The sequence below is a fragment of the Macrosteles quadrilineatus genome, unplaced genomic scaffold, assembly GCF_028750875.1.
Source record: "Macrosteles quadrilineatus isolate MER2022 unplaced genomic scaffold, UCM_ALF_1.0 Scaffold_32__1_contigs__length_1466915, whole genome shotgun sequence".
NCBI classification, from domain to species: Eukaryota; Metazoa; Arthropoda; class Insecta; order Hemiptera; family Cicadellidae; genus Macrosteles; species Macrosteles quadrilineatus.
Window position 1 is genome coordinate 4541 of NW_026542625.1, and position 72089 is coordinate 76629.

A 72089-nucleotide genomic window follows, 5' to 3' on the forward strand; every position below is an offset into this window, starting at 1 on the left:
ATAAATAAACAAATGTAGTTTGCTGTTTTATAGATATATTTTGATAAAATTTAGCATATAAATTTACTTTTCCCTATAGGCCCTACTATAAACATTTAGTAAAATTACCTCTTTCCTTCTCTGTAGCAGCAAACCTAAGAACTCGTTAAACTATGTTATTTAGATATTGAAAATTAATAATGTCTTTTTAATGAGATATCAACCAGGCAAATGCAAATTTGCTTAATCTGCAAATTTGCTGCAGTGGGGGTATTTATATTACGTTTACGTTCAACAAAATAAAAAATTAAATGCTTTACAGATTCCTTGAAGACATGGATAAGATCCGTTTCATCATCATCGATGAGTATTCGATGATAGGACTTTCACTTTTTGGGATGATAGAGCAAAGATGTGCAGAATCCAAGCCTCAGTGTAACTCTCAGGTAGTAATTTATATAAAAGTTTTATAATGAATTTTGTTTTTGGCATTTACTAATAACATATCACATTGAAAAATTATTATTCAGTTTGAACTATTGTTATTACTCTCCTCAGCCCTATATTGAGTTATACACAGGTTTGGAACTATTGTGATTAAACATTTTTTTCCACCTTATAACACACATTTTTTTTTAAGTTCAAAATCTTGTTTTTTAATTAAATAAAGAAAATATCAGAAAATATAAGAAAATATATTTTGTGTACCAGAGGTAGAAATGATTAACATTTTAGTATTAGGATTGCATTCTCTTTCTCAATTCTGAAAAAATAATATTATTTGAGAATTTTTTGGGTTTAAGTGAAATTTAAAGCTCTAATTGTAGTACAATATTAATTACCTATATAGATTGCTTATGGATATAAAATAAATCTAACCAAACTAGCTGTCCTTGCTTATAATTATTTATTAATTTTTAGATTTTTGGAGGGATTCGTATCTACCTCATAGGAGACATCAGACAGCTACCCCCAGTTGCAAGCAAACCACTCTATTCCCCATCAGCGAAGAGTGAACTTGAAATAAAAGGAGCATTTGCTGTGTCTCAGTTCCAACATGCTGTTGTCTTGACTCAATCAATGAGACAGACTGATAACACCTTTAGGTAAGCCCATGATTTCGATAAAATAAACTTTGACAATTATTATTATGGCATTTCATAGTGTAAATATTGAATTATGGCTAAATTGAATAATATTAAGTATTTCATACTAGCGGCTGACCCCATGCCTTGCAACGGGATATAAAGCCCTACTTTATGGACAATACTTGAAACATTTTAGTTAAACTGAAACAGCTACTTACATATTAGTAAACAGATTTCTGTGAAGCATTCTGTGGAAACAGTGTGGCACTATTTCAAATTATGACTAATGCAGAATTTTGTGATTATTCAAACCTACAAAACAGTTGGTGAATGTAATCATATGCTTAAATTATATTTACTTGTAAACATTGTCATTCCAAAAGTCTGACACTGGACCTCTTAAAAATCTCTGGGTTTCGGAGTCCATATGTCATATACATACAAACGCACTTCGTCTTTTGTAGATGCAGATTTCGGCACCAGCATGGCAACCTATAAGGCCCATGTCATTTATTTTAAATTAATTTTATGTGCTTATTTTTGCCTTTATCATTAAAGAGATTCTGCACATCTACAGTAAAATATCTTTCTAACAATATGCGTAGATGTTCCCTGCGATGCAAACGAGCTGAGAAAAAAATATAAAGAGATTTTCTTGCCTATTAATATATAGATGATATGTATTAATAGTATATAATTTCATGTATACTATGGAAATTCTAAATTTTTTAATGTGTATGTCATATAAGCATTTCATATATAAATATACTGTGACTCTTTACTAAAAAAATAACATAGTTTTGAGAACAACAATAAACCATTACATAATTTATAATTATTTTTATAGGCAAGCCCTTGACGAGGTTGCCAGGGGTTGTTGCACGGTCGCAACATATGCAGTTTTCAGTAACCGCTTTTATATCAACTTGACGGAAGAAGAACGACGAAACTTCAACGATGCCATTCACATCTTTTCCCTGAGAATGACGGCTAAAGCTTTCAACCTAAACCGACTACTAGGCCTGCATTCCCCAGTAGCTCGCATCCCTGCTAAACACAACAACTTGGTGGCAAGTCAGGGAACTAGCGATGACGCTGGAGGTCTCCAGAAGGTGATCTACCTCGCGGAAGGAGCTTTAGTTGTGCTCAAGGCCAACTTGTGGGTGGCTTCTGGGCTTGTCAACGGTGCCATCGGCGAAGTCGTGGCAATTGTATACGAGTCTGGAAAATCCACCCCAAATGATCTACCAATAGCTGTCATGGTGAATTTCGCCAAATATTCTGGACCGAGGATGCAGCGAGATACATTTCCGATCTCTCCGATAATAAGATCATGGAAGAAAGGAAATGCAACTTGCACAAGAGAGCAGATTCCTTTGGATCTGGCTTGGGCAAGCACAGTCCACCAATCTCAAGGCCAAACATACGACCGGGTAAGTTGTCATTTGATTTTAGGCAAAATATAAATTATTATTCTAAAAATAAATAGCTATAATGTATTTTTACTATATACATGACGTTAATACTATGGCAATTCTTCAATGGGTTTATATTTAAAGGCAATAGTATTTATCAATCTACAGTTACGTTTGCATTTAATTTGCTAGGTTCGTATACCTAGACAATTCCATATACTATAATTACTATAATATTACTCTGAACTATAATTTATGGTGCACGTCCAAATAATTTCAAACATTTACAGTTTGATTTGCTATTCATAATTCCTGTACCTGCTTTATAAATCCGTTAAAATATACCAACATATATTAAGTTTCCATTTCAATATATAAATAAATTACTTTTATTATTTTTCAATCATCTAAATTTCAAACATTAGGGCCTGGATAAGGTTTGCCAGAGTGTATTTCAATAGCAAAAATAGGTCTATGTGTTGTTTACGAGTAATAACAATCTACATATATAAAATCATGTAAAGTTTATCAAAGAATCTGTTTAATTTCCAAACAAGAAACTAATAACTTTTAGACTTATATAATATAAATGAAATATGTAAAATTTATCGTAAAATATTTAAAATCATACATCCTCAACTGAGCTAAATCAAAATATAATCGACAAGTCTATAAAACCCCCATTTTATTGAATTTCCCTTATGGACAAGAATCTATTACCATAGGTTGTGTGGTAAGCCTTTAAGATTGAAACCGTTATACATATTCGTTTTGAAGCCCCTATATGCCAAAAAACACTATTAGTTCATTTTAATATGTATATGACTGTATATATATTGTCAGTCAGCACAATAGTAATAAAGAAAATAGTTCGTTAAAATTTTAAACGTCTAAAATAACAGATGCTTAGAGATTCAACTTTCTAACAGAAAAGTTAAAATGAATTATTTGGTTTTTATGTAATACTTTTAAATTATTATTAGGTTGTCGTGGACTTGGGGCGTACAGAGTTCACGATCGGTCTCTCCTACGTTGCTCTCTCTCGCTGCAAGACGTTGGATGGATTGGCAATCAATCCACCATTTATCAGAAAGCGACTGGATGATTTGCATCATAAGAATTCTTTGAAGGTTAGCACTTTTGTGATGAAATAAGTATACATAATATACAATATACATTAATTAATGTATTTCCAATTAATAAAATAGAATGATACTGTAATCTTTTTTATACTGTACTTATTTCCCCTCATATATAGATTACAAGTTTAATCCGTATTTGGTTAATTAATTGAATAAAATATTCTCCCTAACTGGGTTATGTTCCTTTTTGTGTTTTTTAATGCCAGGGCAGTTGTGATGAAAATATTTAATTCATTAAATAGTAATGGATGAATTTGATTAATTAAAATTATAGGCTTATATATCTGTTGATTCATATATTCTTGATTTTTTATCTTATAAAAAGCTAGCAGCAACCAAATTTTTGAACAGGACAGTTGACCTTAATTATGGGAAAATTGAATTTACATTCAAATCAATATTATTTTTATTCTCTTCGAAATGTCAAATTGTAGTTTCTACATATAGATATTTGAATGTTTATATTCCCCTAAAACTTAGATATTGCAAGTACGTTCATGTAGCATCTGAAAAGATTTCATGGAAGTGAATACCTATTTGTCTACAAACAAATTCCAAATCTACCTTTGTGTAAAATTTCAGCCTAAGTTAAATTGTATGTATGTTTTAAACATGTATAAAACTTAGCATACATCCGATTTAAACAAAAATACAGAAATCAAATCGTGGTCATAATATTATAGATATAAATAAACTATTTTCGAATTTTATAAACTTAATAAAGAGTAACATTTTTAATTAAAATAATCATTAAAACAAGTAGGTACCTATTTAAAATAAATATAAATATAGCAAGTTTATTATACTTTCATTACCTATCAAAATGCATTTTTTGTGGAATGACAATCTCAAACCCCCAAGATCACGAAATATTTTAAAAAATAATAAGAATGTAATAAAGTTTTATTATATTGCAATATTTTACCATCAGGACAAACTGCAAGCAGAGGGTAACATCATGAAGATGGCTCAGGGTTTGCCCTTTCGGTTGTCATCATTTATACCTGTGAGGTGTCCACAACCACCTGCACCTGCTCCATCCCCACCACCTGTACCTGCTCCACAACCACTACCTGCACCTGCTCTACCATCACCACCTGTACCTGCTCCACCACCACCACCTGTACCTGCTCCACCACCACCACCTGTACCTGCTCCATCCCCACTTTACCGACCCAAGACTCCTGCTCCACCACAACCTTCTGCACTGCGGGAAGAGACAGTCAGAGTACACGAGGGAATTGTGACCGTTGTCGTGATGCCCGGCGACGGTCATTGCCTCTTCTCAGCTGTCCTTCACCAGCTTGGACTCTCTTCCCCCATTAACCCCAATCATATGGAATTTGTCAAAAATTTACGAAAAAGGGTTGTGGAGTATATTCGTCAGCAGGACTTGCATTCCGGTACATAAATATAACAATCAAACTAAATATACTATAATATGTATTTAAATTAGGTAAAAAAAATAATTAGTTGAATTCCTAGCCACAATTCAAATTCAAATGCGACCACTAATACAAATGCAAAATATTATATAAATACATCCCTTGCAGCAAACCTGTATAGTCAGCGAACTTTAATTGATTGAATTGATAATTTAAATAAATATTCAAATCAAGTTTTGTCATTGTATGTTCATGAAAAAACGTACAGAAAAATTCCCTAAAATAATAACAAGCTGCTAACAAAATTCAAAACACCCCTGTTTTAGCAAACCTGCAGTATACATGAATTTCTATTTGCCTGTTTTAATTTTCAATTCAATCTATTTAAAACACATTAGGTTTAACAATTACCTAGGTTTACTGCTACAAGCAGGGTAAAAAGGTGTATTGTTAGTAAAATATTAATAGCTTAAATTAAATAGTATAATTATATTATTATTAATAGTATAAATTAAACAAATATACCAAGTTTGATCAAAAATTTTCTATAAACAAGCAAACCATAACAGTGTTACTTATTCTTAGCAGAATAACCTTTAGAGTTTTAAAGAATTTTTTTTTAAATTTTATCCATAAACAACAGTCATAAATAAAACTTCAATATAGCACATTAAATTAGTTTATTACTAATTATTTACTTAAATAACTAATTAATTATTAATTAATTTATTTATTTAGTCTATTCAGAATAGTTTGTAAAGAAATCGGATTTTTTTTAATTTGAAGGTCAAAAATTAGAACCCCCACTTTTACCTTATTCAACCCCTTTAAAACCCCATTACCATGGTCCGATCATGCTGGTTCAAGAACCTGTACAAAATTTTATCAAAATCATATTAATTTTCCTCGAGATATTGTGCCAACGGGCACACATACTTAAAGAAATTCGCTAAAAGGGAATTTCATGGTATAATTCAACTCAACTATATGAAACATCATACCAAGTTTTAAAAAATAAGGAAGATCCTAGAACTTTTCTTTATTTTCTATTAGGTCATTGAGACAGTTTACTGTGTTTACCTTTATCAATATCCTGTTGCCACTCGACAATAAACTTGAGTTTTTCTATAATTTATTCAATTATAGGGCACACACAGATATTACAAACAATAAATAGATTATGACATACACAGCTTGATTTTAGCAAATTTCCCTATAGGAAAGCCAGAAGTAGCTAATACCGTAAGTGGGATGATAAGACCTGGGTCCGGGACCGATTTACTCTTTTATTTTAATGTCCCCAAAGGCCAAAAACACCATTCGTTTGAATTATATATAAATTTATATATGTATATACATATAGATTTAAATATATATATGCGTACGTGAACACGATAACTATTTTTTCAGATCTTGATGAAATTTGGTTTTAAGTGTAAGGTGGGATAAACTTGAATAGGTTTGCCGATCTGCATCATCGGACCATGGGAACGGGAGTTTATGGAGTAAAAATTGAGTTTTGCCAATTTTACAATATACCTTGTTATATAAAAAAATCAACAAACTTCGAAAAAACGAAATGCAATTATATAGAAATTTTATTTGATAAAATTAAATTTTATATAGGGCTAATCAACATTAAACCTTATGTATAACATTATTGTATCGATATTAAATAAAATTACTTAAAATTATTAGGATTAATAAAAGTTTAATGTTACAGGCCTTTGGCGCGCACAGCTGGAGGACTCTATAAGTGCCAACTTGACGAAATATCCAGCAGTGCGAAATGGAGTTATTGTTCCTTGGGAGGAAAGGTTGAATTGCTTCCTGGAAAATCTTTCTGTGGACGAGTGGGGTGGCACCGAAACCATTGTGACCATCGCTCAATTGCACAATATAACACTTACAACATATTTCGAAGACGGTGGTGATGGTTTTCGGTGTCAAAGGATCATCTCAGGGGGGGAGAGTGATAGGGAAATTGCTATAGTGTACCGGCTCGCAGCTGTTAGGGGATGTGCTGGCCCTGTGAGTCGAGTGCACTATGACAGTTTAATTTGTTTTAATTAAGTGAGTTTGTATATACGTATATTTTAAACTATTTATATATATATTTTTTATTTTTATTATTTATTGCTGTATTATTATTTTTGTAATTTGGTTAAATAACCAATATTAAACATTAATTGCATAATTTCACTACAATCATTTTATTTCAGTTTAAAAGTTTCAAATTCATTGGCAATTTCAAATTACTTGTAGCTTTCAAAAGTATGGAAAATGGTATTTCCAATTTGAAGTACTGTAATGTGTTACAAAATCAAAAGGTTATAGCTAAAATTTTATGAAATTTCTGAACACATTGCCACTTTCAAAGTAAAGAACAATTCCCATAATTTTCAAGCAATATCGCTACAATGTAAAGTAATTAAAACAAATGACTCCAGATTTGAAAATAATGACTTAAGTTTTATTTGAAATAAGAGGAATAATATTACACACACTTGAAATCTTAGTAGGCCTATTTATGCTCTTACTGTACATAAGGGTAAAATTGTAAGAGTAAAATTGTGTTAATAAAATAGTTTGTAACATAATCATTTTACGAAATCCTGAATTTTTGTGAAAAATTATTATTCCAAGTTCTTTATTCTTTGACAAATTGATATAACCATTGACAACAATTAATAAACGGTTACGATATTATATTATTCTTTGTTTCAAAATAATTATCTATGTGTGTGTATATTATGAAAGAAACATATACAAAAATATAAAAATTGTTGTACTAATGCACATTAAAATAACTATTCTGAGTTCACTCATCCCGTTACGCGCAGAATAAGCGTACTCCTAGTAAATTAACAGGCAGATGCCCACAAACGGAATCGGTTTAACAGTTTATACAAAAAATTCGGAAACCAGCAGTAGCTTTTGACCTGTATACATTAGATATTCGTGAACATCATCGTGTAGGCTTTCATTCGTGGACATGTTAAAAAAAACTACCACCAATACAGTTTGTAGGTATGATACAATTATTTTACTGACGAATTTCCCACTAAAGGTCGATTCAATTTTCTCCCGAAAGGAAATTGAGGTATATTTTTTAATTTGTATATTAGTTTAGAATTATCATACTGACCCGAGCTATGTGCATACTTGCACTAATTTCATAATACAGAGGATTATTACTATGTAGGAAGTTTAAGTATTTTTATTTAAAAACAAAACTGATACACTTTATATATATATTTCTACCAAGGCCAATGATTTTTTTAATAACAAAAATATAAAATAAAAAATTTTCTCGTTGAGGTTTAGTCCATCATTACGTTACTGTGTTTTATTATTATTTCAGAATTACTTTAATCCATCGCAAGCAACGATTAAATAGCAAGAAATCGTAAAATAAAAACAACGAACAATCGTAAAATGGAATTAAGTTTATCTCGGCTGCTGCGGGACCCCTGGAACGTACCGTAACCGGAAACTAAAGATAACAGATTTTATTTTTAAGTATTGTTAGCAACCAGGGTTGCTAATAGTTGAATATAATGTTATTATGTATCTTGAGTAAATTAAATTACAGATCATATGCTATACATTATACTGTATGTTCAAATTAAGTTCTGAATGTTAATCACTAAAGTAGGATTTCTATGGGTTAAAATAAATTTTTAAAAGACAAAAATAAAAGAGACAATCAAGAATCAGACCTTAGACTACTCCTCAATGTTTATGTTATGAGTGTAGAAAGAATTCAAGTAGGCCTAATGATTGTTCCAAAACTAATATCGTTAAGTCTTCCTAATCAATAGAAACTCAAGGATTGTTATTTAGGCATCAAATAATAAACATGTAAACAAATTGAAATAATTTAATGAATAAATACTGTAGACTAAAACAAATTGAACAACGCCAATTTTCGTTTATTACATTCTTATTTATGCTATTAACGCCATGCACGCTAAGAAGGTATATAATTTAGGTAAATATTGTACTTTAAGGGATTATTAATCTCTGAAGATACGTTCAATATTATACGTTTGTTATGTTTATTAGCTAATGTAGTCAAACGGTCCACTCTAATGGTTGCAGGAATATTCCATTCTCACATCAGGACGGAGCATCGTTTTAAGGGGTGCTGCCATTAAACGTGATGGTTGGTACCTAGTACCACGCTATGAATATTATAATGTCCCTTGACATATAAAACTGTTATTTTAGATATTATTAATAATAATAGGAGTTGATATTTTTTTGTTAGAAATTGTCTACCAAATATGCGTTAAAACGTAGTTTTAGTACTAATTAATGTCTTAAGCGAACATGCTACTCATTACTCAACTTTATCAGCTGTTTTCAATAATTTAAAATTAAATATTTGTTTAAATAGTTAGCATATCTATTATCTAAATATATAAAAGGCAAAGCCCTCTTTGACTCACGCACGCACTCACTCACTCACTCATCACTAATTCTCCCACTTCCAATTTACGTAGGAGGCTGAAATTCGGTCCGATTCTTTGGGTATTAAATAGGAAAACTAAGTAGTTTTTATTCTGATCGGGCTTTCGGGCTCCGCCCCAGTGTCTCTGGAGTTTCCCATGTTAACCTTATGATTTTTCATATTTAAAAGAAATTAATGAATCTTAACAGGTGTTTCAATTAAACAAGTTGGTTCTGTTCTATGATGTTCAATAGCATTAAAGTTACAACGATTACCAACAGGGTGCAGCACTATTATTTTTTAGCGAATTTCCCATATAGGGAATAAGCTATTACCGTAGTACTCATGGTAAGACCTGGACGCGGGACCGATTTTTTTTCGTTTCGAGGTCCCTAGAGACCAAAAACACCATCCGTTCAAATTCATATATATATATATATATATATATATATATATATATATATGTGTGTGTTTGTGTGTGTGTGTGTGTGTGTGTGTCCGTTAGCACGATAACTCGAGCAAAAATGATCCGATTTTGATGAAATTCGGTACAAACGTGTAAACCTACGTTTATTCGAACGAGTTCGCGATCCAGCATGATCGGACCATGGGAACGGGGGTTTACGGGGGGTTTTATGGGGTAAAAATAGGTTTTTCGCATTTTTGACCCAAAAAACATAAAATTTAGCAATTTCTTTCCAAACCATTTTGTAGAGCTTAAAAAAACAAATAATTTAGTATATTGAAGCGTTATTATGCGCCTAATGGTTACGGAGAAAATTCCAAAAAATTGTAAATTTAAAATTCCCATGTTATTCTTATGGAGAATAAGTAAACTGTTGTAGTTTGCTTGTTTATGAACATATTTTGATCAAATTTGAAAAATGTTTTTATTTCTTACTAACTATTAACAAAAAAAAACAGTTTTACCTCCCTGATGCAGCAAACCTAGGTACTTGTTAAACTAATTCTATTTAAATCGGGAATAAATGTTATATTTTTAAGTAGACATTTCAGTGTAAATCAAATGGAAATTCGCTTAGCCTGCAGGTTTGCTGCGGCGGGGGTATTTTTAATTTATGACAACAGCTAATCTGTAACCTGGAGGCGAGTTAGCGTAGCGAACGAGCTAACCTGAAGGCAAGTGAGCGCAGCGAACGAGCTCCAACCTAAAGGTGAGTGAGCGTAGCGAACGAACTTCAACCTGGACGTGATTGAGCCATGCGAATACTAATGAAGTTAAACGGGGTAAAGCCCGCGGGTACAGCTAGTCTATTATATTATTAAAGTGATACAATGAAATTTGTTGTAAACGGTTAAGGTCATTTACCAAATAATAATATAGGCATACGGCATATCAAAATTAAGTCTAGAGTGTGTAGATTTGCCGGAAAGTATTTATAAGGTCTCTGCCCCACAGGATGATTTCCAAAGGGCTACGCCTGGCATGTTATGGAAGTTAACGTTATTAGATTAATTTAATGAACAATAGCTGGCCAATGCAATTGACAATATAGTTTGTTTGTTTACATTTTTGTTTACTTATTTTAATATTTACTTTTATGTTCTTAAAAAAGGTCAAGGCCACACTAAAAAAACAAAGGTGCGGTGAATGGACAGTAAAGCTATTTCCAGCTGTTTGATACAAGTGAGTGATTAAAGGTATTCGAAACACGATGAATATGAGATTAACAAACCATGTATGTTGTTTGTTCCAAGAGGTTGTCACCGATCTTTAACAGGTCAACATTTCATTGAAACGTATTTAAAAAATTTGAAAAGTATTAAAGTATACGTCGTGAAAGATAGCGGCGAGTTCAGGTACAACCTTTTGTACTCACCTTGGCCACCTTAAGACGTAAGGTGTGAAGGTTCCACTGCTTTTAATATCCTTTCAAATGACAATTTCTTGAACTTGGGCCCTTTAAATGAAATATAAAGTCTAAGTTGATTAAATTAATTTAATGGTGGCTTCCCTACACCCGTGAATTCGCGGGCAGAACCTCTTGTATCCATAAAAAAAATATTTTACATATTATAGATTTATTTAATTAAAAACTGATTTACACTTATATTGAAAACATTCCAAAACATCAATGTAATAAAACCCACGGGATGTAAAGATAGCTTTTAACTACAGTCCTCCTTAAGTACTTGTTAGCTCTTTACTGCAATCTATTGTATTTCTAATTTATTAATACTTCACATGTATCATTCGTTTATTTCCTAAAAGACGTACATCGTTATGTATTCATTTGATGTATTTTTTTTACATATAGGCTTTTAAAGTTCATCTTTATATTAGTAGGCAGGATGAAAATGTACGAATATGTACTAAAGTTGCTTTTGCTAGAAAACTAAAAGTATTTTTAAAATCTGTTTTCTGATTCACACATTTAAACAATTTGCCGATAAATTTTTCATGAATGAATGAATAAATAAATGATTGATTGTATTATATATTTTATACAGACACTTTAAATAATCTGGTTTTGGTAAAAAAGGAATTTGGGGATTCAGGCAACTTTAGGTTTACATGGTAAAAAGTCCAAACTATTTGTCAACTGTTTTATGTAAAGGTAAACAACAAACAATGTTGTACAATATGTCAATACAATGTTGAATGTTGTTACAATGTTGTATTTAAGGTAAGTAAACAAAGATATTAAGAAATATTGTTTACTTTAGCCCAGTCAATGAATGCAATAAAACAGCCTTTTTCGCAACTAAATGGTGGAAAGCTGGATATTTTATATGTGATAGAACCACATGAGAGGTGTATTTTCCCAAAAGTCCCCACTTCTACCCCTTGAGCTTTCCCCCCACCCCCCTCCAAACATAGAAATTGCAGTTATTTACTTAATTGATCATAATTCGAATGTTATGTAAGCTATCGAGCTGCAATTTGTTTCGTTTTATTTCTGATTAGTTTTCCTACAACTTTTGTATTTATAACATTTTTCTAAAACCAATACTTAGGGAGATATAAAATTTAAACTCCGTTAAAAGCTTTGTTTCAGAGTGCAAAATCTTGTTTTTCTCTATGTATACTTTTAAATATAAATAATACGCAAATATGGTTCAAACAAAAGTTTTAGTACGTTTTTCAAGGTTTACAAATATATTATTGGTTAGTCATCTAGGTGACCGGGTGAAGAGCTGGGCGTCGGCAAAGTGAGCGCGTGCGCGCTAGTTGAACACCTCTGCGCTGCGTCATTGCATCTAGCCCAGCCAATAAACGCACCAACTGCCTTTTTTCGTCGCTAAATAGTGGAAAGCTGAGTTTGTTATATGTGATAGAACCACTTAAGACGTGTATTTTGCAAAAAGTTCCTGAATCTCCCCCCCCACCCCCTCCAACCCCCTCCAAACCTGGAAATATCAGTTGTTAACTTTACTGGATATAATTCAAATTCTACGCATGCCATGTAGTGAAATTTGGTTTAGTATTATTTATAATTAGTTTATCTACAACTGTTGTACTAAAGATTTTCATATAAAAGTAAATCCAAAGAGATATAACGTTTAAAATTTTTTTTATATAATGTTTATGTTTATTAGTTCACAATTTTGTTTTACCCTCTATATATTTTTTCCAAATAAAATACGCAAAATGTTACAAACAAAAATTTTAGTATGTTTCTTAAGGTTTATAAATATATATTAGATTAGTCATCAGCATCCGCGCAGCCCCGTCCGTCGATACATAGCCTAATAAGGACCGGCACCACTAAGTTCTCAACTGTTTTATATAAATCCTAAGACTTCCTAATTCGTAGCCTACATTACTACCAAAACAATCTGTTTCCAAGCTAAACCGTGAATAAATGAATCACCTCACGGTCAGTAAAAATTGTTCGTCGACTTACTAATCCTTGATACAAACTGCGTCCTATCGTTAAAATGTCCCTTTCTTCACGCTTCCCGCTAGCAAATAAAATATGGCTGCTCGCTCATTAAATTATCTCCCCCCCCCACCCCTCCAACGCCCTCCAAACCTGGAAATATCAGTTGTTAACTTTACTGGATATAATTCAAATTCTACGCATGCCATCGTAGTGAAATTTGGTTTGTATTTTTTATAATTAGTTTATCTACAACTGTTGTACTAAAGATTTTCTTATAAAACTATATCCACAGAGATACAACATTTAAACTTTTTTTACAATGTTTATGTTTAAGAGTACACAATTTCGTTTTACCCTCTATATATTTTTTCCCAAATAAAATACGCAAAATGTTTCAAACAAAAGCTTTAGTATGTTTCCTAAGGTTTATAAATATATATTTGATTAGTCATCTGAAAAAACTGATGTAGTGTGGGGCGTCGGCATTGTCGGCAAAGACACCGGGTGCAGGCTTCCGCGCAGCGCAGCACCGCCCGTCGATGCGTCGCGTATAGGCACCGACATCGCTAAGTTCTCAAAGGTTTTATACAAATGCTATGGCCTTGTACTTTTTAGTTTACTACCAAAACAATCTGTATCCAAGCTTAACCGTTAACAGTAAAAACAATTATTATTTAGATAGAACCCAATAATTTTTTAATAACCAGTTTTGGTTCAGGTAAATTAATCTCTACCTACTTACTTGTTATACTTGCAATACTTTTAATACTTGATTTCTTCATCTTTTACCAACGAAAGTTTAATAGATTGAGGTATAGAACACTAGGCCTAGTAAACACTTTAAAAAGCAATATAAAGCACGTGCACCATACTCTTTGCTCTTCCTTACGTTACAATGTGCTTTCCATTATCTACCACCAATGGGACTCGATTTGTTCCCCGCAAGATTTATACTAACTGCGCCTCGCGGTCAGTAAAGATCTAAATAGTAAACTGAAAAAAATACTAATTAGATGAAACCTAATCATTTGTACATTTCTTAAATTTATTGTTGGTTTTAACTAGTTTATCATTTAAAATAATAATTTATTTAATTATTTCTGTCAATGGCTACACCTATTGACAATTATAAACATGGATACATATATTACATTACATAAAGCTGGGTAAGAAACATACTGAACCCAATGATGAGATGATCCAATTCGCCTATGGGTCTGAGGATGATTGGAGTGTCGAATCGATATCGACGACCACTTACCATCTTTTATGTATATTTACAGTATTGACAGTAACATGTAAATTTATGTTTTAAATGTTATACTATTAGACGTATTTTCTTTTATTTACTTTCCAATTAATTAATGTAATAAGGCATATATCCAAAATTTATAAATAAGTAAGTTAAAAGCTATTTGTGTCCCCAGGCAAGACTATTTACGGGATACATATAGGCAGATTATTCTAATTTCTTAACATATTGTGTAGATGTGTCAATCGATTTGAGGTTTTTTTCGTAAAAATTGGCAGCAATGTGTTACGAATCTGCTTTACGGCACTAATACGTGGTCCAGATCAATCATTTTTAGAGACTCTATACTGTGAATCTTGGAGAGGTTCTGTTCTCTAATATTTTATTGTTTTCATGTTATCTAAAAAATTAGTCAGTATAATAGTTCTTTATTGGTTTTTGGTAGACATTATGCAAACGTTTAACATCGCTAATAAAGAAGAAGGCGCTTATTAAGTGTTTTAAAATCTCCTCTATATAGACTTAATACAAAAGTTAGTTTTAACATTGACTGGTTTTAATTTGTGTTCCTTACCATGATTAAAAATGGCTTATAAATACTACCGACAGTTTTCTACGTTGTTCGTGATATTATTTTAACACAGGCTTACAACTCATGGCAGAGCGAGCAGCCATATTTTATTTGCTAGCGGGAAGCGTGAAGAGAGGGACATTTTAACGATAGGACGCAGTTTGTATCAAGGATTAGTAAGTCGACGAACAATTTTTACTGACCGTGAGGTGATTCATTTATTCACGGTTTAGCTTGGAAACAGATTGTTTTGGTAGTAATGTAGGCTACGAATTAGGAAGTCTTAGGATTTATATAAAACAGTTGAGAACTTAGTGGTGTCGGTCCTTATTAGGCTATGTATCGACGGACGGGGCTGCGCGGATGCTGATGACTAATCAAATATATATTTATAAACCTTAAGAAACATACTAAAATTTTTGTTTGTAACATTTTGCGTATTTTATTTGGAAAAAATATATAGAGGGTAAAACAAAATTGTGAACTAATAAACATAAACATTATATAAAAAAATTTTTTAACGTTATATCTCTTTGGATTTACTTTTATATGAAAATCTTTAGTACAACAGTTGTAGATAAACTAATTATAAATAATACTAAACCAAATTTCACTACATGGCATGCGTAGAATTTGAATTATATCCAGTAAAGTTAACAACTGATATTTCCAGGTTTGGAGGGGGTTGGAGGGGGTGGGGGGGGGGGGAGATTCAGGAACTTTTTGCAAAATACACGTCTTAAGTGGTTCTATCACATATAACAAACTCAGCTTTCCACTATTTAGCGACGAAAAAAGGCAGTTGGTGCGTTTATTGGCTGGGCTAGATGCAATGACGCAGCGCAGAGGTGTTCAACTAGCGCGCACGCGCTCACTTTGCCGACGCTCAGCTCTTCACCCGGTCACCTAGATGACTAACCAATAATATATTTGTAAACCTTGAAAAACGTACTAAAACTTTTGTTTGGACCATATTTGCGTATTATTTATATTTAAAAGTATACATAGAGAAAAACAAGACTTTGCACTCTGAAACAAAGCTTTTAATGAAGTTTAAATTTTATATCTCCCTAAGTATTGGTTTTAGAAAAATGTTGTAAATACAAAGGTTGTAGTAAAACTAATCAGAAATAAAACAAAACAAATTGCAGATCGATAGCTTACATAACATTCGAATTACGATCAATTAAGTAAATCACTGCAATTTCTATGTTTGGAGGGGGGTGGGGGGGAAAGCTCAAGGAGTATAAGTGGGGACTTCTGGGAAAATACACCTCTCATGTGGTTCTATCACATATAAAAAATCCAGCTTTCCACCATTTAGTTGCGATAAAAAACATTTATTGACTGGGCTACTTGGAAAGACCATTATTTAAAACTGTATTTCATGAAGATGAAAATCGTCATTCGAAATGTTAAAACGAAACGAGTAAGAGAACTGTCAATCCATCAATGTTGAAATTAAACATAAAATTGATCTGTGTGAGTCAGCAAGAGTAATTGCTGCCAAATGTAACGGTACTGAAACGTTGCGTTTGGCCTTACAGTATTGCGAACTCACCATGAAAGTTATAGTCGCGGTTTTACTAATTGTAAGTACTAAACGATTAATTGTACTCTATATTCCAATGATTTCGATTAATTGTACTCTATATTCTGGTGATTTAGATTAATTATACTATATACTGTGACGATTTCGATTAATTGCACTTTATATTTCGATAGTTTCAGTTAATTGTACTCTATATTGCGATGATTTTGTATCCACACTAAGCACTAATCTCTTATATGCGTTTTCTGAATAATTGTTTATTAGTTTTTGAATCAGAGGTATCAGATAAAGAAATGTGCTTAGTGTCCACGTAAGCACATGGACGAACTTAAGTTATTTGATTAAGTATTTTTTTTACTTAAATTACCCGGGTCTTAGTAGGGAACATAAAAAAGTGCAATGATTTATCGAATCCTAGAGCTAACAAGTTATTACAGTAGGTGGCATAGGAAGACTTAGTTGCTAGACCACTTAATGTTTGTCATTTAAAAAGATTCTGGACGTCCCCAGAGTCCAGAAACGTTATCCGTTAAAATGTATATACAGGGTGTCCCACGAAGAGGTTTAAACGTTTGATTTTTGAATACTTGTAATTTATGAACCGAACATTTTAAAACTTAACACAACTTAAATTATGTTTGACAAATATTCTGGGAACATTTCAACTCCTTTTTAGGAACAGAATTGTAGTATATTAAAAAATTATAATTTAAAAACATTAAATGTGTTTAGGCAAAGAAATGGGCAAGAAATATAAAATCAAACGTTTAATCCTCTTCGTGGGACCCTGTAGGGTGAGTTTCAATTGTCCCTATCCAGCTTTTTTCTACAGTTTTTCAAATATCAATCCCAGACCACTTTCAAACATTGTTGGTCGGTAAGTACTTAATTTGACAAGGTGGTAATTTCTAGCCAGCTGCCATCTTGGATTTGCCATATTGGATACAAAATATTTATTTCAAATGTAAAGGTGGGGTTGTCACCCTTTATATTCTATTATATTCAACAGATTTATATATTCCTCAAGCCAGGCTAACAAAATTTATCAAAAGTTATAAATATTTGCAATTAAAACTATTTAATAAACTTCCAATATATTTTAGAAATCAGGAAAGCATTCATTTGTATAGGTCAAAATTATCAAGTCGTGCTTTTAGCGAATTTCCCATGTAGGGAATAAGCTATTACCTTAGTACTCATGGTAAGACCTGGACCCGGGACCGATTTACTTTTTCGTTTTGAGGTCCCTAGAGGCCAAAAACACCATCCGTTCAAATTCATATATATATAATATATTTTTATATATATTTATATATTGTATTTGATATTGTTCACGTTTAGGGCTACTGTAATTAATATTAATAAATAATACACCATAGTACCCTTTTTTAAATTATTTTTAATGATTGATGCATTTCGACACTAAGGTCATGGTCACAGTCTTTCACAATGTTATTAAATCTAATATATATATATATTTATATACATATATATATGTGCCCGTTAGCACGACAACTCGAGCAAAAATGATCCTATTTTGATGAAATTTGGTACAAACGTGTAAACCTACATTTATTCGAACGAGTTCGCGAACCAGCATGATCGGACTATGGGAACGGGGTTTTATGGGGAAAAATAGGTTTTTCCCATTTTTGACCCTAAAAACACAAAATTTCGCAATTTCTTTCCTAACCATTTTGTAGAGCATAAAAAACATATAATTTCGTATATTGAAGCGTTATTGTGCGCCTAATGGTTACGGAGAAAATCCCAAAAAATTGTAAATTTTAAATTCCTATGTTATTCTTAAGGAGAATATGTGGCTGTTGTAGTTTGCTTGTTTATGAACATATTTTGATCGAATTTGGAAAAAAACATTCATTTCTTACTAAACTATTAACATTTTACAAAAAAACACTTTTTTAACCTCACTGTTGCCGCAAACCTAAGTACTCGTTAAACTAATTCTATTTAAATAGGAAATAAATGTGATATTTTTATGGAGGCATTTTAGTGTAAATCCAATCAGGTTAATGGAAATTCGCTTAGTCTGCAGGTTTGCTGCGGCGGGGGTATTTATTCATTCGAGGAGTTTTTGCAGAACGTAGATTTTTCAACTCTTAAATGTGATTCCAAGCAGTCTTGATGATTCTTTGTTCTTGTTATGGTTTTCCTCCTGTTAATTTAAAAGTTTTGTATTATTACTGATGATTTATCCTTTTAAGATTCATTTAACTTTATTTTAACATTTTCTGTTGTAGCCCATTTAATATTTTATTTAACATATGTAACGAAACATGTAACAAATGTGACCTTGTCTATTGTAATTTTATATTACCAAATCACAATAAAGATTTATTATTATTATTATTTCAAGCTAGTTACCCTGGCCCAAATACTTGTACCCTGATTACAATGCTACAATCCATTTTTAAAATATTGATCCATTCCAAAGTTATCTTTTATCGGTCGACAATGACTAGTTGGGTATACTTATATTTATGTACTACTATTTTGAGATTATTGTCTCAGTTTGTAAATGCACAATGTCAAAATGGGCAAAAAAGTTATAAAAAGTCCTCGTAACTTTGGAATGGATCAATATTTTGAAATCGGATTGTAGCATTGTAATCAGGGTAAAAATATATTTTGAAATAATGGGTCACAACCCCACCTTTACATTTAAAATAACTATTTTGCAGCCAATGTGGCAAATCCAAGGTTTGAAAAACTGTAGACAAAATTTAGAGGGGGCAATTAAAACTCACACTGTATATATAAAGGATGATTTTCAGCCTGTCTGTCTCTATGTGATTTTACAAATGAATCCATAGATATTGAACCCTTTAAGCTATTAACTTCCTAATTCAAAAGAAGCGGTGACTGGTATGACACAAGTTTACACAAAAGAATGATTTTGAATGTGGATTTTGAATAAGCTCATTTAATTTGTATATCTTCAAAATATAAGAAACGAGTAATTCCGCTAAGTTACTATCAGTTTTTTTTTCGTCGAGTCTATTTTATTTTCACTGTAAGAACAAAAATTATTTTCTCTTAGTGAGTCAACTTATTGCTATATATTTTGAACTAATATTTTAATTTCAGTTAAAGTAAGTAAAGTAAAGTAAAATAAAATATTAAAAGAATGGTAAACTGTGGCTTCAAAACCCTTTGCCCGAGGTTATTTTAATGTTTTCTTAGTAATAAAAAAATACAATTTTTATGTTTTACTTGTTATGTGTGTTAAAACAGAAAAAAACCCTATGTGTTTTCGTTTGGTCTATAATATAAGTACTTTTAATCTATCTTATGGGATTTTAGGTTATACTGGACTTGAAAACGATTGATGCAGACCTGGAGGATGTTAAGGTATAAAAATCCTAAGCAAAAAATATATTAAATAATTACATATAATAAGTTTTTTTTACAAACCTGTAAACCATCACATTCATGCACTCACATTATTTACATAAGATAAAGAAAAAGTAATTGACTTCCCAACCACGAGAGCTTTTAATCTGTCGTATGATTTGTCCTCATGATAATTTTAGCTATTGTTTGTTTGGGATATTGATAGCTTGGTTTAAACACACTGGTAGATTTGGATCGGCTGAAGCCAATTTTAATGTTAGTTCCGTGCAATGTCTGTAGGGTCGTGTTTTTTATTACATTTTTTTCTTGGTAATTTAGTTACTTCAAAAGTATTTTAGTAAGAAAAATATGTAATTAATAAAATAGCCCCTCCTTTAATTTTTATAACCAAACAGTAAATCACAAATCTTAAACTTAACCCCAAGATAATAGATTTATAAGAAAATAGGTTTACCATATTTATAAGTTACTGTATTTTAATAAATTAGGATTTTCAGATCACATTTTTGAGCTGAGACGGCCTGACGTGTTTGGTTAACTTAAAATTTAGATTCAAAATAAATAATTTGAATGTAACTTGTAATTTGAATGTACAAATGCAAAAATTACTCAAACTAAAATGGTAAGTCCAGAACAATAAGTCAAACGATTAAAACCATCCAGTTCTCCAAGGAAAGTGGTAAGATATCACTCATTGACTATTTGTTCCATAAATTGAGACTGGTAAGCAACCAAAATTCAGATCATCTGCCTGCTTCCATCTATCCCCAATATTTATAAGTACCTACCAGAACGTAAAAGTATGAAGCCTAAGTTTTGTTCAACGTTTCACAGTATCGTCAACAGTTATCATTAAATTGACCCGGATATATAAGTATGCTATTTTTACCTCAGAAGATCTTATGAAATATAACAATCCATAGCAGATTTCCTCTTATCAAGCTAAACCTATCAAATCGGATAGTCGTGGTTAGAAGGTAAGGTAGACAATTATGTAAGTTAGCCTCCAAAAGTAACACTCTAAAATAGTTCTAAATAGAAAAATAAAATTGAAATAATTAATAAGATTTTACAAAGTATCCGCCAATGTAAAAATATTTCTTTTAGCCCCATGAAGTGAGTAAAGAGGAAGAAGAAAAAGCATTGGAGGCAATGGCAATTGTAGACAAGGATGGTGATGGGAAAATCTCAGTCGCTGAGCTACAATTGTTAATGAAAAAAATAGGAAAAGATGTCAGCCACGATAAAGCTGCAGAAATGCTTAAGAAGGCTGATATTGACGGTAAGATCACAGTGATTGTGGGAAGGAATGCGGCAACGTTATTTTTACACACATAATGTTTTTAACTTGCATCTTTATTTATGTAAAAACCACAATAGATAGAAATATGCAGTTTGCGGGAATCATCTATTGACGTAGGGGGCCCAATTGTTTTGAATTCAACGTTACATTCACATTCCCCCCTTCCCCCCCTGCCCACAACTTTTTTTTTTAATAGCAAGGTAGCCCTTGTGACATATCAAATGAAAGAGCATGAAAAAATAAAATGTTTGGTGAAAAAATTGAAAAAATCGACTCATAAATTTGTGAGATATTTCACCCCCTTTCTCACCCTACCCTTAACTTAAAATTTTGAAATTGCGAGATATCCCTTGTGACATATCAAATAAAAGAGCACGAAAAAAGAAAATGTTTAGTGAAAAACATTTTAAAATTGGCTCATAAATTTGTGAGATATCCCCCCCCCTCCCCGGAACTTATTTTTTTTTATAGCAAGGTACCCCTTGTGACATATCAAATAAAAGAGCATGAAAAAAGAAAATGTTTGGTGAAAGATGTTTGTATTTAGCTTATAAATTTGTGAGATATTTCACCCCCTTTCTCTCCCTTCCCTTAACTTAAAATTTTGGAATTGCGAGATATCCCTTGTGACATATCAATTGAAAGGGCATGTAAAAAGAAAATGTTTGGTGAAAAAATCTTTGTAATCGGCTTATAAATTTTTTTATATTTCAAAAAAATGTCAATCCCTCGTGATATTTCAAATGAAAGGGTATGAAAAAAATCATTTCTGGTGAAATTATTTTTGAAATTAGATGATATATTTGGGAAATATTGCAATCCCTATCTCCCCCACCTTATTATTTTAAAATTTATCATAATTTTCATACCTCATTACGTGTTAAAGGAAGTTTTCAAAATGTCCACCATTTTTCGCCATACAATGGTAAAGCCCGTTTTCAAACTCAGCTCTCACTTTTTGGAATGTGTCTCTTCTTAGAGCCCTTCATTCAATTTCTATTCGATTTCTGAGATCCACTAAATCAACGGGTGGGTTTTTGTAGACTACAATTTTTAAATGCCCCCACAAAAAAAAAAAAACTCAATGGCGTAAGATCTGGCGATCTTGCGGTGCGTCCAATCCATCGGCCAGCAAAATGTAGATTTAACTAGTCCCTTACGTTCTTTCGATAGTGGCTCCATCTTGTTGAAAGACGAAATTCTCATCATGGTGTTTTCAATTATGTCCGTGATGAGAGGCTCGTTAGACTCTTGCAGCAAGTTTAGATGTTTGTCTCCATTCAAATTACCTTCAAAGAACAATGGACCGACAATAGTGTCTCCAAAAATCCCTGCCCAAACATTTAACTGTAGTGTATGGGAATTTCCTTCAGTAAATGCATGAGGATTAGTGTCACTCCAGTAGCGACAACTATGTTTGTTAACAAAACCGTTAAGGAAAAAAGTGCACTCACCTGAAAAGCAGATGTTCTTCACTGATATTTCGTTATTTGTTATCATTTGACTCATTTGTTCGAAAAATTGCAGCCTCCTATCCGAATCGTCTTCGTACAACTCCTGTAAAATCTGAACTTTTTTTGTAGGGATGATTTTTTTGCATTTTGGTTACTTTACGTACAGAGCTAATTGATAAACCAGTTTCGGCAGCAACTTTACGAAGAGAGCTTGACGGATCTGCTGTAAAGTGAAGCAAAACCTCAATTTCAGATACACCATCAAGAACTCGTACTCCACTCCTCTTAATGTTACCTACTGATCCAGTTTCACGAAATTTACAAACTAATTGTTGTACATATTGATGGGAAAAATTTCAATTTGGATACCACTCATTAAACACTCTTGCTGTAGATATTGCACTCTGGTTCTGAGAACCGAAAATAAAAATTATTTCCTGCAACGTTTACACTATTCTGCAACTAGACAACTTCACAACCAATAAATAAAATATTAATTACATTCAGTTTAATTAAAAATCGTACAACAATAAGTGAACAGTTACTTAAAGAACACAAGAATGCTAACTAATCCCACTCGTATTGGCTTTTAAAAGAGCAAGTAAACTAAGGTTGCTTGGAAATTCCAAAAATCCTCAACCAGTGAAAGTGTTGATCCTTACCACACATTGTCATAGTTATTTTTATCTGTTTTTTCACTTTCAAAATTAACAATTACATTGTTATTAATGCTACATTTTTCTTCAACAGTTTTTAATGTTTTAACTTAAAAGTAAATTACAGTATCATTAATAATGGCAATTACGTAATATCTAACAACACAATATGGCTTAAGCTGTAAGTATTAATAACACATCCTGAAATATCTTACAAATTTAGAAACCGATTTCAAAAATTGTTTAGTAAAAAATGTTCTATTTTCGTGATCTTTCATTTGATATGTCACAAGGGATATCTCGCAATTCCAAAATTTTAAGTTAAGGGAAAGGAGAGAAAGGGGGTGAAATATCTCACAAATTTATAAGCTGAATAAAAATATTATTTCACCAAACATTTTCTTTTTTGGTGCTCTTTTATTTGATATGTCACAAGGGGTACCTTGATAAAAAAAAATTTAGTTCCGGGGAGGGGAGGATATCTTACAAATTTATGGGCCAATTTTAAAAATTATCTTTTTTCGTGCTCATTCATTTGATATGTTACAAGGGATATCTCGCAATTTCAAAATTTAAGTTAAGGGTAGGGAGAGAAATCTGGTGAAATATCTCACAAATTTATGAGCCGATTTTCAATTTTTTTCACCAAAAATTTTATTTTTTCATGCTCTTTAATTTGATACGTCACCTTGCTATCAATTAAGTTGTGGGCAGGGGGAAAGGGGGTTATTGTGAATGTAACGTTGAATTCAAAACAATTGTGCCCCCTACGTCAATAGATGATTCCCACAAACTGCATACTGTATTTCTATCTATTGCGGTAATAAAGATGCAAGTTAAAAAAAAAAAACACTCTGTATATATATATATATATATATATATATATATATATAGGGTGTTTCAGAATTCGTGTCGGATATTATAGGATACCATTCCTGGGTAAGAAACATATCCAAATATCATATTTAAATTTTACAGAGTCCTTAGTTACTCACACGTTTTTCATTTAATTAGTTACTCACTCGTTTTTCATTTATTAATTGCTTTCTAAAAAATGGTAAAATATATGAAATTGAAACTTTGCACAGACATTTATGACAACTAGACAAAGCCACAAAAAGATTACGACAATTTTAAAATTCATAAAACAAAATGGCGGCCATTTAAAGTTTTGTTTCTTAAATAACTCAAAAATCGTTGATTTTACAAAGCTTTTACACGGATAACTTTTTTAAGGCAATTCAATTACAAATCGATTGACGCCAATTTTTTTTAGATTAGACGAATATTACTGGGATATTGCAGCTTTAGTGATACGTGACCGCCGGAGGTTAGTTGTAGTGCATGCCGAGGCATGCGGCTAAAGTCTGCCACAACAATGCCCATAAGACATCCTAATGATGGATAATTGATAAAAAATACACTTTTGGGGTTGTGTAATATTTTATTATTGTTTAAAATAATCTAAAATCACTTAAAAATAACCTGCAAAGCGGACGGAGACTGTTGCATTGTTGTGGCAGACTTTAGCCATTGTTATGTGCAAAAACAGACGACGCTTCCAAGGAGAAACAAGAAAACGAAATCAACCTGCTATAAATGTGATTGGACAATATACAAAAGAAAATTGATTGCAAAGGACATCATAACGACCCTTCGATAATTGCATCGAATAGTTCGAATTGTAATGACATTGACAATTACCAACAAGAACTGCGGGATATACGTTCCTCACAAAATGGCGGATAGCGTTTTGGAACTTCAGAGACTGACGAAGTTCCTAGAGTAAAGCGTGGTGAACATTAATTAAATAAATAAAGATCCTAACGAAGGCCTTGCAGGTCTGGAGCCATCTGACAATTGTTGAAAGGAAGTGAAGCGCAATATACGTGGACGAGGCGCCAGAAGCGGCGTTGGAAGAAGACAGGACTTGCCAAAAAACTGATACTGACTGGGCCTAATGCAGCTCAAAATTTCCAAAGTGAAGTTAAGGTAGATAAAATATCGTATAAATTGGCTTTAGAGGAGGGAAGACAAGCTACCAAAAACGTTGCCGGGCATACACCAAGCCTATAGTTGGAACAAGTGAAACCAAGAACGTACAGTATGCCTCTCCAGTGGTGAAAGGAGAGCATGGCTACATCTAGGTAGGCACGCCAAAAAAGGAGGAACATCGGAGATAGAAATAAGTTAATTCATTAATAGATCTTTCCTCGAAATAGACTGTGTCGTAGAAAAAATTGAAAGTAAGGGTTTAAATTGTAGTTTTAAAACTAGGACTACTCTTTGAACAGTTTTTTATCTCATCCTTATCTACTCCTCAACCATCTTGGCCTAGGCCTAACCTCAATCTAGCTTTTGTCAATGTCCAGTGCTTGCGTAATACAGTCAGACTTATATATTCGTTGAGGATAAATCACTTGATGTACTAGAAAAAGCTAACACTGGCTGGAATCAAATAAAGTATAATTTTACTGGGGAAATCAGAAGATGAATTATGCCACCGGTTATTGTAGAAAGAACCATATCCATGGTGGTGTGATGCTGTATATTAAAATGTATATTAAACCACTTTACCTTCCTCAATTTTGTTTTAAGATGCATATAGAAGTATGTGGTGTGGAATTGCTGGATCAGAATTAGGTTATTGAATCCTCCTATAGGCCACCGAGTGGGGTCATAGATATTTTTCTTGACAGCCTAGATTTTTTCTCAGCTCCATAAATAGACAAAATGGACATTGTGCTGGGTGGAGATTTTAATATTGCCTTCAACATGCCCTCAGCACTACCCGAGAACCTGGAAACCGCACTATGTGGACATGGTTTGTTCATCACAAATCGTGCGCCCACGACGTGGGATAGATGTATAGACCCGATTGCCTCAAACTTGATACATGGGACTACAGTGCGGGGGTACCTTGATGGTCAATTACCGACCATCTGCCAGTGCTGATTAGTGTAAAGAAAACAACATAGGTGATTAAATCATCCTCTATTCCATGGCATGACAACTATGTATTTCATAAGAGAATTGTGAGTGACCAACTGCTACCTCAGTTTAAGGAAGCCTTGGGTAAAATAGACTTGGCCCTGGTCCTAGATAACCCAGACCCAGCATCCTCCTTTTAAGCTTTCCACGGTAAACTACTGGAAAAGTTTTAAGTTTCCATTTTCCGCTCTTAAATAAATCCAAGTCTGTCATGGCCAAAGCATCGAAGTAACGCATGCATTGCCAAGGACTAGTATACACCCGAGTTGGGCAGGGACAGAGCTTACATACAACTGATATTTGATAGATATAAGGCTGAGCAATATCCTGATGCAAAGGACAACGTTTACTCTTTGTATCTGAAAACGAAGCGTGATTAAAAATACCGGGTAAATAAGGAAAAAAGGGCAACTGTAGTACCAGTACGCATTCAGAGATTTTTGAAACAATGTAAGGCAGCATGGTCAGTAATAAATGACTCGAGTAAGAAAATAAAGTAGTCAACACACTTTCTAGTTCAGATGACTATAACCAGTTTTTTGCCGACTCAGTAAAAGACATAACTGAAAAACTGAGCAGACAAGCCGTTGGAAACTGGAGTGGAGAAATCGGAGTCCAGGTGCAGCCACTGACCTCCTTAGAGGAATGGAATCTTACTACCAAGGAGGGAAGGAGTATGTAATTAAAATAGTTAAATCTTTCTCCGTATCAAGAAGTCCATGTATCTACGGAATTTCACCTTGGATCCTCTCCTCAAGTCTGTAATTAATGGATTATCTCTGCCTCTGTCTGAGGTGATAAAAAGGTGTCTAAGGGTGGGACTTTTCCCAGACTGAGTTAAAATCTCAAAGACTATACCTATTTTTAAAAATCTTACCTCAAGTTATAAAGCAATTTCAATAATCCCGACTGTGGGGAAGATAATAGAGAACATAGTACAAAGAGAGATAGTCGACCATTTTGAAGTAAATCAAAATTTACAGCCTATTTTACAGCCTCCCAAAACGGGTTTCGGAAGTCAAGATCAACAACAACAGCCCTAGTCTCCTTGATCAGTGAGGTACTGGACTCCTTTGAAAATAAAGTCAATGGCTCTGGTCCTCTGCAACTTGTCGAAAGCCTTCGACATTGTCTCCCATGACATACTGCTGGAGAAGCTGGGCTTGGAGTTGGCAGAGTGGCCCTTCAGACCTTCAAATCCTTACTAGAGGGTAGAAGTCAGATTGTTGCTGTGTAGGGCGCACTGTCCTCCCCAGTAGAAGAGTTTCGTAGGGCTTAGTAGTTGGCCCAACTCTCTTCCTGGTACTTATGAACGACATAGGCTGGGAGAGAGATGCACTACTATTTGCGGATGGTACAACCCTATTGGGCAGGGGGCAAGATCCTACTACGACGGTCGCCTGTTCAGAACATCGTTTCCAAGAGCCTGATGACTTCGGCTGAGGCTTCGTCATGGACCCCAAAGTTCAGTAGGGCCTTCATAGTAATTCTGTCTGTGTGAGATTAAGCAGAGCAATCTTCCTCTTGAAAAAGCTGAAACGTCAGGTAACTACACAGTACCTGCTGACAGTCTTTTTCGTTTTTTCACAGTCGTTTGGCCAACGGCATTCAACTGTGGGGACATGCCGCTGACAGCAGTCGTGTGCTTCGCTTGCAAAAACAGGCACTACGAGTAGTTACAAATAGCAGGAGGCGGAAGCTATGCAGACCCCTTTTTAGATTGTTAAACATCCTTACAGTCTATAATCAGTACATTCTTGCCTGTGTTGTTCACATCAAAGCCAACCTGAGCAATTCTGAACTCCGAGGCCAGCGCAACTCTCACAACGTTAGAGGAGTACAGAATCTGAATACACAGCGATACAGACTGTCCCTGACAATAGATAGCTTCCCAGCAGTTGCTGTACCATTAGAGTTTAATGCGCTACCACTCTACCTGGGAGAGCTTGAGACTAAACTATTTAAGGAAAAGATCAAGGAGATCCTCCTGCAAACCCCGTACTACTCCGTTGACGAGCATTTTGAGAAGGCACCAACTCTTGACCACCCACCACCACCTAACTAAAGCTTAAGTTGTGAATGGTTTTTTTAGAAAGTTTTATTTTTAAATGACTATGTCTATCCTGCACTGGCTGGTTAAACACGAAGAGGAGGTGATCAGGTAGTCAGGAATTAATTAATTGAATACATTATAGCAGTCTAGTATGTCCAAACTGGAACTATCAACTTTAACGAGTACTTCTAAAATATTTTATTGAGCAGAATGGATTAAATTGAAATACATGTTTAGTAAAAACATAAAGTTATAAAATATTATGGCTTTATATTCTATGTTGTTTATAATAAAAACGAGGCTTAAAATATTAAAATGTATTTATCTCCTCAGTATATGAGGCCAAAGATAAAAAAAGGCCCTCTGCGATTAAAAACATGCCTAATTCTCCAAATTCAAATTATTCTTAAAAAAACTTTGTTTTGGAGAGGGCATTTTACTCATTAGAAGAATATCTGGAGGATATGTACATTAAAAAGATATTATGTACCGGTATCCCTTAATAACCATAGCATATTTATTGCTTTATTTCTTTTGTATTTTATTATATAGATTTATCAGTGTAGTTTTAGACCTAATGAGAAATCACCTGTCAAGAGAATTTATGTACTGTGATGATGTATATATAAATAATTTTGAAACAGGGAACGGTAGCGTCAACGTATCGGAGTTAATGCAGTACCTTAAATGATCTGTTTGGGAAGAATTCAAAAAAGCAGTTGATGAATTATTTCCATTTCTTGATAAAAATAATGATGGAGCTATTGATCGTGATGAGATCAAAACCTTTTATAGAAAAATGAAACAAGATTTAAGCGATGAAGAAGTCAATGATATGTACAAAAAGGCAGTCAAGGACAAGAACGGACAGATAACCAAAAACGGTAAGAAACTTCAATAGTTTGCAGTTGATTAGATTTTATAAGGGACATTTTTTAGCTTCTAAGTTCAATTTAGGAAGTCTTAGACCCTGTACACATGGGAGCGTTGCAACGCGCGTTAGGGCCATATCATACGAGCGCTATTGCCGTCGCGCCGATGCCGTCGCGTTAAAGTCGCTCCAACCCGGCAATGGGGTTTTTTTACGTGTCGCGCGTTGCAACGCGCGTCCTAGAAACACAGCAATCTTAGGTAAAGTGTAACCACTCCATTTTTTCGCATACATAGTCTCTTTGAAGATATAATTTGAGTAGTACATTAGTAGTTGACTCATTGTAGTGTTCCTTCCGTTAACATTTCAGAGGGCCGAGTAGGTGTTGTCGACATTTACGACCTTAGGACCATAAACGCATAATCCGTAATTGCAACAACGATTTTGGTTGGTCCCTTTAGCAGGTAGCTCTATTGCGGGTCAAGGTGGCTTAAACTTAATTGAAGAATCGTAATGATGTTTAATAAAAGCTGGTCTATCACCATCAACTGTGTACAATTTCGGTCTACAATTTACTTGTCTGTCCGATAGCTAAACCAGTAAACTAGCCAGTATAAACTGGCTGGAATTAATTCTGTTTTATTACTGTTAATGGTGAACGAGAGTCCCTAGACTAATCCAGTGTTGGTAAAGGGGTAGTTATGAAAGTGTTGGTAAATATTTCCCAAGCAACATTTTACATTATTATTTGTGTTCCAGAATTCTATTGGATCCATTTAAGACACTTCAAGCCACAGCCTCCACAGCCCCCTTCCAAATCTGTTGTAAGCAAATTTTTCAGATGGACAAAAGGCAATTTCTCTTCATTGGCAAAAAAGCTCACGAGCTAGAAATCTTGCACGACAAGCTTCAAAACTAGACATTGTTCATTTTTTAAACTATTTATAAGATTTTAAAAAGTGTATTTTAGTTCGGAATTTCAATTATGATTTTCCTGGTGGTTTTCAAACTTGTTCTGTCAAGAAAGGCTAGAAAAATAAAAGTGTGATACTGTAAAACAAATTTGAGTAAGAAACCTTTTAAAACCAAAAACCCAAAGACTTTTGTAAAATCTTAGATTTATTTAGAATTTAAATACTTAGTACGGTAACCCAAAGTTGCACATGAAATCTGATATAAAAAAATAGGCAGTTTATTTCCCAGCTTTAAATTAATTTGTCCAATGGTTAATCAAACAAAATTATTAAAAACTGCCAAAGCAGTTAGTTTAAAATATAGTAGGGTTACCAAAAATAATGTAAAAGATATTTACTTTCAAAGTAGATTTTTAACTAGATCGATCTTACACTTAACCTGTACAAAGGAATTGGCATAAAACAATGTGTTTGATATTGCATTAAGTATTGAAAATCTTTTGCAATGTTGATAGTAAATGTGGAGTGTTTGTGAGTATTAATGAAATATTAGGAGAGAAAAAAATAGTAAACCATGTTTACAAGAAGACCAGAAAGGAAAGGAATGTTTATTTACATAATACAATGGATTATCTTTAAATTATCAGCTGTTTTAGTAATTTAAAAATTCTAAACGGGCTAAAGAAAAATTTTAGATAAAAGAACTGAACAGTAAATGCATTTCAAAATCTCTCTCGCAGATTAAATCCATACAAACTAAGTTCGATACCATGCTGACAAATGTACCCAAATCAACCTCCAGAGTGGTGTAAAACAAAAAAACTTTACCCTCTCGCGGGCTTTTCTTTAAAGTTTTACAGATGTAGGTGCGCCATTTCCCTTATTTATTGGTTCTATGTTTCATCTGGCTCCAGGCAACTCAATGGGGTCCTAAAATGTTCCAAACATGATAATATTAAAAATATTTGAATTGTAACTTACAGCACCAATCTTGTATTACAGTACTGGCTAACAGCATTTTTTGCACAAAGTTGGCATTATGATATAACATTTTGTAATATTAAATGTGTATGGTGTACATAACAGATTTTCATACATATTTAATGACAGGTATTTTTTAACTATGTTGAAGTTTTTGTGTATATATTGATTACTAAACAAAGTACGGTATATGATGTCATATTGTTATGACTGTATTTTAATAACGGGTGGTCCATAAATACCGGACGTTTATACAAATGAATTAGAGGTTAGGAAAATAACATTATTCCTTTATTAATACAGCTATATTACACACACTATTGTATGTCGATTTCATTTATGAAAAATAGTCGTTACAAGTATAAATAGTACAAAACAATTGCTATTATCAAATTATTCAGGTATAAACAACTTAAATTTGGTAAAAACATGTATACATGTTACGTATAAATGTTTCATGTCTGCTACGGAACTTGGGCTATTTACATTTTACTCTTGTAATATCAATACAAAAAAGTCCAACTTTTATCCAAAACTATACTGGCATAACCTTTTTACATTTTAAGATAGAAAACACGAATTACATGACTATCAAGGATAACATTTTTAAAAAGCCATTCAATTTTCAGTTTGGAGTATTTGAGCTTCATCACTTGATAGGTTTGTCAAACATTTCATATTTTTTACGTTTCTAGTACACATCTAATCATAATCTAATCTATCCATTGAGTTTCAAACATTTTTAGTACTTATAGTCAGCTGATCATGAATGTTTGTTAAGCGAAGAAAGGAAAACACCAATAAAATACAACCTAAATCACTCGTCTTCAGCAGCGATAGCAGTATTCATAACTGAACAACATGAATATGAATTACTTCTATTGTTGAACGTTCCATCATTGAATTGGGAATGTAATTTGTTCTATAAAGTGTACAATAACTGTCAAAATATGTTTTGTGATTTAAAAATATTTCTTAATTTAATTCTAAAGTTTAACAAAGACAGATTAGATCAGTTCTAGATTGTATGTGTCAAGTATGAACAAGTGTTGTGTGTGTTTTAAAACATTTTCTACTCAATTAGACATTTTGTACTGAGTAGTCTTACTGACAGTATTCTACAAAAACATAAACACAGTTTTCGATACTTTATCTGTTTATTATTAGGTATAAGGGGTTTACACACCTTTTCTATCCGTTACTGTGGTTTTGATACGATGGATTTTAAAGACACATCTCACAAGATTGTCAATTGTCATGGACCACCTTTAAGATTGGTTTTACAGTTTCAGGTATTTATGGACATTTTGAAATAAAAAATATATTTCCAAAGAACTCCGTGTTCGTATTGTGAATGAACAGCATCTGGTGTGAGGAGTCGTGTTGAGGACGTGTCGTTACGTCACGTACAACCACTCCTCTGCCTATTACGACTCTGCGAAGAGAAGATTACAAAATATCAATCGTGTTTGAGATTCTCTGCCTACTAAGCAGTTACTCAAACTGAGCTTTCTATTGCAGAGACAACGGACGTGTCATGAACTGTGTTTGATTTAAGGTTGGGCAGATTTCTCTGGTTGAGCAAAAAATGTTTTTATTGTAGGAATATTTATAATTTTGCATTGCTCGTAGTCTAGAGGTAGTGCAATAAATTGCAAACCTTGCAAATTGTTTTAATCCTCTTAAACGTTAAACCAAATCGTGTAAAGTTATTTCCAACTTAAAACTGAAAGGTTAGTTTGTGTTTTAAAGATCACCTGATCCTGAGTAAGTGGTTTTTGATGGTTCGAAACCAGAGCCAGCTGTTCCAGATGATTAGGCTTTAAATAAATTATCTTTGCTAATGAAACAGCTGATCTTAGTCAGTAACAAAGCTACACAGATCATCCGTTCTATACTCATTGTTCACTCATATCTGGGTTAAATTGCGCACCTAGGTGGCGTCTTTATATCAATGATTGATAATTTATAATTGAATACATATTTAAAAAAAGTTTAGGCAAAAAGCTTGCTACTTCAAACATTAATCACTAATTCTTTTTTATTTTGAATGACTTCTTGGTTTTTACTAATCCTGTTAGTGTTAGCCCCTTGAACACTAATCGTCATTTTAACATCTATTGTGTGTAAAGTGGGCGTTAAGTACAGTATGAATGAAAGTGGTACGGTTGCAATCGATTTGACAAAATAAAAATTTATTTCCTAATTTTCATAAAATAAGATAAGTATATTGAGTAGGGCTGGAAAAGGTAACGTGGTAGAGTGCTTCGTGTAGTACTGTACAACATTGCTTTACTTGTTGAAACCACATATTACAATCTCTTCTAATACATTAGCGCTGCTTCCGGATTTTCATTAAACACCGTTGAAACTATAAACTAAATTATTGCTCTAACTTCTAAAACCTCTTTTACTAGTTTAATAATGAAGGTTCGCTGAAGTTGTGGTAAATATATAGCTAAATATTCTACAGCAACCAACTATTTTAAGAAGGAATAGGTGGAGCTATATGTCTATATGGTTAGATTAGTTATTACATGATTTTTTCGTAAACACTAAGCTAATATAAAAATAATTATAAGTATTAAGAGGGGAATTATATTTGTACTAAATGGAAATACGATTACTTTCAGCTATGTAACAAGAAAACTAATAAAAAAATAATAGGAATGAAAGATTAAATAAATATCATAATATATTTGTAAAATACTACTATTGTTATAATGTGTTTTTATGACTTCCAAGTATTATCCAGGAAATGGTAGTAATTTCAAAACAGAAAACTCCAAATAAAAGAAGGAAATTAGTTTTTTATGTTGTTTTACGATGTTGTAGTTGAATAATATGGTAATATCAGCAAAACATTGATGACAAATAAGAAAATATATCAATTTCTGTCGAGTACAAATGAAACAACAGTCTTAATTACTTATACTTACTTTTCTAATCTTTGTTACAAAAAAAGCTAAAGCTATAAATATTTTCAGGTGGAAGGGAAACGGATCCAATTATGACAGAAATTTGTTTACGTCATTCCAAGCTTCTTGCCTTCAACTAAGCCTAATGTTCTGTTGGCTAACGAAACATTTGACGGAATGATAAAAGTCCTACAGTTACGACATTTTCTAAAGCGTCCAATCAGTATGATATTTTTTTCAAATGGTTTGTGGTCTTACAAAAAAAGAATGTTTTGGAAGTAAATCAATAGCAAATCCACCAATGACATAGGTCATCATCTGAACACGAAAATTAGCGAATTAGTGTTCCAAAAAAGATACTTTGAATGAATGGTACTTTGCAGAAAAAACACTCTGTTGTTTAAAAACTAATAAATCCGCATTTTATATTTAATAAGTTTTATTTCAATCGAAAGTTTATTACACAATTTTTTAATAAGAGAAATCTTGAAGCAAGAGAACTTAGAAGACCTTACTTACTTTCCCAGCAGTAGAGGTAACTTAGACAACGTTTTATTAATTTTTTAGTTGAACAATTTCCGAAGATACAAAACCATATTTTCCCTAAACAGCTGTTTTAACACTTAAGAAATCAAAAACTAAAATGTTAGCTGGTTAAAACATTGTATACGCAATGGAGTTTTCACGTGGTGTAATTTACAGAGTGTTTTAATGGTTTTAAGTGTGTGCTACATTGACTACAATGTTGGCTGGGACGAGGCTAATTAGATAAAAGCTTGAGTCTGTAGGTGAGGTGGAGGAAATGTCAATATGTATCATAGTATTCTACTTTTTTCAAACTAGGACATCCCGACAAAAAAAAAACTATTATGCATAAACACACCTCCGACAAACATTACATCATAGTCTATTAAATAACAAGATATTGTCAAAGAGAAATATTAAACAACAGAATCATTAGGGTTTGTATTTTTGTATGATTAGAAAATTTGGGTAAAATAATAAACTACTAGGGGATTTGAAAATGGAAGACTTAAAACAAGAGGACACTTGGTTTAAAATCTAATGCAACATGCTTAAATTCTGGATGAGTTGATGTTAAACTAAAAGCCTGACTGTTACGGGTGTGTGAAGGTAAAATCTCCTCTGTTCCTTATACCATTGTACCCGTCTATGACAGTAATAATTTGCAAGGATATGTGTCGAAGCTTTAATCACTGTTTGATCAAAAGCATAGTTACAGTGTAATTAGCAGCAATTACTTACCCTTGAAACATATATATCCTTACAATGCAATCCACTGCTTTTGAGAATGCTGGAATGCATTTACATTGCTGCAGTTTAAGTTAAAAATTAAATAAATAAATTGCCAAATAATTGTTCACCATGATAAATAAATCTAAATAAAAGTGACCAAAGGAAATTTGTCGGTATCCTTTGATCAAACTATTTACAATAATATCGCTGTTTAATTGTGTAAAAAGTAAAATCTGATGTCCAGGGAATTTAAAGAAAAATAGAAAAATATAGGATGTTGACAAGGTGAATGCAAAGCTTTTAGCAAACATTATTTGGAAAGTCGATTAGGTACACAAACCTAATGCCCTCCAGTGTGTTCTTTGGACTTACAGGCCGTGCATTATATTAACTTGTCAAAGTCAAAATATAATTGCAATACTTATGATAGGCAGAAAACAATGTCATATTTATACGTACAAACTCATTTTACAGTAAATAAGACTTTTTTGTTTGAAGTTGCAAAGGAGGGACTTACTTTCATGAGATTAATAATAATAATTGGTCTATGCGTACTAAAGTTAATTTTAATATCAAAGTGTATGTTATCTCCATCACCCACCCACATTAGTAATGCCTTTGCTAAATAATAGTAACAAGTTTTAAGTGAAATAACAAGTAATTTTATACAGTAATATTCAGTATAGTATGAGTAATAATACATACAGGATATCCTAAGACAGTTCTACTTTAAATTTGATTGAAAAACGAAATAAATCTTTATTTTGTAAACATGTTTATACTAAGTGCATATTGTTAAGACTATCATTTCTCACGATAAAAAAGCGTGGTTAAGAATATATTAGCTTAGTCATAAAAGTCTAAGTTATATAGTGGAAAAATGAGATGTTGAACAGCTTTAAACACATTTGTTGACGGGTGGTTTGAATGCTCAGTGTTGTGATGTTTAATTTTTGAAAATGTAAACCATAATTTTTACCATTTAATTATTTTTTTTTACTCAAAATGGCTTACAATTAAAAATTATAATTCTCTTATAACTTACAACATACCTACGTTCAACAAAATTTTCTTACTAAAGACTTGCAAATTAGTATTAAAAATAAAGAAACATACATACATCTCCATTTTTTGTCGGGTATCATTCACAAAACTATTAAAGAGCTTTAATCGCTCTTGATGACTTCTTTATAATATAATACCTACTTTGTTCATTCTGACTGTTTTCATTGGTTTCTTATTTGACTGTCCTCCTTGTTCAACAATGGTTTATTTTTTTTTATATGGTGTGTATATATTCTTAGAACAACGTTATTTTTTACTCAAGCAAATCACCAATTAATTATCAGAGTGTTGGGCATTGATTGGTACCAGTTCAAGTTTGGACATCTATTGGTACCAGATCAAGTTTGGACATTGATTGGTACTAGTTTAAGTTTTGACATCGATTGGAACCAGTTCAAGTTTGGACATCGATTGGTACCAGTTCAAGTTTGGACATCGATTGGTACCAGTTCAAGTTTGGACATCGTTTGGTACCAGTTCAAGTTTGGACATCGTTTGGTACCAGTTCAAGTTTGGACATCGATTGGTACCAGTTCAAGTTTGGACATCGTTTGGTACCAGTTCAAGTTTGAACATCGTTTGGTACCAGTTCAAGTTTGGAAAATTTACTTGCCACAACACTCAATGTCTAACACTTTATATATATAACGATTAGGGTAAATCCACGATATACAAAGCTCCTATACACGTCTGTTTGTTACTCTTTTGTATACTGCTATAGCTTATTATGTTTATATACAAAACAACGATGACAATAATAAAAAAAATCTTGCAGTGTAAAGGTAAACTAAAACTTACAACATTACCTAAAACACAAACTCTGAAATGATGTCTTAAAAACCGCTCTCATTAACAGTCGTAAGTTGTCTAATTACATGATTTACTTGACTAATATATTGTAAGAAACACGAATCGATAAGTTATAAGCTAAGTGTGAACTATTGTATATATATTGGAAAGAGGGATTCTATAATATGATATTAATTTTAATTATGGCTCTGGTAACAGAAAAAGAACTATTCTTTAAATCCAGCTTTTCTTTGCTATGACTACCAAATATTTCAAACCGTTGCATTTGGTAAGAAATGAGCTGAAAGACTTCGCTACGAACGATAGCACATAAAAGCCCAAATATATTACTTGCTTTTCTTCTATCATAATGAGCTTTGGAGCTCTCAGCTTTTCTTGAGACACAATATTTCCCAGAGATAAGTGTTTATTAAAAAGTGTTATAAGGAGGTTGAAACTGGAAATTTACCCTATGAAATACTGTGTAATTTGAAGGGGTTGTTGTCTTGCAATAGAGGTGAATAGTTTTAGTTTCAATTGTTATTGATTATTTTCTAGATAAGTGTATAAACATCTGGTACATTAGTATTTTCCAGGCTATATATTTAGTACCTTTATTTTTACTTTACATAACTACATAGATCAAACACAGTCTTTAATTGAGTATGAGCCCTTATTTATGATATACATTTTTTCAAGTTTGAGGCATCAAACATATGTGCGACGGTTTATGAGGCGTTAAATCCATTTATTGGTTTTAATTTTAGAAATCTAACATATGCATTAATTTAACTGTGAGTCCTTAATCTCCTCTACACACTATACAAACCACATTATTCTGGATTACTATAAAGTAAATATTGTTTTATCTAATAAAATAAGTAAATTCTATTTTCCTCAAATATCTATGGAATAAACTATAAATACGATTTGGTAAGTTATATGCATTGATTAAAGAGCGAGGCTTAAAACATATGTACGAGTTGGGTAATGAAGCCTTAACTGAATGTGTTGGTTCAGATTTGAAATATAGTTCAATAGGGTATTCATTTTTTTAATGTGAAAGCTAAAACATAAATGATGCAACGCTTTAACTACGGTGCTGGTAAGGTTTCATGAAATAATCCTATTTAATTTCCTATCACCAGACAATAATGTTACCTGGTATCTTGTCACAAACACGATTTGCACCAAAGAAAATTTACCAAGCAGGTAGGTAGATTTAATTTAGTACTTAAGCTATCCTTTATCAGAAAACCTCAAGAGCACTTGCTAGTCAATACAGAACACGATACAACATCATTGATCTAAGTAGCAAACCCTTTCATGTCAGTAAGTTTGATAAATCACTTAGAATCGATGGACCTCGTTGGATAGTCTCAGAGTGGAGATAACTTTAGAGGGTTCTGCATATCATGAATATATCACACATCAGATAGAAAAATGTATACAAGTTTGTCGAATATAATTAAGATGTATTTATGCAAATTTGGTACTTACGTATTATACGGAGGCCACCCTTATACAACGCGCTGCGGCGGTTAGGTTTGGTCATCATGAAGCTTTTATGACTTGTCTGGTTCGATTCATAACGACAGTAGGAAAGTCCTACAAACATATTTATAATAGACCAACCTAACCTAACCTCCGCAGCGCGCTGTAAAATAAGTGGCCTCCGTATAATACGTAAGTACCGCAAATTTCTTTACCCTGCAACATGTTTGAAATTATATCGGTCCTAAATCCCTAATATCCGAACAGCACTATTACTGTAACCGATATAAATAGATGTAATCACGTAAGCCTTGTTCACATTAAACAGTTTTATTTTAGTGAAATCATATCTGGATAAACAATGTAACGCAAGGACCGATTTGGAACCTAAATTATTGTTTGAGCTTGTGGCTGAAAGTCCTTTATAATATGGATGAATTGCCAGCTAGAGGGTCATCTCATGTCCAGGTTATAGACGAGCTCACCTAAAGTTAATATATCGCTTTTGTGATAACCCTAGTGGATATTCATCATATCCAACCCTTCTCAACCTGTGAAAGTAGTGCAAGGTTGTGGTTTAGTGCTTGGCTGGTGTCCAGATTCACTAGATATTTATATAAGTGAAAGATTAATTTGAGGATTATTCAATAAAGCTTTTCACACCCTTCACCTTAAATCTAGATTTTTCACGGGATGTGGACTAACGCAGAACAAATTAAAAGTACTAAGTTTAACTGCTCATATGGTGGACCAAAAGCTCATATTTTGTTTGGCAACCCTGCTTCCATTACTTTATTGCTGATTACCGTATGTGCATTTTAGCATTGTTATCTTAAAGTTAATCAAATAACATTGTTGTTATGTAAAAAAAAATGTTTGGTGCAAACTCAAGGAGTATGTATTGTAAAAGAATAGATTATAAATAATCCATCAATTTTATACTAATAAACATACCATTATTAATATTGTTTGGGTTGGAAATTCATTAAAACAGACTGCTTCAGTTCATCCATTTTTTAATATAAGAAGGTCAAAGGCCAGTGTAGCTTTTGAGTGTTCTCTATGGTTTTAGTGGTAAATAAATTATTTAGTGGTAATTTTATTGCATTTCAGAAAAACAAATGTTTGCCGCCATCATTACTTGCCATGCACAGTGATTAACACCTATGCTAAACTTGTTTAAAGGGTTTAAATACCTCTAATCATTCTAGACACCAAACTCAACATATTTTGAATAAATTTCAGATTGCGTTTAGCCGATGATTCCAAATAAACATTTTGTTAAGAATGTATTACATAAATACCATATTGCAAAAAAGATGAGAAACCAAATTTTAAAATTATTTTGTTTTGAAAACGCTCGATACGTCGATGGGAACATTAAACGTAAACCTAAATAACATTAATGCATACACATTTTTAGGACAGAATGATTACTGAAGTATGTAAAAGTTACAAAACTGATTTTATAAGGTGACCCACTCAATTAAAAAATTAAAACTTCAATAAGACTGCAGAAGTTTATGAAACTAAGAATGCCACTTAGCTTCGATTAAGTGTGATAATGGTGAGCTATGGTTAATGATTATGTTTAACTCATAGTCCAATTAGCAAAGCAGCTGATTGGATTAAAAGCTCATTTACATATTAATGTAATATCTGCATGTGTAACTATTGGGATGGAAACCATGTCTAACATACAACAAATGTTAATATATTTTGCAAAAAATATTATAAGCTACACAAAATACTTATGCCAACGTATCAATAACCGACAACCGACAACTATGTTAATGTAGAATGAGTTAACTCACAATGGTATGTACTCTCTATGTACTATACATTGACAGATAACTACAATTTCCTTATAGTTAATAATTAAACTCAAAATATAACGTTTTATTGGTTGGCAGAAATACCACACACGAGTTTAAATCTGTGCAAAAGCAAAACCACAAATTAGGTGGAATTTGAAACTAAGGCAAGGGTCCTCGAAAGCTCACATTGTTCTCAACACCAGGCAATCTATTCATTATACTACGATATTTAAACATTAAACAGAACACTTGAAATAAAATTAGTTTTGTTAAAATAAATTCGGTTGAAATTGTATAGTTATATTTTAAATGTTACTCTGTCAAAATGTAAATAAAAAACTACTAAGTAATTACAAGATACTCTATATTCACCCAAGTAGCTGTAATATGTGGTTTGATCACACAGTTTTTTCCTCTAATGGGTTTCTAGTACTCTTATACGGTCCTTCAGGTTTCAATATATGATTGAGGTAATCAATTTAACAACATAAATGTATTTAACTAAGTGTTAAGAAGTGATCAAGAAATTACAAGAATGAAAATGTTTATTTTTATTAGCGTGTAATTAGTTCTTGCCATTGTTGGATACAATGCAACCTAAATCACTCGTCTTCAGCAGCAATAGCAGTATTCATAACTGAACAACATGAATATAAATTACTTCTATTGTTGAACGTTTCATCATTGAATCACGAATGTAATTTGGATTGTACATACCTAACTGGAAACTTTTAGTTTTTTCTAAATATACGAGTACTTCTTGACCTAATCCTATGTCGTGTGTGTCTTATGATGAAAGTAAACGTTGTGAGTAGAATTCACAAAGCGCATTGTCACGTTTGTTGCCTTTTGAATTAGGGTATAGAGAACATTGCACTAGGCCTATAGTAAGTTTGAACTAGGAGATTTTGGATGCATGCATACATAAAGTCATGAACTAGTAAGCTGATTCCTTTAGTTGGTATCAACCTAACTTACAGCGTCTCGATTTTTCTACCAGAGTTTGGCGTTTCAGTACTACCTCCAGTTGTATTTCCCAGTGGTTGAAACCATTCACGTAACTCACCATTAACCTAGGCAGACTTTTTGTACTGTGTGTTTACAATTGGTTCTCAGTCAAAACACTTAACAAAGGTCTTGCTGTATATTGAAGCATATTCTTACTGCTGAAAATTTGGTATTCAATATTAAAATTTCGTTTAATGATTTACGTTTCTCCTACGGCAAATTAGAAAAAAAATTTACAAGATATTCATAAAACTCTTTTTGCATGTTTCTTACTCGTCTTAAAATGCATGCTTATCATTTATACGTTAAAGATATATTTTAATAAATTTCGCAATATTTTATCATTTCATTTTATATTTTGTAAATATTGCGCGTTACTAAATGTTTGACACAGCCTGTTCTTATTGAAGGAATAAGCAACATGTGGCGCGAGTGGTATTGAGAACGTGTAGTTGTCACGCACTTCCACTTCTCAACACATTGTAACTTCCCGTTTATAAGTAGATTGCAGAGTAGCATTTCGGTAGATTCTCTACTTAATATTACTATACTGAAACAGAATTGTATATTGAAATTACGTGTAAAATCGTAACATTTAATTTAGTAGTCTTAATTTAGTATTATAAATAAATAAGTAATATTTTTTGTTTGCAAAATGATAATTGCAGGCCGTAAAAATAATTCTAAATGACTAAGAAATTTAGAACTCTTACTTATCTAGGAATCCTTACTTGCCTGTGTCGTAATAAGGAACTTTCACGTGTTCGTTAGTTATAGTAATGGGTTAACTGTTTTAAGTGTGAGCTACATTGACCACAATGTTGGCTGGGTGAGTTTAATTAGGTAAAAGCTTATGTTGTGGCTGAAGCGCAGACAGTCTCATTGTTTATTACAGTTTTCCACCTTTTTATGAGAGATTTTCCCACTTTCAGGAGAATTCCAAATTGTAAACAATACTATCAACGACTGTTGAAATAGCCAAAGATGCTGTCAAAGAATTTCTGTTATTTATTAAGTTATTTTTTTATGTTTGACAAAACAAATTTATTAGAATTAGGTCCAGCAAACGGTACATTGACAATTGAGAGAATTGCTATTGACAAAATATCTGAGAACATATAATACAATATCTCATAAACATATTCAATACTTAACATTCAAAGAACCCTAGATTTGTATCAGGGACACATACATGTATAATTTCAACTCCATATTTTAACTTTGAACATCAGATTAAAACTTATAAGTGTGTATTTAAGTTGATTCTATATGTCTATAAGAATTTTAGGTTTAAATTTACTGTAACCAATCATTATGTAAGTTTGCGATTTAACCTAAAGAATATAGTATTTAGTAATGTTAGTTTAAATTGTGTTGTAGATAAATTTTATAAAATTTGTGTACATACGAATCAACTAGCTGTACGTTATCTATGTTAATCCTCCAATTTGCAATAAGAATTACCTTCAATGGTGTATATAAACTTAAAATCCCTTTTGCCAACGTGAAAAGCAATTTATAATGTAACAGTTCAGTTATACAAGAGTTATGAAAAAGGAGATCGTGAATCTCTGACATGGACTTCTAGACCAGTCAAGATCGTTCAGTGAGCACAAGGGTATATTTGTAACGTCATGTTAAAATTGTTTTACTTATCACACAGTTTTATTGTTGGGCAGAGGTAAGTTTGTAATGCAATATAAACTTTGAAAGCATAGTTTGAATATAAACACACTTTTGCAAGGTATACGTTCTGTTCACATGTTAAACATGTAGGCCTACTCAGTTTTCAAAAAGGATAAATCACTGGTAAATTAAACCACTAAAAAAATGTGCTTTTGGAAACTATACAGTTTTTTCATGCAACTCTTTCTCAAAATATAATTGGAACTGTAGCAACTGATCTTAAACAATAAAATCTTGTATTGTTTCACCAAACAACATAATATTATTAGCTAAAATATTTACTTCAATCTCTAAATTTATTATTATACGAGGTGTAAGCCCGTCCTACGTACGGGAATTCAGTAGTCAGTTAAAACCGTGTACAATTCAGATCAGCTAGTTTACAATAAAACAGCAATTCTGCAATTTTTACGATGTGAAAAGCGTTGAAGTGAGATTTGCAGCCGATTCGCACAGACGCACACTGATACACTGATTATAAGTAGCCTACAGTAGAGAGAGTAATAGTTAATTGAGAAGTGTATAGACCTAGTCAACGATACCACCTTCCATCGTATACCTGCCTCTTCCATAATTATTATCACCACAATACAACTACTATACACAATTTCCAGTAGGTCTGAATAGAAACGATCTAAAATAAAACGATAATATCCAATAAAATTCGCAGTAGGATTTAACTTTGGTGTCCTAATATCAAAACTAATCGTCATACCTATCCTTTATATCAATTTCACTGCATTGATTACTAAATAAATAAGTGTAAACAAAGAAAAGTAAAAACAATACCAGTTTGTTTTAAACAGCTGTTTGGTTCAAATAACATTCATTTGGAAAAAAAAAACTGGTCACATGTAGCAGAAATATAAAAAGTAAACACGCAAGTAAAGCTAATGACGTAATTGTCAATGTTTATTATCCATAGGTACCGTTATCAGTTCTATCATTGATAATTACCCACCCTCATAGAATAAATGTACATCGTAATTTCCCATATTAGTTAATTTAAACTACAATATATTCATAGTTGAAATAAAAGTGATATTTTCACGTTTGGGGGCGCTGATATAGGCACCCCCAAACGTAACCACAACTGAACACGATTTCATAAAAGGATGGTTTGTCTAATTGCAGTATCATAGGTCAATGTTGACGTTGTGTTCAATCTATGTCATCCATCTGTTTATCTTTTTATAAAACCCGGCTGAGGTTGTGGTGGTAATTTAAAATCGTGATTCCTGATTATTCTTGATCTTCTTTTTATGACATCAATATTTCCGGGCCTAATCCAAACAAAGTTAAAGCAGACAAACATTAATTGTAAACAAAAAGCTACCGTGAAGAATTAAAACATATAAACAGTGTTATTTTTCTATTCTTACCTTGAAAAGTGGAGCAGTAAAATAGTTTGCATTTATCCTTTTTTATTAAGACTCGTGTACAGAGCCTCGATTTGTACTATAGTTTAATTAATTTTGGTCCTAACTATTTTAAACTGTGGTCTAATTATCTCTACTAATCTTACTTATTTCCTATAATCAATGACAAAATAAGAGGAAATAAAATAATATCATAGTTCCATAGTTTATATTTAACCAGCTGTGAGTTAAAACAAATTATATTGCTCTAAAACAAATCGAAGATTACAAAGATTGCTGTAAAAAATAATTTGAACATCCTAGTATTTTACCATGTATATTTCATTAATCTGTCATCCTCACACAGAAGAATTGAACGTATCAATGATTAGCATTACACATAGTATAAATAAGTCAACCCTAAGTATGTATTTACATTTTTATCCAAATGCTGAATTTGTGACACAAAAGCTGAATGTTTACAGCTGTTATGTTAAGCAAATTATTTTATGCCAAAAGCTAGTTTAGAATCTTAGCGTCGGCTGCTAGACTTTTTAAAAATTAAAACTTAATTTCTAAAAAACTGGGACCCTAAACTAAAATTATGGCTTCGACATTCCCTAGTTCTCAAAATTAACTTTCTTTCAACACAAAAATCATGAAAATCCGTCGAGCGGTTGATTCAGAATCGTGAAATAAAAAAACACTGTTTCGTTTTAATATTATAGATTATTATTATTATTATTGTACTATTGTATTATTATTATTAAGATAAGGAAGCCACCGAGGTGCGTATTTTAACCCAAATTCAAAATGAAGAATGTGTGTAGAATGAAGTGAGCTCGTTTCTCGTTATACTTTAGGCACTAGCCTAGGGTTGTGTTTCACATCACTTCAGGCTAGACCTAGGGGTTGTGGCATTATCACTTAGATAAAATCAATTGGCGATTTAGTGGGATTTGAACCAGGGACCTCGAAGACCGAAGTCCCGCGCTTTTACCACTAGACCAGCTCGCTCCCCATGTGATATTAAAGACATCCAAATAGAAGCTTTCTTTAAAAATACATTGTAATATTGTTTTATATTTGTACTAGGCCTATATTTATTGTCTTAATATTTGCTGTAGCATTGCATATCCTTCAAACACGAACAGTCTTATCACAGTTGTCAGTGAAATTAGTTAATGCTGAGAACACATCAATTCCTTCAAATAACTATTTACATAAATATTACCAACCTCAAAAAATATTATCTGAATAAACAGTGTAGTTCCACCTATGAAAGGACCATTCGGGGCTATAAATTATTGTTTGAGTTTGTGGTTGGAAGCCCTTTATAATGTAGATAAATTGCACTAAAGCCACCCAGAGGGTCGTCACACCTATAGATTATGGACGACCTAACCCAAGGTTAATATATTACATCCTACTCTTGTGGATATTCATCATATTCATACCCTCTTAAAAATAGCGAAAGTGGGTCAGAGTTTAATTTATGTCTTGGCTTGTGCTAGGTTTTGCTTTATATTAATATAATGAAAAGATACATTTTAGGAAACGTTTTAAGGCTTTATCATGCAGGCAATTTACCTTACGTCTAAGCTTAACACTTATATTTAGTCATGCTGCATCACAAATTGGCTGTTGTCAATACAAGCTTTGCAGAGGGTTTCGTAGTTAATTTTCTCCCAAAAGAAAAAAAAATCGCCTAATGGCAATCAATCTCAAGCACACTATCTCAAAGATCAATCTCAAGGACACTATCTCAAAGATCAATCTCAAGGACCTTGATTAATCTTAAGGACATCACCTGTTCATTTTTGTAGCTTTAACATTTGTCTGGTGAATTTGCAGAAGAAAAGGACAGTATTTTGTATTTCATCATGGTTTTCATATTCTATTGCAATCCTATTGCATGTAATTATAGTCATAGCTACGTGACTCTACAACACATTTAAATAGTTTTTAAATAATACAAAGGAGTCGATCTAATGTAAAGGTTATGTTATAGTTTTGGCTTACATAATTTTCAATTCAACTCAGAATATCTAATTAGGTATCATTTACTAATTTAATTAACTAATTGGTGTTAATATAACCCTGAACACAGAGATAAAAACACAAAATAAAATAAAAAAGGGTTAGATTACCTCTCATTACCACAGACTTTAACCAGGATGTATTAAAAAGCATATTGTGAATCAAAGGAACACCTCTTATGTTATATCGTTTATGTATTTGGAAAAGTTCATCCGTAGTTTATTATACGCAGCGGAATATTTGGATAGATAATTCACAAATAAACCCATACGAATAGTGAACATATGAAACGGAACTACAGAATAGACTCATTGAACCAAGGGATTGAAGCCACATTTCTAATCAACTATTGCAGCAATATCCATGTCTAGGTGACAGCTTCAATACAAAACACACTATTATTATCATCCCTGTTTGTAAGGGATTTTACAGTGTTATAAATGCCAATCAGGTTGTAAAGTTAGTAACTTAAAACAAACTATGTAATGTATACGTTAAATGATGGGCGTTGATTGATCTTGTCATTAAAAAAATATGATATTACATCGAAAGTCAATGAATCGCTCAGATTATAAATTAGTTTGTGTTTGTAAATGTTGGATCGAAGGCAATCAAGTCGATAGGCTTCCATAAAGTATTAGATGAATACACATATTTGTCGTTGTTTCTTTTAATACTTTACCCACATTACTAAAAATGTAAATAGACAGATAAAATACACAAGGATTCTTTTTATAATCCAGGGTATTCAGAGTAACTGTCTATATATTTTCTCCATTTAGAACTATATATTTCACTGTATTTTATTGTAAATTCCTAAATTAGGATTTAGTTTTAAACAGTCCCTTTTCTTATTTATTTCACAGCGTAATGCAGACGGCAAATAAATATACTCAACATAAACTTTAAAAATATTTATATAAACAAATTATTCGTCAATACCATAGAATATACACATTTTAACATCTTGTATTCGGAGGTTGGTTGTACATGGCATAGACATACATAATTACATTTAGTCAAGCGTCAGTCCCTTTTAACTCAGTGGTTCATGGGGATACATAGGTATATGAGTCGTTTAATAAATTTACATTACTTCGAAACGTTCCTCGTTACCATTGTTCAGCGGAGGGTAAATGTTGAGCTTTTCCAATTAGTGGTTAAATAACAAATTACTAAATTAAATAAATAAGAGGATATCTATGGGCAAATTCCTTATTGCAATGGGGTTCAAAATATGTTTGATAAGGCAAAACTAAAAAAATCCAATAGATACTCTTTTACATTTAAAAGATTATTTTTGTTTCAGACTGTTAGTAGGTGAATAAAACTATTAATTTACAATATATGATTTTTAAAATTTTAGATCCAAACTATAAAGAGTGATTTACCAACCTCAATCTGATTTCAATAATAAGTAAAAGTAGAATTTCAAAATTCATAAAGACTCTAATTTTTCTTTTGGCAAAATGTATAAATAAATCGAACACCAGAGGAGAAAAAGGAAATTGCCTTTTTAGCTAACATTCGTCATGCTGCTAGATCATAACACTTGTATTGACATCAATCGAGAATATCGGTCAGTAGGATGGGTGAAAAAGGGGTGTAACAGATAAATCTCTTATTATATTAGACTAAGTATATAAATAGATTTGACTCGTATCATGGTAACAAAATTATTTACATCATTACATTAATCATATCAATATTACTGCAAAATGTTTGCAGCATGAGCTGTTCAAAACAGGTTCCTTCATTAATTTCCAAAATTATAGTTATCGTATTGAATAAATAGTCTCTTTTGTTTGGAACATATTTACTTTGTAATCAAAATATTATTTATCAGAAAAAAAGGTTTGATATTAGTTCTCCGAAATTGTCAAGTTTTATATAAAAAAAAAAAAAAAAAAAAAAAACTACTCGTACACAGAAAAATAAAATGCCCGACGTTTCAGTAATATTGGTATGAATAATAAATAAACAACTGATTATTAATGTTAAACTATCGTGAAACGCCCCTATCTTAAAATTTTAAGTTTTTGTCAGGGAGAATTAAATACGTCATGTTTATTCCTTGAGTACTTCATGTTTATAAAATTGAATTCTCATAGGGACCATATGCTTTGGAAAACGATGTAATACTTAAAGGGGTTTTAAACATTTATACTATAAAATAATTCAATAAAAATGTGGTTGGGGCGTCATATCATCCATATTTAAAATTTATGGTATGACATTAACAAATCTTCCACTCAACCACCTGATTAGAAATGCTTCAAAGTTGTGTCTTCACTATGAAAGCAGTTAAGCTTTTCTTCGAAATTTAAAACTTTGCAACACTTATTTATAAATTATTCACAGTTTTGAGTATGAACCCGTCGTTATGAGAACTTCTTAGTGCTGTCACTTAGGGATCCACAACAGCTCAAATATGGTCAGGAAGGTTTACAGATTTATGAGCTCCTTTTGTAGACATGTCAGTTCCGCTGTGAAATGCTTCACAGAGGCGATGCATTGAAATGTTTTTACATTGCTGTCTTGAATTGAAACAATCGTTGCTGTTTTATAGTGTAGTGTTTCACTGTTTGGTTTGAGTGTCTCATAGCACAGTTGTGTCGTTTTCAGACCGTGTGTTTATTGTTCGTCACCGAGCCATTTTCAACGACTGCTTCCTCATTCCCTTCAAAGCCAGCTGGAAAAGAATACATTTGTTTGAGGAGATCAATTTACCATAGTTAAACATGCAGATCCTTAAGACTAATGAACTGTTACAGATTTAACTTTGCATATAGTGGTTTTCTTTTCTTTAAAAAAGTAGTTTAACAAAAACAAGCTGATTTTTCAAAATGTTGATTTTTTAAAGCTGTATCTAAGTTGTATTTACCAGACATTGTTCTTTTAGATTTTAAAAGACAGCATAGCAAGGCGTGTTAAGGTTTTAACGACTAACCCTCCACTTAATGTAAGCTCAATCAGTTGCTAGTAGCAAGGTGGTAGGTTTTTTAAAACAAACAAATATTGCGAGAATTCCTCATAAAACTATTAAATAATTTCCACATCACCCACAAAACCTAAATAGTAAAAAAATATAGCTTTAACTCAATTTTTTGAGTTTCTAAACGAATAACATACTTTTATTTTTGGAAGTTATTGGAGCTTTAAGTATTAAACTCACCTTCAGTTCTTTCATACGGCAAGCGTAAACGTAACTGTTTGTGGCAGTTTTCGAGATCATAAGGAAGTTAATTATAACGAGGATGAAGTGCTCCTTGAGCGTTCCAAGTTTCCAGTATTCACAAAATAAACAATCCTTGCAGAAAAGCACGAAGTACGCGAATGCAGGGACCCAGCCAAAGATAACGGAGCCTAGAATCATCAGTGTGGTCACAATGGCCTTCTTGTTCACCTAAAATAAAACAAAAAAGTAGTAAATATATGTATTTGTATTACTCTCGATTCAAACATAATCCTCCTAAATGAAGTAGGTGAGCTGCTTACCTTGATAAAGTTAAGCCATTAATAGAGATTTTCAAGAAAAGTTATAAATTGTCTGACAGGGTAATTCAGATTGTTTACTTGAAAATGTCCAGATTTAATTAAATAGCGAAAGACAACATTGAATATTTAGTATATTTTTTAAACGTGGTCTAAGAAAGTAAATTTTAGCCAACAATAAATGATCAAAAGGAATTCTTACATTTTCCAAAAACAATGTTGATATCACCTAGTTTCGAGGGTGTCATTTTAAATCGGATTAATAATAAGTTGTGCATTATATTACTATCGATTGAAGTATATTCACTTATACAATTAAAAAGTACAACTTAGTAAAACGAAACTTGACTTTAATCATGTAATAACTAACTGACAACAAAAAGTAAACAATCTTGCTATTTGTAACATATGGTAAAAAATGTTGTGAATTGATACAGACCAAAAGCACGAACACTTCACCTTCTCGCCGAGATTGAACTACTGTCCTTGTCTTCAAGAAGGTTTTTATGTTTTAGTTGGTCGGCGTGTTTTTTAAAGGTTCTTCCATTGTTACCTTCAACTTTCCAAACGTTTCGCCCTAGTCTCTTCAAGATTACTCCGGGTTTCCACACAACATTTCCGTTTCTAGTTTCTACCCAAAACACAGGCTCATTTATTTTGAAGTTAAGGCTAGTAGTGGCTTCAGTTGCTTCTTCTTTATTCTCTTTCTCTTTTGTTTTATCTTCTTTAACCTTGTCCCTTAAAGCTAAAGGAACAGGCCTTGCCTTTTTAAACACTGGTGTAGCGCCCTCTTTTAAGTACAAATAAGCTGTTGTCTTTGAACATTTATTTTCTTTGGGTTGAAAAACGTCAGAAAACTCATCTACAAGTTTGGCAGGTTGTTGATCCGTATTTTCTACTTGTAAGGTTTGTTTATACGGTTCTGAACATATCCTTTGCAAATCGGAAAGTGATATTTTGTGGAGAAATAAAGGTAAAATCCAATCTCTTCCCAAAATATTTTGTTTGACACCCGAAGCAACAAAAGCTCTGAGTTTCGTTTTAACGTTTGCGAAAGCAACTTCTACATCCATCTCACCAAGAAGTTTAACACAATTGCCCGTAAATGAAGTAAAATTCTGCTTACTTAACAGAAGGTTTGGTTTTCCTATCTGTTTCCAAGTATGATCTGAGATGATTGATGCGCAGCTACCTGTATCAAACTGCATCCTTACGATCTGGTTATTGAGTAAGATGTTAAGATTAAGTATCGGGTAAAAAGTTGCCTGCTTTCCGATTGAATGAATGTCCTGTATTCCTCCCAAAGAGTTCGTGTCACTATAGCTAGTTACAGCATTATCAACAACGTTACTCCTTTCCTTTGACTTTGGACCATTCTCAACAATGTTGCTCCTAAGGTGTTGTTTCTTCACTTGCCCCGTTTTACATATTCTAGTTATGTGATTCCTACTCCCGCATTTGTAACGTATTGGATTTTTGATGTTACAATTCCTTTTAAGATGTTTACCACCACATATAAAGCATGGTCCTGGAGATATAACGTTACAATATTCCCTCTGAGAAAAACTAGTTAATAAAGCATCTTTTACTGAGAAAAGAGAATTAGCTACGTTAACGACTTCTGAGAACGTTTCATAATCCTTCTCCATGAGTTTGGATTTTATATTGTTGTCACGTATTCCCATTACAAAAGCGGTAACAAGTGCTTGTTGGAAAAATTGAATGGGAAATTGACAATCATTTACTTTATGCCTCAAAACATTGGCAAACTCCGTCAGACTCTCGCAGCCCTGACGGAGTGAAAAAAACCTGACTCTTTCCGCAATAGCGATTTTTTTAGTTTTAAAGTTGTCCAACAACAGTTTAAAAAGTTCTTCATACTTAAAGTCATTTAAATCATTAGGTCTACAAAGATTAACCAGTGTGCTTAACACATTAGTACTCAAAGAGTTTATGAATAGTAAGCGTTTGGTTTCGTCATCGTTAATTCCATTGAGTTTAAGACTTGTAGTAAACTTAATATGCCACACATCAATCTCTACTGTGTCCGGGTCGAACAAGTCACATTTAAAATTACTAATACTTTTTTCATTACGAACTTGATCGGTACCTGGATCGTCTTGATGTCGTCTCGGCATTGTGTGAGTTCGAATTCCTCGTCGTCAATGAAGTATATTCACTTATACAATTAAAAAGTACAACTTAGTAAAACGAAACTTGACTTTAATCATGTAATAACTAACTGACAACAAAAAGTAAACAATCTTGCTATTTGTAACATATGGTAATAAATGTTGTGAATTGATACTGACCAAAAGCACGAACACTTCATCGATAAATTTATAAATAACGAAAATGTAAAAATAACAAAATACCCTGGTTCGGGACCTAAGTGTGTATTCAAACATGAAATTACATAATTTTGAACACATGTGCACCAATTACTAACGACGAACTTGTTAACTATTAATAATACTGTAATTGAATTGTTAATTAACGATAGTTTAGTAACACTTGGCTGATCAAAGTTCAGTGCCAAACAATCAATCCAGGTGTATTACAATAGATCAAATGTGTTACATCAAATAGGTTATGCTCCAGTGATGCATGCGACAGAAGCATTCCTTACATGGTCGCAGTCTACATTCTACAGCTAAATATCCCGTTCGCTTGTGTAGAAACAATGGGTTGCTAATTTTGTCAATAATTAGAGTGCATAGTAGTCATACAGTAGGTATCTGAGTTTTTATAAAAATACTACAATACATGGATATTCAACATTTATCCACTAAATATCTATGAATATAATATTTAAGCACCTTCTATAGGTTGTGATGTTGCTATATACAGTTGAAAGAAAATTCAACTGCGTGTTTTATATTTATGGACATAAGTTTTACTCAGTCATCTCACTTCTAGTTATGGATACCTACTTGACTTATAGTTATGGATACCCACCTGAATTCTAGTTATGGATACCCACCTGACTTCTAGTTAAGGATACCCACCTGACTTCTAGTTACGGATACCCACCTGACTTCTAGTTACGGATACCCACCTGACTTCTAGTTATGGATACCCACCTGACTTCTAGTTATGGATACCCACCTGACTTCTAGTTACGGATACCCACCTGACTTCTAGTTATGGATACCCACCTGACTTCTAGTTACGGATACCCACCTGACTTCTAGTTATGGATACCCACCTGACTTCTAGTTATGGATACCCACCTGACTTCTAGTTACGGATACCCACCTGACTTCTAGTTATGGAGTTGCTACTTTGGTTGCGTTGATGTCTGCGATTCACACTTCCAGGCTTTGAGCATAGCTTGATGTGGTTTGTCTTTTTCCTTTTTTCAACCAATGCATATATGTGACAGTATATAAACATCATGAGCCCAAGGGTTGTAAAGAGTGGTATTGCGAAAGTCATCCGAAACTCCTTCGTTATTAGAAAACTGAAAATAAAGATACAGATAAGTAATGTAATGTGACAGAGTTAATTTTAATTTATTTATTTAGTGTTTTCATTTGCCATTTAACCATATATTTGGAGGACCTAACATATTACATGAAATAATATAGAACCAATACTGTTTATGTAAAATGGCCAATACCAATTATAATACCACCTATTAGGCTTTTGGTGTATAAGGTCTAGGTTTTAATGATAATAATTTTGTTGTTAAAATGTGTTTCAATTGTTTTAAAATGCATGATGTAATTGAAAGGAAATAAGGGAATACATAGGCCTAGAAACCGGTTGATCGGCACCATGTGAAATAAAATCAAGGTAAACCTATAGTTATTACATGTAGGCCTATGAGGTAGTCAATATAGCTTTAGGAAAAATCACTTATTTCTTTTGGATGTTATTTAGCTTTGAATTGATTAGGACTGTGTGAATGTATTAAAGATATGAAAATATTATTGCATAAAGCAAATCAATATAGCTTTATTTAATGTTCTGGATGTTAAAGCGATCTTTTTTAGTTTCTAGATGTGGCTTAAAAACTTGCACAAAAACTTGAAACATCTTAGCTCATGCAATAAACAGTGGAACTTAAAGCAATAACGATTTCCTTTCCCTATAAGGCACATAGAACGATCATTTGGAATATCCTTCCATTGATCATCGGTCAAAGGATAACTTCCGAAAAAGATTTTATTCATACAATGTCAACAAGTGAACATATTATGCTCACCATTGTGCTTGCCATTTGGGACTGGTTTTCTAAATTTGTTGTTGGGGTTTATAAAAAAAAAATATATCTTTATTGTTTATAATGTGGATTATAAAATTCACACGTTGAATAAGGGAATAATGAATAACACTTCTAAAAGGTTTGCAAGTCATACGGTTTTAGCGAATTTCCCCTATAGGGAATAAGCTATTATTTATTAAGGCGTGGAATTATAGGAGTACGTGAACAAATTACAGTAATTTTAAACTTTACTGTATCCTAACGGATCCAAACTGAATTTTATTTGCTTTAATTAGGACAAGCGATTCCACCCACAACACAAGGCAAATAAACTACAAAATGAGTAAAGGTTTGCTTTTAATCATAAAAAACGTACACGTCAAAACTTTGTGTATTTTGTTCAAGATAAACTAGTTGTCTATGTGAATTATGACGTGACGAATTATCCCTAATCTGCAACAAAATAGCCTTGAATACCAACTGTGGCTTAAAACTTCAAAATACTATAATATATTATATTTCTAAATAAATTACTATAAATTGAAACATCTACTTATCTTATTTATGCACTGATCTACCTCTTCAATTTTGAAAAAAATCTAAAATTGATCAGTTGTTTGTCAGTTATGTTGTTTTAATAAATTGACACTGTATAGGTGTAGATCACTTGAAAGCTACCAGTGTTTTATAACTAAAGACAATTCCAATAATCTGTCAACTACTCGAAATCTACTTGAATAAAACACATGCTTACTCAGCCGTGCATGGTTCTCCAAGCGTGTTTTCAATATAGAAAACCTTGATGAGTAACAACGCAGAGGGAATGGTCCACAGAAGAATCGCCACACAGCGCACATTCCGTCTGGTCATATACACCGGGTATTTCAGGGGTTTCAAAATCCCCATGTAGTGGTTTCCAGCCAGCGCCGCTAGGTGGAAAATTGTCGTCAGGATCGCCCCCATCCGTAGTGTCTCGACAAGGAGAAAGAAACATGGTGTGTTGAACACCACACCAAAGCCTCTAGGGAGAAGGGTGAAGAGAACTAGACCAAGAGCGTAAAGGAAGAGACTGAAAGTGTCTGCGCCTGCGAGACTCAAACTGATGTAGAGAGTAGGAAGGATCTTATTGCGGACGAAACACGCGGAGCTGATGATGACAATGTTAACGGCCAAGGACACAACGCAGAACAATATGAGGAAAGAGGTCGTAGTTATGACTATGGAGGTCTTCAAGGGGATGACGGAATGAACGGATACGTTTGAGACTGATGTGTTGCCTGTTTCATTCAAGGTTTCTACTGCCTCCCAACGCGACTGTTGCCATTCTTGTGAGCATCCGTCATCCATGTCTGAAACAGAGGGAATTAGGTAGTGTTATTAAAATGTTAACATGTCAAGTCTTAGTAATTTACAATGGGGTTTAATGCCTCTGGGTAAAGGTTTTACCAATTTCAAAGGCATTTGTAATTCACCTCTGATACAGATTGGTTAGAAAGGTAATTGTTTGGACGTACAGAAAAAGGTGAGATTATAACAGGTAAAATAACCCAGGACAAGTATTACCCGACATGTTTGCACATGTCTTTCGTCATTGTAACAAAAGAAACTTTGGGGGTAAACACAAAAGGTGTTTATAAGTTAAGTATTAACATGTTCACTTCAGGTTTTACTGTCTTACAGTGTGAATATTATCAGTATTAAGCATCTACCGATCATATCTGCCCCACAGGATGCCTATCACAAACTACCAAACAATTTTGAATTTTTTTGTAGAGAGTAAAATCTTGACGGGTTTATTGAAGGGGGTTTCTGTATCCAGCGTGAATACTGTCAGTGTCTGAATATGAATGAAAAACTTCAATTTTGCTGCTGTGGTATTTCCTTGTTTCCGGACCAAATATTTGACATAAACAAGTTACCAACAAACTTGGACCATTAGGCGACATCAGGTAATTTAACTGTTTTTATGTCTACAAATAAGTCAAGAGATAAATTGCAAAAACTTAATGTTTTGGGGGTCGAAAATAAGAAAAAATAATTTTTATACGCATACTTTCGCCAGTATTTGAGCATTTGACACCCACCTTTGTGACAGAAGGATTAGAGTGTGATGCTTTAGATACACGAATTAAGAAGTACTGTATTGAGAGAACAGTAGTTGATCTAGGTTATTAGAAGTATTGGTAGGTTCATTTGAGACTTTTACTGCATGTAGGTGCAAACGTTGTCAGTATTTATATTTATATAATTCAACATTATGGTTATTTAACGGTCATGTCTAAGAAACATGACAGCCTTAGTCAGTAACAAGACTACAAGATTGCGCCACTTATCCTACACTCATCTTCTTCATACTTGGCTTAAAAAACCTAGCTTCGTATGGTTTTCATTTTAGTTTTAAGTATCTAAGTATTATTCGAGAATCTGTAACCCTCCTTTGTAACAGCAAGATTAGAGTGCATTACCTTAGAAACGTTAATAATTATAAATTGACAGGTTCATTGGAGGGCTTGACTGTCCCCCAGTGTGTGTGGTGACAGCTGTTAAGCATTTGTCATCCTACTCTAAATAGAGGGATTAGAGTGGTAATAATTGCCAAGACATAATACCCCCACTGACAAGATATGATATTTATTCCTAATTTAATAACATTAGATTTAAAGAGTGCTTAGGTTTGCTGCTACGTTGAAGGTAAAATGTGGTTTAACCCAATATCAACAGTAAAGGTTAAAATAAATAAATTTTCAAACAACCAAGCGACCAAGCGAACTACAATAAGTTTCTATAGGTGTAAAAGAAAACAACAAACGCTTAAGATTATTTATTTTTATTTTTACAAATTAGTACAGAAAGATATTGTAAAACATAATGTTTTGGGGGTCGAAAAAGAGAATGTACTCCTAAAGAGATAAAAGTAACGTTCGCACTTTTGATGAAAAGCTTTTTAAAACTTTCTCCGTAACATTGAATTGTACTACAACGCTTTATGTAAAAAATTATTTAATTTTAAGCTGAACACGATGTTGGTAAAGACAATAAATGTATAAACATTTGAACAAATAAAGTTTTTGCCCTCTGCGAACATCAAAACGGACAACTATCCTGGGGGTCCTGGGTCTAGGTAATACCGTGCCACCTACGGTTAAAACTACTTCCATCCCCTTAAATATCGACAACATTCATACTGGGGGACATACAAATCTCTAATGAACGTGTCAATACTTCACTGTCTAGCACATGTCTCACTACGTCACATCTGTAAACCACTGTTGGACAGAAAGATGACAGATGCTCAAATACCGTCATATTCACACTGGCAGACAGTAAAAGCCTTCAATGAAAGTGTCAATCCTTCACTGTCTAGCACGCTAACACATTTGTCAAATTGTCACAACCCTATTCATTCTGCTACAGACATGCATGGCAAGTGCTCAAAAGACTTGTAACACTCGAATGTGGAGGCAATAAACATCTGTAATGAATCTTTCAATATTTCACGTGTTAGTAGCGAATAGTTAGGCTAATTATAGAGAATAGTTGAAATTATATTGTACATCTTTCAACTTTCTATTTAACATTGATTACAGAGGTGGCATTTGACAAAATTTGTTTAGCCAGTTAAATATCAACAGGTTAAATGACGGCTTTTGCTGTATGTTGACATTCTCTTAAGTTAAGTCTCATTCATCTCCTTAACCAAGGGAATATGGTTGTGACAGTTTGACAAATGTGTTATACAGTGAAATATCGAGAGGTTAAATGACGGTTTTTGCTGTATGTTGACAGTCTCATTCGTCTCCTTAACCAAGGGAATAAGGATGTGACAGTTTGCCAATGTGTGTTAGACATTGAAATAATTACAGGTTAAATGACGGCTTTTGCTGTATGTTGACAGTCTCATTAATCTCCTTAACCAAGAGAATATGGTTGTGTCAGTTTGACAAATATCAGTATTCATGACAAATTACAGAGAAGTATTGACAGTTTCATCACAGGTTTATACTGACTTTAAACGTGGGTGTTGGCAATCTCTTAAGATCTTTAGGAATCGTCTTCTATTTTGTAACTGAGAAGGTAAAGAATAAGAGCGAGGATTTGTTAAAAAGTGAGTTACGGTCAAAGGAATTAATTGTACTTATAAGTTAACCCGACGTTTCCTATTTTATTTGCTTTTAGCGAATTCCCCATACAAGGAATACGCTATTATTGTAGGTCTCATGGCAAGATATGGTCCCGGGACTGATTTACTTTTTCTTTTTGAGGACCCCAGAGGCGAAACAAGCCTTAGCTCAAATTCATATTTTAAATGTGTGTCCCTTAGCACGATGATTCAAGCAAAAACAATCCAATTTTGATTAAATTTGGTATACACGTGTAAACGTAGGTTTAGACAAATAAATGTATCAAATAAATGTAGAATTATTTGAACGAATTTGTGAATCAATATAATAGGACTATGGGAATGGTGGTACTTTGGCGCTTTTATGAGGTAAAAATGTATCTTTCTCCCTTTTGAGAAAGACATAATTTAAAAACGTAAAATTTCTTTCTATACAATTTTGTAGAGCTTAAGAAAATAAATATTTTGGTATGTGAGGAGTTGAAAGTTTTAAAATTCACATGTTTTTATAGAGAATAGTTTCAACTGTTGTAGTTTGCTTGTTTATGGACATATTTTGTTTTAATTTTGGAAAATTATTTATTTTATGCTGAAATACAAACATTTCCCCTTAGAAGCAAACCTATAGGGAATAAATCTGATATTTTAAGGACATTTTTTACAAAAATTCAATAGGGCAAATAGATATTTGCTTAGTAGGCAGGTTTGCTGTGGCGAGGGTATTTGTATTTTAACTCGTAGCATTATTCTAGTACCATTTACATACATTATATTGTGTAATTTACGTTAAAACTGATTGAAGGTTTTTTAATATTTCTTTCAATAACATAGGCCTAAATATGTTTGCTATTATCAAACCAATAGACTTAACACTGCATATAAAATGCCTAGTTAAACGTTTTAATATATATTTTTTCAGAGTGTTTTGCTTAAATTAGTTTTGTTTGTATTAGGCTATGTTCAATAGATGGAATAGTAATATTTTGAACTTGTGTGAACAATTTATGTCTATGTGGATAAATAAATAAATCCGACGAGACAGACTCATGACTGAGTTTTTCCTCGATAAATTTAAGCGAACATCTGAAAACACGAAAGGGACTACCGTGTAATTCCATTTAACTAGATCAGTAGAATCTGGAATTCCTTTTTTTTAGAATTTATCTGAAACGATTTAGGTAGTTTTGAAATGCAAATATACAGCAATCTACTGTTAGCACTTAAGGCCAATTCAGTAAATAGAAATAAAATTGCATCGCAATTAAAATATGTGATTAACTTATGTTCCTCAAAATATAACAATACAAGGTTGGACATCGAGTAAGCTTATTGTGATTTAATAAACATTTTTTTAGATTGTAATTTTACATATCTTCCATGTTATTACGCATACCAAAATCAAACTTACGAAACCACAATTTTGTTGCATAAAACAGTCTGTTTATTAAATTTAAAATACAAATATTAACTATCTATACATAGAACATCCTGTACATTAAAATTATGTTCCACTTAAACTTTTATTTTATATCTATCATTTCAACAAAATCCATTAAAATTGGATATATCATAAGAGGAATTTGTACTAATACTTGTTTACATGGATCGAGAGTTAGTCAAGAAAATAGGTTCTCAAAATAATTTAATGTTTCCAATTCAAACTAAAGATAACAATTTATTTAGTAACACCTTAGTTTTGTAGCATACAATTTTTATATGATTAGTATCGACATATTAAGATGAAAGATTTATTTTGTTATGAAAAAATCTCACAAGATTTTCTTTCGGCATATCCTTTGCCTTTATAGGTTGTATTTTATCCTATAAATCCACACACATGCCTTCATACAGAGGCCTTACTCATTAAAATACAAATACACAACACTCGCCACAACTAATTTTGACGTTCTTTTAATATACTTAAAAAGTAGGTTATGCAAACACGTAAAATCGTGTTATAGCATGATCGCTGTGATTTTGGAAAGAAAGAAAGCACACACAGATCGAAATGATAACGTATTTAGAGGATTTACTATGTAATTTAAAAACTGATAAAACAATGCTGCGTCCGGCCAAATCGGTGAATTGCGTGATACAAGACAACAAATACTAGAATGGTTAGATTCCCCTTAAGATATTCAATCTGTACTGGGTATATTAAGGCAGATCCTTTTGATAACTTAGAGTTTGATCGGTGTCTTACAGTGTAAATATGGTTAGTAGGTATGTGGAATAATATAATAATATGTTAACCTCTAGATGGTGTCTAATGTTATACTTATATTTTATAATTGTGTAGCTTAGTTAAGCTCTGTACTGAAAATATATTTCCAAGCAATGGCTTCACGAACAGTGTAAGTGAGTGATTTTAATTGGAGCTGGATCGGTTAGAATAGCCATTGCAGCTGTCATAACTAAATATAGCGATTGTGGTGGCTATACAGGGTGTTCGTAAAATTGAGCCAACAAGTTTATATAAAAATTTTTATGTCCTATCTCGTTGTCTGTCTGTCTGTATGTGTTTCTAGCAAATCTATTCGAAATGTCTTCTAAGTTTAAGTTACAGCGTTAAGATTCTACAAAATGTCTATCCCATTGGCAGCAATCTTTCTGTAAAATTTAAACAAAAAAATGTGTGACCATTTAAAATATTTGAAACCAGATTTCAGTAAAACCGTTAATTTTACAAAAAAAACTGCTATATACATCTAATTTATTAAATTTTATTGAGATTATGACGATGTCTTATATGGCTTGATTTGGACAAGGTTTAAATGAGAAATTAACTTATTTATTTCCATCCCTAAAACTTCTTACATAGTCTTAACATTTCTTAAATGGAGGTTTAGGTTTACTAAATTTGATGACTCTGACATTGTTTTGGTTAAATTACCGGTATTCGTGAAATTTGGCTTTACATATTCAAAAAAGCCGTCATTTTGAAATGGTTGAAGAGGTTTGAATCATAATTCACACAAATATAGTGGCCAGTAGGATTGGAGGTTTTTACAGAATCTCAATGCTATAGCTCAATTTAGAGGTCTTAAAGGTGTACTTAATGCCTTTATAACGACACAAAAGGCATACAGACAGATGGTAAACGAAACGAAATAGGGCAGTGTGTATATAAACATCTGCTTATTTCAGCCTAAAGAATCACTACGTAAATTATGTCCCCCCCTTTTTGAAAACTATGTATCAGACTATAGCATAGAACCAGTAAGAATGGAGCCCTACTCTGAAAGCAAATGAATATCAGAAGTTCAAAGTTCACAATCATGCTATTAGAAAATATAGCGTGATTTTCTAATATGTACCTGTGTGTACAAATTATGTAAAATATGTAGTCCTATTTTATACTAGGCCTACAAGATCATTATCGTTCAGGTTATAATAGATATATTAATAGTTATAAAATTGAGTGCAAGTCTATTGGAGTTCCTAATTCTAACTAAATGTCAACAGTTTGTATGATGAAATCATCCACTAAGGGGTTCAGTTAATTATAAATATATGCCTATCGTTTAAACTTGAGAGAATACAGATTTGACATTAACTATGTTAGATGTGCATCCTGTTAATATTTTATTCCATCGTTTAGCTATCTTTTCACAGCTCGCTGAAATTTTCCGTCCGGTGTACTTTATAATTCAAACTTATCATTGTACAAGAGTTTAGTACATGTGAAATAATACTCATACCTAAAAAACAATATTTATCATGGTCCCATTTTATAAGGGTTTTTGGGAACCGTTTACACATTTCTATTTATTTATAAATAAATAAACAATCTTTGTTTAATTACATCCTATATCTTTAGAATGATTGGGAGTTTTTCTCTAGTGAATTCTTTTCAAAACCTTTACTTTCATAAAACAATCGGTCGTTCTTTAGTATTTATAATAATAATAATAATATTATGAAATGAATCAATGAAAAAGTGCTTTACTAACACAAAAATAAACTGCATATATACATACAAATTATAACTAAACATAATCTTCGGCATAACAAGAAAGAAATAATTTAACTAAAAATAGCACTTTACAGCAATGGTCATAAGACCGTCTGCCGGGTTGACAACATTATCTTTTATGGCAACATTTTCTTTTAATACGACTAAAATGTAAAACTATTTGTAATGAGCTATAATATTTATATTGTTTTGCTGCTAGTCTTATGCGTTGAATTCTAAAACCAAATCCCATCTATACTTCCAAGCATCTCTCAGAAAATTTGCCAGCGAACTCTTCTCCAGGAAATCTATAAACTCTGAGCGAGTTAAAAGAGCTTTCAATAGCCATTTATTTCTAATTTGGGTTAAAATTAAACAGCGAGCAACAAAATGATAAGTGTCCTCATTCTCATTTAGATTACATAAAGAACATTTAAAATTAGCGTCTGTCATCCAAGGTTTAAAATTTAAGGAAATAGTCTCTGTCCTTACTTTGAATACCCATCGTCTAACAATATCAGGAACGTTATCTGATAGATATCCATTATCTCCAAGGTCAAGATTCAGTGAAGCATAAGTTGCGTGATATCGTGAGGCCAATGTATAAATAAATTAATAATAATATTATAATGCATACATAGGAAAAAACATTTTTTCATTACACTGTCCCAAAAACAGCTGTATTACGGACCGTTTTGAGTCCATAAAGATAGCTTTTTGCGGAATAGTCGTACTCGAATCATATGGTTATGTAAAAGCTTATCTCAAAAACAAATCAGCTGTTCTGATCCTTTAAAATGCTTCAAAAATATATAAACAAACTTTGTTTGTTTCCTACATAACCTAATTTGTATATTTTAACATAATATATTTTGTATTTTCTGCTATAATACTATATATGACTATTATATATATATAATACTAGTATATGACAATGTAATGAAAAATGTTGTTCGTAACTCGTCCCAATATGCTTTTTTGTGCTGTAAACGAATTTCCGGACTCGGCAAAGCTTTCGAATAAATTCGAAGAAATAATAAACAGCTGTAAGACAGCTGTTTTTGAGACAGTGTAATGAAAACTACTATTAAAACAAGTCACTCTTGAGCCAATTGATGGTCATTTGCAAAATTAGATTGCAATAAATTAAAATTTGTACCACTAGCGCACAGTTCATTTTTTAGATTTACTTAATTTAAAATGCATTATTTAAAGATTGATTTACTCCATATAGAAGATTTTTGCTTTCTGTCTAACTGCATTTCTCATAAATCTATTATTTATATCATATTCTAAAAAAACTTTAAAATGTAATGTAAATAGGCACAAAATTAAATAACTAAAAATATTTTTAGAATGTTATTTTAAAGCCTGTTTTTGTACCCTCAAAAGCTTATAACTTTTTATAATAAAACTATAAATTTTGAAAATCATATAAATTTTGAAAATCATGGAATAAACAATTTAAGGTTTATTATTGGTTCTCGCGAGACACTTATTTTCTTTTAGAACGCTTAAATACGGTACTGAACCAAGTGAAGATGGTTATTACTCTACTGAAGTTGTATTGATTATACAATTAGTCTTGACTTTCTTTATTGCCTTTTGACCTTTATTTCAACATTGAATTCTTCTTTTTATTAATTTGTTACGATGAATTTATTAGGTAATTTTTGTGCCATCCAATCTTTAAATATAAACGAAAAAAGACAAAAAAAACATATTTATACAAATTTACATTTTACTCATATGCTTACTCGAGCTTTAATTTTCTTGCCAGTTAGAGACGAACGGCAAACCAAAATAAAAAGTTTTGTTATATGTTGACAAATTGGGCAGGTTTAAATGTTTATGGTGGGATAATAATACCAATATGCATCTTAAGAAAATTACTATGGAACAATTATTGTGTATAAGCATATTAAGACATAAATTAAATATAAACCCCATTTAAGTAAAAATTAAATTACATAAGAGGCATTGCAATAACTAGTATGCTTCGATACAATTTGTGACAAACTGAACTCAGCTATAAATCATAATGAGATTTTTAAATGCTTTAAAAATGATTTCAAACTAAATTTATAAGTAAAAAACACACGAATGTATTATTGATATTTCAGAGTTGTATAATTAGTCTTGAACCATTTATCTAAATGTTAGGATTTACTTCAATTGGTTATAAATAAAACCCTATAATAATTAAATACTAATTTATTCTCATGTAAAAATTTACAATTATTTAACGTGAATACATACACACAATATTAAAAACTGTTAAAGGAATACGTTTTAGGTACAAAATACACCAGTATGTAGTTATATTAGTGTCTTACATTTTTTAAGATAACTTAAATATAAAGTTTTAGTTTATTAACACATCGTATACAGAAAAATTATTTTACAGATAAAATATAGAAGATGCTCAGAAAATAATCCTTTAGAAAAAATTTAACTTTGATTATAATAACTTTTATGAAAAAGAATCTCACTTACGTAATGTTATACGATGTATTGGCTTGCAACACTATCACTTTCACAGCAGCACAGACTCGCTAGTAGTGAAAACATGAACAGCGCACTGGTGACTGACGTTCTTACTACCCCAACAACCCCCTCCCACCCTCAGCAGCTCCAATAAACCCAAACTGAACTATCTGGAACTTACTGACAAAACCCTTCGATGCAAGGAGATCAAGTACTGAGATATGCAAAAATGTCGCCTTGCAAAAATAAATTGTTAATCCTGAGTGGCTTTTGTATGGGTTCAAAATATTTACATTCATACATACATACATATTTACATACATATTTATTTATTTTACATATTTACATATTTATAAAGTAGTTGACCTGAAAAGCTACACTGTGCACACATCCAATTCTAGACCTACCTTATTAAAGCTTAACACACCTAAAGAAAGTTATTTGCTCATTAAAATGACTGTGTGATAATTTGTTAGGGGTGGTTTCAGCAACATTACAATTGTTTTCTGTATTGAAAAACGTAAAGATGCATTAAAAGAAAAATATTTTAATATGATGTATGATTGAGCGAATATACAATTACAAGACCTCAATCAGATGTCTTATCTGAATAATTTTCACGAGAAGATCTAAATATCTTGTTCAAGTAGGGTGTTAGGGTAGCTGAGTAAGGTAGTGCTTGGCCTACTAATTAGGTAACTGTACTGAAACTCTAACCAGCTGTCCTTGGTCATTGGGCTGATCATTAGTGGTCTGAGCTTGCACTCCAGCTTATCTTATTAAGTCACAAAACTAACATCTCTTTTATTCAACATCAATATTTGTCTAAAAGATGCACATCAGTGTTTTGGTAGAGTCTAAATCTGATGATATTCAAAACTCAATGTTTTTTAAGGACACCACTTCTTGTCGGGTTAAAAGAAGGATAAATTGATTGATGGGATAGCTAAAATTAGGTCGGCTATGGATATTTTGGGTTTGTTGTCTGAGGCAAATGGTAAAACTGCAATCTTGCTAGGATTGCATTTTGTAGTGAAGTTAGTTTTTGCTGGGGTTTCAGTTTATACAAACCCATTAGAGTGATGGACTGATTACAGTTTTTACCCACCTTTTCTTTATAAATAAAATTTCATTCAAATCCATTGGTGTCATGCTATACTGGTATGAGGTTTATATATAATATTTTATGCCTTTATCATTTATAAATTCTTTTTAAAGTATACATATTTAAATAGAGGTATACTTTTGATTTGCCAAAAATATCTATATTATTTCTTAAAAAGGGTAAATCGAATTAAGTTTTTTTTATTCATTTATCACATAACATATAATAAAGCGAACATAAAATAATATGTTTTTATAACATATAAAATGAATTCTCCAACATAAGTGCATCAGCTTAACCGGGCGGAGGTGTCAAAATATAACGTACGAGACAAGAAGATCAACAACAGACTTTTATGAAAAATGATTGTGTGGGAGAAAAAAGTGATAAACACCCTTAGCCCTTAGCTTTTCTTTTACTTGAATGTCTGGTGTTGATGTAGTCTTTATTAATACAATAGTCTAACTAATGCTCAGCTAGGGTTTGCCTATTGTATTAAAACCGTCCCATAAGAAAATAAGGTAGACTCGCATTCCTCCTTTTACTTTTTACTTGTTTAATGTAGTCATTACCACTCTTGCCATTCTCATAGTTAGACCTGGGTCCTCTTTTAATGAACTAATAGACATTTTTTATAGTATTTTAGCCTTATATTCCAAAGATTTTGCTGCCGTTTTTACTTATATTTGTTAAAAAGCTACGTTGGTTAGTTATATAATCATCAGTCACATAAATCAGGACACACATGCATCTCATTTCTAAAATTGAATTTGGATAAGATAATACACGAATGAATTCAAAATAATGTTAAAAAAGGTTTAGGGCAATACAATTTCCAGTGGGATATTATCAAAAAAATAAAACAAGAAAGGCCAGAGCTCTTGGCTCAATAGGGGTAGGTGTTCCAAACCAAGATGAACCTGATCATTATACAGGGTGATTGATATAAGTGTGCCAGCCTTTTTATTCGAAAACTATAAGAGATATCAAAAAAAGTTAAATGGTAAGTGCCTTGGATTTTTTATTTAAAAATTTTTAGTCAAGTCGAAAAAATTATTTTAGCTCCATTTTTCCAATATGGCCGCCAACTTTGATTTTTCTTATGGAATACCCTGTATTTTATGATGTATTTAATTTAAATACATCATATATTTCGAATAAAACAGCTGGCACGCTTACAATGAACATTTTTCTCATGCTGAAATTTCACAACTTTAACCATTATTATCTTTGAAACGGTTAGGTTTATGAAAAGAATCACAAGAATAAAATCGTCTTAAAATTACATTTTCTACCGGAATACATCATAAAATACAGGGTGTTCCGTAAGAAAAATCTAAGTGGGCGGCCATATTGGAAAAATGGCGGCTAAAATATTTTTTTCGACTTGACTTTAATTTTTTTAATAAAAAATCCAGGGCACTTACCATTTAACTTTTTTTGATACCTCTTATAGCTTTCGAATAAAACGGCTGGCACACTTATATCAATCACCCTGTATTCATGGTAGAGAACAGCCTTCTGGATGTATTTGATTTATTCCCTAAACGATTGAGGTTTTTGTATTCAATGGACAATTAAATACACGGAGTTTCTCTTTCCATTTGCCATTTTTTTCAGGAAGGTTGTATAATGTACATAACTTATTTCATGTTTATGGAACTATTCGAAAAACTGTAGCGTTAAACATTTTGTTGTACCACAGTTGTGTCGTATGGTAAGGTATTAGTAATACTCGGGAAAAAATTTAAGATTGATAAATTAATATAATTTAGTAACATATTAATATAAAAAATCTTCTGATTTATTTTAATTGAACAAGCACCAATCGTTCCTATTAGTAACTGTGAGTTAGGAGTATGGTAGTCATCATGTTATATTTTGTTGGCATTTATTATATATATACGGCTAAGGAAGAAAGAATTTGTCAACTATGCCATTTGAGAATACTGTATATTCATTTATTTGCTTATTGCTCAAACTATCAATCCTGTACATATTTATTGTTAAAGCTGAAAACATATTTTGTAATAATTAGAGTAGATTCGCAGTAGTGCCAAAAGAAACTGATTCTGCATCGGTATAGTATTATTATTTATTAATTATAATAATTAACGAATTAAACTATTAAACAAATTAAAAATAATAATAATAATACGATACAAATAATACAGCAACAAAAAGCTATGAAATAAAAACTTGTTAGCAAAACAAATATATGAAATTCTAAGTGTAAAACTCAATCGTTATCACCAAAATAGCAATGAAATTTTAAGTCCAGAAGAGAATATGCTAAATACTGAAAAACTGATGTTATTATTTATTTATTTGTTTTACATAACAACGAAAATCTCCAATTTTATAAACCAGACATAAATACATTTCTCTTAAGGTACTGTAACATAGAATTCAAATACTTTTTACAATATTTCTACCCAGCAATATATAAATATTACAGCTAAAAACTCTCAACATTTTATAAACAAACAAAAAGAGGACATAAAATAATATATTAGTTTTATTTCAGTTTAACTTATGGATTTTTAGAGATGTAAACTAATTTATAGTTCATTTACTTTTTCATTTTGATGTCCCCAGAGGCCAAAAACACCATTCGTTCAAATTTATTTATATATATATATGTCCATCCGCACGATAACTTGAGTAATTTTCGTCCGATTTTGATAAAATTTGGTTTGAAGATGTAAGGCGGGATAAACTTGAACGAGTTTGCGAACCAGCATGATCGGACTATGGGAACGGGGGTTTACAGGGGGTTTTATCGGGTAAAAATAGGTTTTTCCCATTTTTGACCAAAAAAACATAAAATTTAGCAATTTCTTTCCAAACCATTTTGTAGAGCTTAAAAAAACAAATAATTTAGTACTGTATATTGAAGTGTTATTATGTGCCTAATGGTTACGGAGAAAATTCCAAAAAAATGTAAATTTAAAATTCCCATGTTATTCTTATGGAGAACATGTAAACTGTTGTAGTTTGCTTGTTTATGAACATAATTTGATCAAATTTGGAAAATGTTTTTATTTCTTACTTACTGTTAACATTTTACAAAAAAAAACAAAAAAAAACAGTTTTGCCCTCCCTGATGCAGCAAACCTTGTTAACTGCACCTTGTTAACTTGTTAAACTAATTCTATTTAAATAGGAAATAAATTTTATATTTTTAAGTAGACATTTTAGTGTAAATCCAATCAGGCAAATGGAAATTCGCTTAGTCTGCAGGTTTGCTGCGGCGGGGGTATTTTACCTTGTCATGGGTTCTTACTGTACAAATCCCTTCTCATATCCTTAAAGATTCCGGGGACGAATCCGTAAGTCAATATCGAAATGAAATTTGGCTGTTAGGAATTCTCAGAACAGTGGCTTTCTTTGAGTTTAAAGCTTAGTATTTTGCTCTATATTGGCTCAGTGATGTTAAGGACATATAGAGAGTAACCTCATCTTACAATCTACACTTTTATAAAATTGAGGTGGTGTCTGTCTGAATGTCTGTCTAGGCAGCTGAAACGACTAAAATATTAAACCGATACAGCCAAAATTAAGCACAAAGATGGTCCACTTATCTAGGCATGTCATAAGCCCCTTGGATGACCAACGCTTTGAAGCGAGTTTGAAAAAGTAAATATTAATTGGTGTCCATGGAAGCATAAGAAAATCCACAATGTTTACGTTTCCTTTGACATTTCAATGTAAACAATCAGAACTTCTAACTGGTTATTTCATAATTTCAGACAGCTGATCCAAACAAATGAAATAAAATATTTAACACAACCATGTAGTAGGTTTTTATTTATACTAAATCTTTGTCATAAATTGTTTATTATAAAACTATGTCATTATGGAAATTAGGAAAATTTCTATAACCGTTGCTGTATTAACCCTGGCCATCGATCTCTAATAGAGATCGATGACCCTGGCTCTACTTTCGATTCATTTAATTGTCTAAGTTATGAAAATAATAAGATTGATATATTTTCATGTAAACAGTAGGACAATTACAATGAAGGTTCTACCATTTTGTAAAAATTTGGTGTATTTTTGTTTATAAATTTAAACTACACAAATGTGTTTCGATTGGGCGGTATAGTACCTCTTCCCGTTGCGAAGCACGGACGCAGCAGCTATTCGAATATACTAGAGAACCCGTGCGGCTCAATGAGCCGCATAGTATGAAACATAACGCCGAGGAAAACGTTATGCTTAAATTCGAGTAATTGTAGCTACGCTTAGAGTAATTTAAACACTTGTTAGAAACTACCTAATTTTAAATATCTCTTTGTGCGTCGTCAAGGTTCACCTACATTATTTCTCCTCTCCGTTTTAATTGATAAATTCTAATGAATGCTAAACGATCTGCTTCAATTCGAGTTAACATGTTGCAACAAAGTTTTTCCAGCATTGAGAATTAAAGAAAACTGTTGCCTTAGGCCTACTGATAACCTGTGTTTAGTAATAATTTAAGTTGGGTCATTTTATTTCTTTGATTTGAGACATTTCCGTAATCAAACGAATTTTCTTCATGGAGAACTCTGAAAAGTGAGGTGATATCAACCATTTCATGTGCTCCATTTTTTGCCAACTGGACTGTCATAATCTGCTTTGAATAGGCTAAAGCAGACACACCATTGAAATTTGATTAACGTATTTTAACGTGTTGTCTGTTAGTCTCACGTTTTTTCAGTGGAGTTTCTCTAAATACCTGTCCCAACGTTTTGAAAGTATGGATTCATTTGTCGAAATAGGTTGGATAACTCTCGTAGCTATACGATTTGGATAGCAATTTTCGTATTCTCTTTTTGAACAGCGTATATTATTTGCCATTCCTAAATCATAAAAATAAACTAACAAATTATACTAAATAATTAATAAACTAACTCGATCGTTGAATACATAAACACTAATTCCTTCACTTACGTTTGGTCTAATATTGCCACTACAACTTTCAATAGCAAATGAGTTGTTGAAACTTCTTATTTTTGACTTGAAATGTCTGGATTGTGTTGGTAAATTCAGTCAATAAACCTTGTATAAGTTTTTCCGAGGAACTGGCAACATAACCTAGAAGTAAACAATCCATTTGCATTTTTTCTCAATTGAAGTAGAACGAGTAATACAAAAGTTTACAATAAAAACATAAGGTCCGCCAAGATTTTGTATAATCTTACTACTTGAACTCATCATAGTCAAGGCATTAATATAGTTTATAGCCTACTAAATGTTTTGAAATACCTGTATCTTGTTTTGACAGTGTCAGAAGTAAACATTTCTTGCATGCATTCATTTGATCTGACATTAGGCAAGTTTACTTTACCACCGTGACAACACTATGTGCTTCGTATATTTTTTCACTTCCAAAGTGAGTTCCATAGCAGAACCAACGATGTATAGCAGAACTGGCAAATATTATTCATATCACTAAGTTAATGTGTATCTGGATGGGTGTCTGTTAGACCAGGCCTCTCTATTTCTACTCTCCTCATACGCATAAGATATCTTATTATTAATTATCTCCTACTCACGTTTTCAATATTACAAACGTTTACAAACTTATTACCGGTTTAACTTGTCCTTAACCTACTCAGTATTACAAAAATTAATATTTACTCCCAAAAAGTTTCTTTTTATAAACAGCTGTTTTTTGTTTTTAAATTTGTTCTATGTATTTATTATAGGGAAAACCCAACCTTTGAGAGGGTCTCACGCCCTTAAGAGTAAGAATTTCAAAATTCTAAAACCTTATTGCAAAACTACATATTGAGACGAATCTTTTGACACCTTAAACGTTGAAATTGGTCCACAAATAAGGGAGGAGTTGCGTTAACAAAAAACGGCTTCACGTATTATATATATATACTAGTGAACCCGTGCTGCTCATCGCGCCGCAAAACAACATTTTAATTTAGAAAACAAATCCATCGTGTTATATATTGATTCTAAGTCGAAAATAAAATACAGTAATGAATGAAGCCTTAGATGGA

At 32.3% G+C, this 72089-nt stretch overlaps 2 protein-coding genes and 1 long non-coding RNA gene across 4 annotated transcripts; 2 read left to right on the forward strand and 1 right to left on the reverse strand.

Annotated features, from left to right (window-relative positions):
* Nucleotides 1-2470: 2470 nt before the first annotated feature.
* Nucleotides 2471-7047, forward strand: LOC129005733 (uncharacterized). Its single transcript, XR_008491861.1, has 3 exons — nt 2471-2500; nt 3466-3612; nt 6733-7047. It is a non-coding gene; the product is annotated as an uncharacterized LOC129005733 (long non-coding RNA).
* A 9586-nt stretch (nt 7048-16633) lies between these two features.
* On the forward strand, nt 16634-34618 carry LOC129005732 (calmodulin-like). Of its 2 annotated transcripts, XR_008491860.1 has the most exons (5): nt 16634-16728; nt 20013-20060; nt 21171-21345; nt 29165-29404; nt 30151-30442. XR_008491860.1 is itself a non-coding variant. In XM_054434713.1 (4 exons), exons 1-4 carry the CDS (start codon nt 16699-16701, stop codon nt 34342-34344), a joined length of 324 nt encoding a protein of 107 aa, XP_054290688.1. In that variant the 5' UTR covers nt 16634-16698; the 3' UTR covers nt 34345-34618. The 2 variants fall into 2 exon arrangements, 1 of the variants encoding a protein (XP_054290688.1); XM_054434713.1 differs by lacking the exons at nt 29165-29404; nt 30151-30442 and adding an exon at nt 34274-34618.
* A 14683-nt stretch (nt 34619-49301) lies between these two features.
* On the reverse strand, nt 49302-55770 carry LOC129005766 (octopamine receptor beta-2R-like). The gene is made up of 4 exons (XM_054434776.1): nt 55178-55770; nt 53472-53676; nt 49894-50124; nt 49302-49410 (listed from the first exon to the last, which is right to left on the reverse strand). The coding sequence occupies exons 1-4, from the start codon at nt 55768-55770 to the stop codon at nt 49363-49365; spliced, it is 1077 nt and encodes a 358-aa protein (XP_054290751.1). The 3' UTR covers nt 49302-49362.
* Between the last annotated feature and the right edge of the window lie 16319 nt (nt 55771-72089).

Bases quoted from the DNA above. Each gene is read 5' to 3' on its own strand.
- LOC129005732 (XM_054434713.1), top strand. From the start codon at position 16,699: ATGAAAGTTATAGTCGCGGTTTTACTAATT. The intron at 16,729-20,012 runs GTAAGTACTAAA...ATGGGATTTTAG, and splicing joins TAGTCGCGGTTTTACTAATT to GTTATACTGGACTTGAAAAC. The intron at 21,346-34,273 runs GTAAGATCACAG...AAATATTTTCAG, and splicing joins TAAGAAGGCTGATATTGACG to GTGGAAGGGAAACGGATCCA.
- LOC129005766 (XM_054434776.1), bottom strand. From the start codon at position 55,770: ATGGATGACGGATGCTCACAAGAATGGCAACAGTCGCGTTGGGAGGCA. The intron at 53,677-55,177 runs GTAAGCATGTGT...CTTTATTTTCAG, and splicing joins GGAGAACCATGCACGGCTGA to TTTTCTAATAACGAAGGAGT. The intron at 49,411-49,893 runs GTGAGTTTAATA...ATTCTTTTCCAG, and splicing joins GCCGTATGAAAGAACTGAAG to CTGGCTTTGAAGGGAATGAG.